The sequence below is a fragment of the Thermobia domestica genome, chromosome 9, assembly GCF_964235325.1.
Source record: "Thermobia domestica chromosome 9, izTheDome1.hap1.1, whole genome shotgun sequence".
NCBI lineage: Eukaryota > Metazoa > Arthropoda > Insecta > Zygentoma > Lepismatidae > Thermobia > Thermobia domestica.
In genome coordinates this window covers 57,911,906-57,980,389 of record NC_137462.1, presented here as the reverse complement: position 1 = coordinate 57,980,389, position 68,484 = coordinate 57,911,906, and the positions used below count along the sequence as shown (strand labels likewise).

The 68,484-nt window shown below is 34.2% G+C and overlaps 2 protein-coding genes across 2 annotated transcripts; both read left to right on the top strand.

Moving 5' to 3' along the window:
• Positions 1 to 9,140: 9,140 nt before the first annotated feature.
• LOC145660823 (beta-glucuronidase-like) lies at positions 9,141 to 55,443 on the top strand. Its single transcript, XM_081726242.1, has 11 exons — positions 9,141 to 9,274; positions 25,783 to 25,995; positions 31,304 to 31,483; positions 31,928 to 32,103; positions 33,837 to 33,979; positions 34,415 to 34,611; positions 37,723 to 37,872; positions 42,214 to 42,386; positions 45,245 to 45,388; positions 45,564 to 45,648; positions 55,201 to 55,443. Exons 2-11 carry the CDS (start codon positions 25,789 to 25,791, stop codon positions 55,441 to 55,443), a joined length of 1,698 nt encoding a protein of 565 aa, XP_081582368.1. The 5' UTR covers positions 9,141 to 9,274; positions 25,783 to 25,788.
• Positions 55,444 to 55,865: 422 nt separating this feature from the next.
• On the top strand, positions 55,866 to 64,635 carry LOC145660822 (beta-glucuronidase-like). Its single transcript, XM_081726241.1, has 3 exons — positions 55,866 to 55,874; positions 60,137 to 60,275; positions 64,490 to 64,635. The coding sequence occupies exons 1-3, from the start codon at positions 55,866 to 55,868 to the stop codon at positions 64,633 to 64,635; spliced, it is 294 nt and encodes a 97-aa protein (XP_081582367.1).
• Positions 64,636 to 68,484: the final 3,849 nt, after the last annotated feature.

Sequence of the window (68,484 nt, the reverse complement as noted above, 5' to 3'; positions counted from 1 at the left end):
CCAGACATTGTGTTACTGATTAGGGGGAGATAAAAGTACACCATGCAAAGAACAACTGCGACAATTTTTCTATACGAATTCAAACTGGAAGATTGTGTACAAGAAGCCGAAAAACTGCATTTGGGCTTGAAAGGTTAGTAAGTACACTATTCATCAATCGCTTGTAAAAGTTCGTTTCGGTAACACAGCATTGCATAATGAGCCCTGTGAGTATTAATTTTTTTAAAAAAATAAATAAAGTTATTATTTTTCAACCTAAAAACTGGCGGACCAATGCCCCCGGCCCCAGGTTAGATCAGTCACTGGTTATACGATTGATCGTAGCCTTCATAACAATAATTCTATTAAAAGAGCGAAGCAATTTCCTAACATTCCTAACTAAGATCAAACATAATGCAATTATGAATCTACTTGTCAATTTAACGATAACTATAGCTTCTGTTAAGTTATAATGGCGGGCAATGGATGTGGTTTATTTGATTGGTGCCATAGAGACCTATTCTGTGATGTCCAAGGGAAATTTTACTCCCATCCCCATAATTAAGAAATCCCTCCGAGGTGTTGTCTGGATGTGGATTACTATTATATTTTAGAGTATTTTTAATCCCTTGTATTTGAAATTCCCCCCCCCCCTCAAGGGGAAATCATCTGAAATTATCACTGATCTTATTGATAGTGGTTCAGAGTAGTCCAAAATAACAGGTCAAATTCAACGTCGAATTCAACACTCCTCAAAGCTGAGTTTCATCAATTGCTCACGCTATGAATTACGTCACTAGTTACAATATCATTACTAATAGTTGTCTTATTGATCCTGTGTCGCTTATTCTAAGTCTAATAACGTAAACAGATCAATTGACTATGAATGTTCCGATAAAGTATTTAAGTTACGAAACGAAACAATACTATTTTGCTATTTGCACCCATCTACCGGCTGTTTTATAAACTACGAACTCTAAACAAGACAACTATTGAACGAAACAAATGGATGATGTGTGATGCAATGTATGTCAAGAACTCTGACGACAAAATAAGCACGCCATATAAAGGTTATTGGTACAGAGCTCTGCGAAAGGTTACTTCCGAGTTACTTGAAACTTAAATTATCTGCGTGCCATTCGACGGATATTCAATGTCTCTTCTCCATGCAAAGTTTCTAATATGTATTTAATTGGGGACCTAAACCCTAATGAAAGCAGTGAAGACTTGTTAGAAACATTATGAATAGAGTTCAGGGTCAGTTTCTGCTGTAATTAGCTGCTTCTAATTAACTGGGAGAAATTTAGAACACAAGATGTTATAATTTTATTAGTAAGATACCAAAACTACACAGAATTTTTTCTGGTTTAATTTTGAGAATTTGTTTTCAAAATTTATGCTCCAATTTTTTTAAAAATTAATTTCTTCTACAAGTTATCAGAATTTTTCACGTCACCGCAGGTTCATAAAGGTGTGACAAAAGCTAATGCAAATATTTTAGTTTAATATCCCATGGCTATGCCTTATAGGCTAAAGCAAACAGTGATGATGGAAAATGAATGAAATGATGGAATGAAGAAAGTCAGAGGAAACAGGAACACTCTGAGAAAACCCACCTTGTGTTTGTCAGCCACAAAGCTCACTTGGCGCCAGCTGAGATCAAGCCATGGTGTGATAACACACCACAAGTGAACGCTCTACCACTGAGTCACCGCTGTCCAAAAGGTATGATATAATAACACTTAGGTCTATACCATACTTATTATTGGAGTATATTGTCTAATGATTTGTGTATTTTGAAACATTGGTAATGCTGTTCATTGCATTCATACAACCGCATTATCAATTTATGCTTATCTTATAGTTTACACATTTATTTGATAGTTTTCATATTTTGAATCTTCTAACAGTGAAACAATGTTTAGCATCCAGTGGCAGATCTAGATGGTAAAAACTAGGGAGCAGCCTGAGCCAAGACTATGCTAGGTATATCACGAGTTTACTATAAGCTTCCAAAAATATATAAATAATAACTTAAATTATTTTTGTCACTCAAAAGAGTAGCCCTCCTGGCCCCGGGGTAGATCTACTACTGTTCAGATCTAAGATTAGAGTGAGGTAGTGTCGTCCACAAGACCAGTGAAATTTCTCGTTTCATATTTGAAAGTGTACTCCTCGTCTGCTGGGTAATATTATTCCTTTCTTACATTTAACATATAATTAACTATGAATATTATGATAAAAAGGTCTTGTGTCCATCTTAAACACAAACTAAATACAACTTTCTTACAAGGTTGTGCATAATCTTTATTATAAATTAACTATACACGTTTCAGTTTCGGAAGTATATCCCTTCCTTCTTCAGACTACTCCTCCAACTGTTTGGAGTAGAGTAGTTGGAGTAGTAGTCTGAAGAAAAAAATGATATACTTCCGAAACTGTAACATGTCTAGTTAATTTATAATAAAGATTATAGACAGACTTGTAAAAAAGTTGTATTTAGTTTATAATTAACTAGTCTAACCTAAGATAATGCCCGTAATTACCTACCATAAAATCAATTTTATAGATGTAAGACAAATAATTTGTGTCAATTTGCTTCGATTTCTCTTTCTATATAGCTCATCATATCTGTAAATATGACCGAGGATTAATACAATTTACTTTACTTTGTCATACCCTTGATCACTTTCACATCATTCTTCATTTTGTAACAAGATATACTAACTTTTTTTTCTTCAAATCGTAATTCACAAAAAGTAAAATTTTGCTTCTTTATTAAATAGCAAAGCCATACCACACTATGTCTTGAAGATTCCTATGAAATATTATTTATATTTCCAAAGAATATTTCAAAGTGACACGTGACAAGAAAGCTTGTTGGATATTTTACATAACCAAAAGGAGGAAATTGTATTCTCAAAATGGAAATTTCATAAAAGAAAAGTAATGAAAGATAAACTAGGCAAAAGATGAAGGACAACTTCGTGATTGAATGAAAATTTACACAAAGCTTTTCGTTCAAAGAAATGACAGTTTCTAATATATTTGAAAGGAATATTTATGTATACCACAAAAAAGGAAAATAAATGTCTACGCACGCTTTGTATGAGGTCAGAAATAGATTGCTATTCATAAGCTTGGTATCGAACGAAATATATATAATATCATTATTTATTGACAAAGGTTATTATATTTTCTGTGGCAAGCTCAAGTGAATTGTAGGAAAACATTTTATGTGTATGTGAAGGAAAATGAGCTTTTCAAATATTAAACTATAATATTCTGCTTGTTCCGTGCGAGATGAATGAAAGAAAATGGTATTTAATACAAAAACCATTAAAAAACAGGAACATGATATTTCCAGTTTACCGTCCCACGATTCTGCCTTTTAAGATAAAGAAGGAGGATAATTAAAGCAAGTGAATTATGATGGAATAAGAATGATGGTGGAATAAGAATGTGGGAGGAAACAGGATTAACCCTAGAAAACCCACGGACATGCCGTTGTCCACCTCAAACTTACTTGGCCAGGGATCGAACCATAGTTAAATGTGTGAAGAAACTGGATTATTGATCATTTACTAGTAGAATGTGGTATGTCGTTTTGGTCGTCTATTTCGCCTTATTACCAAAGAGCAACACACAAAAAACAAAGATTGACTTCTGGTCGATAGAGTGAAATTTCCCATTCAATTGCTTTTGTTTGTCTTTGAAGTAAATAGAGAAAAATCTTATATTACATTAAAAAATGAGACGAAATTTTAATTTAACGTCCTACGCTTATGTCCTTTCGCTGATGAATGAAAATGAACGCTACGAGAGAAATGTTCTAATGAGAATGTTATAAGAACTATGTAAACCCCGAAGAAACTCACGGACACGAACCACAAACTCAAATGATCTGAGATCGAACGAGAGACTGCTCATACCAGAGCGGAACACTCTACTACTAAACCACCCTGTATATTACTTATTGGTTCATCTTTGGCTTATGTACTTTGTATATACGAAATTGGTAATCGATGCAAGTGTATTGGTGGTAGAGCTATTGGTTCTAATGTGAGGGTTCTTTTGTTGAATATTATACCGTCTGAATTTGAGATACACAGTAAAAAATGAGGTGTTGAAACAACACAAAATGACTACCACTTTAGAGTGTTACTTTTGTGTCAATTCAACACCAAGCACATCGCCTTCAGGCATATCAAAAATACCTTGTTACTGGCTGTGAGTATTTGCATTGCTTTTTTGTTGTTTGGTACGAGCAAAGCTTTGCGAAATATATTTCGCATTATGGCAAGTAGCTAATAACATTCTATTTTCAGTAATCGGTCACAATAATATTGTTGTAAACCTGTGAATCATTTGACAACAGTCACAAAGATAGCAGTTCTTCCGTTTGTTTTCTTTATCTGTTATTCTTGTCTCTTAGCACGTATGAACAGAAGATGGCAGAACTGTTGCCTATGTAACTGTTGTCCGACGATTCACAAGTTTAAACAATATTATTGTGACTGATTATAGGGAACATAGAACATTACTCGTTACTTGGCATAAGTGCCAAAGATATTTCGCAAAGCTTTGCTCGTATTAAACAATAAATACCAATGTAAACTCTCTCAGGTAGTAACGAGTTATTTCTGATATGCTCGAAAGCCGATGTGCTTGGTACTGAATTAACATCCAAGTAACACGCTAAAGTGGTAGTCATTTTGTGTTGTTTCAACACCTGATTTTTTACAGTGTAGGTAACATCGTGATTAAGAAATTTTTCAGCGTATTTCCGTTTCTTTAAACTAACTTCTTTTCATTATTTAATCCTTAAGCCCCCACTTATTTACAAATGTTTTATTTAAAATTTTAATCTAACAAAACACTAAGTTATATACAACTAAACATTAATCTTTGAGTTTATAACACGTCATGTAATATTCTAAGAGATTTCTACTTTAGATCGTTGTAAAGATGAAGTCCTTTTACTACAAGTGGAAGTTAACACTTGCCTTACCTTTCTAGAAGAAACTTCTAATAGGACCTTGTCTCTTTCATTCACCGTTCCATTTAAAAATTGTCTTGAAAAGAAAACAGCTATAAACTTTAGCTATTAGTATCTGTCAACAATGATTTATAGTAAATGATATATAAAACATCAAAAAGTATTTGCAGTATAGTTTTTGTTGTTGTTGTTGTTGAAAAACATAAATATTTCACATGTTATTCTGGATTAAGATAATATTAATGAAAACTCTAAATTGGATCTTGTACTAAGCAATGATGTTAATCAAGTACTAAATTATAGTTCAATGGCGTATGGCAATAATGAGAAAGTTTATAGATTCGTACAGTAAAACCCTTAATATAAACGTGATACTTGCACAAAAAAATTAATATTTTTCCACAGACTTGGGATGTATCAATAAACAAAATGATTCTCTAACACTTGTACCTAGGACATTTAAGTTCTCTCCTATTTCTAGTAATAAGTCAGATGCAACGTATTTTTAATATATTTGTGAGGATACACTAAAAGCAAAGTTAGTTTTCATTCCAGATATAAAATAACGAAAGAAAAACAATAATGACAGCGCTATATTGTTATTCTTGCAGGTTGCGGTGGCTCAGTGGATATAACGCAAGATTTTGCCGGTCTGATACAAATTCCGTTACTAAAGTAGTACTGAAGGTAAGGTAATTTATACTATTGTTACGTATAAGAAAATTTCATATGTACTGCTTGAATACCAAGTGGTATTATTTCCCCGCTAATTATTTTATTTCCTGCTTTTTCATATTATCCTCATTACAAACAAAATAGTGTAATCTGGTTGTGTGGTGTAACTGTGGAATATTTGATTGAAAGTCAAACGCCAACCCTTGCAGACTACGATATTCACCTGTTGAAAGAACGATGGAAGATAACTGAAAATATCAAATGGAAACAGTTCGCGAATTATTTAGCTGTTGTCGATGAAAAATTAACAATGATGTATTCATAATTTTTTACATTACTAATAAGTGTTTTTTTAAATGTTTCTGGTGTTTGTTATCTGATTGCTTGTTATTTAATCATAATACAATATATGTTACCCCTTTCAGAAAAAGATAGTTATGTATTCCAATGTATAATACTTTAGTGCATCTAAATAAAATAGTAAACACAAGTGGTAGAGTGTTCACCTCTGGTGCGTGGGGTCCCTGGTTTGATCCCAGCTCGCGCTGTGTGGACTTTGTGGTGAACAAACGTAGATTTTCTCAGGTTCTCCCACTTTGTTCACTGCATTTATTTCTCATCATCGGCGTCTTCTTTAGCCTAGCCGGCATAATCGTAAGACGTTGTTGATTTCATTTCATTTTCTTACCCTTGCATAACTTCATTAACGTATTTAATTCAAAATAATGAATTTAATACACTCGCACTCGTAAAAGATTAATTTTGTGTTATTGCTAGCATAGACTTTCAAATTTATAGGTACTTGATAAAGCTCTGCATTTTAATTTTTAAGTCAAATTGTAAACACTGAAATAAAATTATTTCTCCCTTTTAGAAACAACACATTATGTATATTTAAGGAAAAAGGTATCAGCAAAGCGTAATGAGATATTAAAAATAGGTAAGAGGGTATACAACTAGCGTGTTTTAATTTAAGTTCAGTTTAGCATCTCTTTCAGTAGCGAGGCTATATAAGATGTGGAGATATACAGCTTAGCATAGATTACAGGTGGTGTTGATGGTAACCGCTTAGCCATGAAGGAGCTCATAATTAGTGGATTAATGGCTTCGATTTAACATGAGCCATAAAGAGTCTTCATTACACTTATCTTGATAATTTAATATATTAATAACACTGTTCTACAATGATTTTGCTGTTTGGAAACTATTAAGGTTTTCCTAATGTTTTTGACCTGAGAAATCCAAAAATGTAGTTAGTTTTTCTCTATCACTTACAATTTTCTTAAAATAGAGGGGAGGGGGAGAGAAAAATAACCGTATAAATGTATATTTCGGAAGAAGTACTGATTATAATTACAAATATAAAAATATTCTTTCGATGCCAAAACCTTCTGATTATCTTTGAATTTGTAATAAAAGACGTGCAGTTACTTATTCTGCTAACATTGAAAAAATATGTACAGTATCTGGTAGCACTGAATGATATCAAAACGCGTTACACGTTGGGAACGCAATAACAGCGCTGTGTAAGCTGTGATTGCGAGAACTATAATGTAGAGGAATGCAGGCTATTTATTGATTCCAACAAGAGAAGTTTGAACGGTCTGCTTCTTCACAACAGCAACCAACAACCCTCTCTATGCCCATTATTCATTCTGTGCATTTAAAGGAGACTTACGAAAATATGGAAATGTTTTTAAAAACAATAAAATACGAGGATCATTACTGGTTATTGTGCGGCGATCGAAGGTGATATGTATGCTTCTTGGACAGCAGTAAGGGTACACCAAATATGCATGCCACATTTTGCGAATGGAACAGCAGAGAACGCAATAAACACTGGACTCAAATTGATCGTCAGCAAAAGCCGCAATACAGAAAGTAAAAATGTGGAAAACATCTGCCTCGTAGTCCCTTCAAAAGTCATTACCACCTTGCATATTAAACTGCACCTAATGAAACAACTTGTCAAATCTCTGAATAAAGATGGTCAATGCTTCCAGTATCTAGTGACAAAATTCCCTCAACTTTCAAGTGCTAAGTTAAAAGATTCATTGGTCCTCAGATCAGAAAGTTGTTTAAGGAATCAGACTTTGAACATTGTGTGACAAGTTGAAAAGTAAGCATGGAGTGCATTCGGGGATGTGTGTCATAATTTTCTCGGGAACAACAGAGACGAAAGTTACAAGTACAGTACATTGTGTCTAATATGCTCCAGAAGTTTAAAAGCTTAGGATACAAAATGAGTCTTAAGATTTATTTTTTGTATTCACATTTAGACAGCTTTCCTTCTAACTTCGGTGATTAAAGTGAAGAACATTATGGAAGATTTCACCAGGACATCAAAGCAATTGAATTCCATTATCAGGGACGTTGGAGAACAACAATGTTGGCGGATTACTGTTGGAACGTTACTACGTGAAGATTCACAAACTACTCACAAAAGGAAGTCTAGTTTTAGGAGCTTCCAAGTGAAAAAAACACAAAAATTAGGTAAATTGTTTATCAATGACCTTCAGCGACGTAAATACACTAGTTTTCGCCTGGGGCAAAAACGCGCCTTAGCGCCCCCCTGACCAACCAAACCAAAAACGCTCCCCCAAATATTTGACCAATTTGGACCCTCCCAATCCGGCGCCCGGGGCACAAGCCCCGTTTGCCCCCTAGTTACGCCACTGATGACCTTAATTATTTAGAATATTAATGTTCAGATTAGTTCTGACGCAAAATAATGTTCCTTTGTTAGAAATATATAATCATAATCTTACTGTATATTAGCAGCGTTGCTGTGTAAATAGCACAATTTACGCAATCATTTTTTCCGATTTGTGAAAAAAACCTGACGTGATGGGGAAAACCTAATTTCATTTTCGTAATTAGCAACCTCAAATTATATAAAATCAGGTGTCAAATCAAAAACAGCTTTCAAAAAGTTTCATTTTGTAGAGCAGTGTAATTAAAAAATACGGAAATTGATGCTAAAACTTATTATCTAGTGCCCATTAATGACCAAGTGGTGTAGGTAGGTGTTTTCTGTGAGCACGTTACTAATATCTTAAACAGAAACTCAATTTGTGCGCCCAATCCAACTTCAAGCACTATGTCTTGTCTCACAAAGTCTAGGTATCCAAGTATGACAAGAAACTCAAACCAATTATTCAGCAGGAACCTAATGTGTTATAGAGCGCTGTACAATCACAAGTTTCAAGTGGGATGTATAAAACGTATCAAAATTATTATTAAAGTTATCACTAATGGATATCGATGTCCTTGAAGACTCATTTGCTTCTGCTTATTAGAATGCTTGTCTAAGTCAACATAATCAATCATTGTTGTAGTGATAACCATTAAATACACTTCCACGAGACTTCTTACATATTTAACACACGACTATGAGTAAGTTTGTTTTTTAGTATATATGTCATCTTAACATTTATCTAACAGTGGAAGTCCTGTGATAATAAGTCATACTTCTTCTAAAGAAATAAGGACTAAAACATTATAATTCGTTGTATTAAATCTTGTGACAAGAATATCTGTTTTGCCATCTAAATTGTCCACTTATATAACGCAAGGTTTTGCCGATCTGATACAAATTCTGTTACTGAAGCAGTACTGAAGGTAAGATAATTTATACTATTGTTACGTAAAAGAAAATTTCATATTTGTACTGCTTGAATACCAAGTGGTATAACTACACAATGGAAAATTTCCAGGAGAGAACTTTGAACTTCAATATCACGTGTAAATCGCATCAAAAGAATGTTTTTCAATATCGGCATTCAAAAATAAACTTGCATAATTAAGCTTTTGTTTGCAATCACAAAACAAACCTTAAGTTTTCGTGCGGTATTAAACTTTAAAGTTCTCGTCTAAAAATTTCCACTTTGCGTGAGATATTAAACTTTAAAGTTCTCTCCTAAAAGTGTCCACCTTGAAGTTACACCACTTGACATTCAAGTGGTCTGTATATTGCTGATAATACAAGTTATTATTAAAAAATTGTTTTAATTTAATTTTACATACATTCAAACTATAATTTGCTTACTATTAATTAGAGTTCTCTAATGCTATCGATCCACCTTCACTATCCTCAATCTAAGACTGATCTTACTGAGATTCTGTTCAACAATCGAAATATCATAACAATTAGGGCATCGTTACTGATTATTTAATTCCTCGATCAAATAATTAACATTATGTCGTAAAAGATAATTCGTTTAGTTTAATGAAGTTCTTAATTTTCCTTTCATATTTAATACTCAAACAATTATTAAACTATGTACTATTTTTCTCTTATTGCATAAACCACTGCTATTGTGACAGGTTTCGGGAAAGTAATAGAATCACCGAGAGAGCATTCGAAGTGAAACACTCCAAACAAAACTATTATAGTAGTATATGTCAACTTTTATATGATATGCAAACTTTTCTGTATATTCTAATATATCCATTATTTCTCTAATTTAACACTGAATTGTTATTGGCTCCTTGCTTAGGATTCAAATTTACGAATTAAACTTCACAAAAACGGATCCTAGCAAAATATAGTGACATAATTTGTATCTTTAAAATACGCATACGTTATTAATAGTGTACAGACTTATTCATCAATAAAATAATTTTATCTAAACGAAAAAAGTTTGTAATAATTGAAAATACTTATTGATATGCATTGATAGAAAGGAGGGGGCGTCCGAGTTCCTAAGCAGACATTCAATAAAATATTATACACGACTAAACATGTACCACCTTAAGACACACTTACGAAAGTACTACGCGTCCTGAAACGATGTAAGTTTGGGTGCTATTCTCTCGATGGTAAAATTCTATTTACACCACTGTTTTTATATACGAGTTTGTAACTTCCTTCTTTAATATAAGTATGAGAGGTGATATAGGCCTATTGAGTTAGGATAAAAGTTAACAATTAGTATGTTGAACTTCGTTGTCGAAAATCTTATGTCTGTCAGTAGTATAAAAATGAGGCTTCTGCGTCACTGACCCTCTACCCACTTTCTCAGTCCCGCCTGAAGCAGACAACGAATTTCCCAGTGCCGCCTGACACACTATGCCGGGGGACATATGGGGGATACGAGAAATCGAGCATCGTGAACCGTCAACCCACGGTCTTTTACGACCTCCATTTTAGGGGTGAATTTATTCCCTTTTATGACCACATTATAGGGGGTGTACTCGTTCTCTTTTATGACCTCCATGTGAGGGGTGAACTCGTTCCCTTTTATGAGCATATTTTTCAACCCTTATTTTAACATAGCAGAAATTACGAAAACCCAGCAGAACAGATAACACATAAGAGTACGTAACATAACAAGGGTGTATTCATTCCCTTTTATGACCTCCATTTTAGGGGTGACCTCGTTCTCTTTTATGAGCATATTTTTCAACCCCTATTTTAACATAGGAGATAACACATAAGATTACGAACACATAGAAGAGAAGATAACACATAACACTAGTAACACACAGCATAGCAGATAACATATAAGAGTACATAACATAACAAGGGTGTACTCGTTTCCAACCCCTATTTTAATTACGAAGAGAAGATAACAGATAAGAATATGAAACACACAGCAGAGCAGATAACATAACAAGGGTGTACTCGTTTTCAACCCCTATTTTAACATAGCAGAAATTACACTGAGACTATGAACACACAGCAAAGCAGATAACACACAGCACTATTTTAACATAGTAGGTAACATAATATTACGAACACATATAAGAGCAGAAGACTACATAAAATAGCAGGCCTCCATTTTAGGGGTGAACTCGTTCTCTTTTATGAGCATATTTTTCAACCCCTATTTTAACATAACAGAAATGACATAAGAATACGTAACTCATTCCAACCCTTATTTTAACATAACGAGCAAAGATTACAATCGAACACCCACGGTCTACAGATAATCATTTTAGAGGGTGCTTTGATGACCATTTTTTCCACCCCTAATGAAATTACATAGGAGAGCAGATAATACATAAGATTCGTTTCCTTTTACGACCTCCATTTTAGGGGTGTATTCATTCCCTTTTATGATTACTTTTTCAACCCCTATTTGAACATTTTAACATAGCAGAAATGACATAAGCATGTCCTCAAACTACTGACCATCGTGAACAAAGTTCAAACTCGAAAACGAAACAACATATCGAGGTGCTGTTTCCACATTTAGCAATTGGTCATCAAAAAAGTACTGACCATCAAGGTCAAAAATTAAAACTCGAAAACAGAGCCACATTTAGTAATTGGTCATCAGGTACTACATGTCCCAAAATTAGTGGCCATCGAGGTCAAAGGTCAACATACTTAAAACCTAATTACTCGAAAATGGATCCACATATTGAAGTGCTGTTTTCACATTTAGTAATTGGTCATCAGGTACCACAAGTTCCAAAATAGTGGCCATCGAGGTCAAAGGTCAACATACTTAAAACCTAATTACTCGAAAATGGATCCACATATTGAGGTGGTGTTTCCACATTTAGCAATTGGTCATCAGGTACTACAAGTTCCAAAATAGTGGCCATCGAGGTCAAAGGTCAACATACTTAAAACCAAATAACTCTTAAATGGATCCACATATTGTGGTGCTGTTTCCAAATCTAGAAACTGGTCATCAACTACTACAAGTTCCAAAATAGTGGCCATCGAGGTCAAAGGTCAACATACTTAAAACCAAATAACTCGAAAACGGAGCCAAATATCGAAGTGGTGTTTCCACATTTACCAAGAGGTCATCAACTAGTACAAGTTCCAAAATAATGACCATCGAGGTCAAAGGTCAAAATACTTAAAACCAAATAACTCGAAAATGGATCCACATATTGAGGTGGTGTTTCCACATTTAGTAATTGGTCATCAGGTACTACATGTCCCAAAATTAGTGGTCATCGAGGTCAAAGGTCACAATACTTAAAACCTAATAACTCGAAAACGGAGACACATATTGAGGTGCTGTTTCCATATTTAGTAATTGGTTACCAACTACTACAAGTTCCAAAATAGTGATCATCAAGGTCAAAGGTCAAACTCGTAAACGGAGCCAAATATTGAGGTGCTGTTTCCAAATCTAGTAATAGATCATTAACTAGTACATGTTAAAAAGTACTGACCATCGAGGTTAAAGGTCAAAATACTGGTCATCAGGTGCTACAAGTTCCAAAATAATGACCATCGAGGTCAAAGGTCAAAATACTAAAAACCCAATAATTCAAAAACGGAGACACATATTGAGGTGCTGTTTCCAAATCTAGTAATTGGTCATCAACTACTACAAGTTTCAAAAATAATGGTCATTGAGGTCAAGGGTAAATCTCGTAAATGAAACCACATATTGAGATAACGTTTCCTCATTTAGTAAATTTGTGTGATTTATTCAATTTTGTACAAAGCAGAAAAAAAAAGTGAAGAGGGAATAAATTTGAGTGGCTTATTTACTTTTGCATTAACAAGAAAGAAAGCAAAGATATGCCATATTAACTAGCTGAGAATTATATGTCATCTTGTATTATTTAAGCAAAACGAAGGGCTAAATTTGAGAAAGCGAACATGGACCATTTTACTCAAATTTGGATGGAGTATTTATCTTTGTATGAACCAGAAAAAAAATGAAGAAGGTTCAATATTTCTATATAATTTTGTACTACCCAAATAAACGAAATTTTATTTTTGTACCAATTACAAGAAAATCAAAGAAGGGTCATTTTATACCTTTTTGTGCTATTTCAGTAGTCTATTTTATTTTTGTACCAATCAGAAGAAAAGCAAAGATATGCCATTTTAACTATTTAAACAAACGAAAAGATAAATTTGAATGACCTATTCAATTTTGTACCAACGAGAAATGCCATTTTGTACTACTCAAATAAAAAAAAACCGAAGAAGATCATTTTAACTAACTCAGACTTTTATACCATTTTGCACTACTCCAATAAAGGAAGGAATACCAACCAGAAAAAAAAGAAGTGAAGATTAGGTGGATTATTTTCTTTTGTACCAACTGGAAAAGAGAAGAAGAGCTACTTTAACTAGCTCATTATGTACTGTTTACACAAACGAAAATTGCCCTTTTTGTAACTTTTGAAATACTGAAATGTTCTATTTTTTGTATCAATCTGAAAAACTCGAAGAAGGACCATTTTAAGAAGTTCATAATTTCGATGTTCTACTTTTTTATACCAACGAGAAAAAATGAACTAGCTGAATATTTTATATCATACGAAAGAATAAATTTAAGTGACCTATTCAATTTTGTACCAACTGGAAAATAGAAGAAGAGCTACTTTAACTGGCTCAGAATTTGAGTGGTGTATTTAGTTTTGTACCAACCTAAGAAGAAGGGCGAAGAAGGACTATTTTATAATTTTACTACTCAAATAAACAATGGAGTATTTAGTTTTGTACCACCGAGAAAAACAAAGAAATTGCACCATTTTGGAGTATTCAAATAAACAAAAATCAATTAAACGAATTAATGCATTTGAGTGAGCTATATAATTTGAAAAACCGAAGCAGGATCATCTTATACCATTTTTTTTATTATTTCAACAAACAAAGGAAAAAGCAAAAAAAGGACCATTTTAAACTAGTCTAATAAACGAAGGTATAAATTTGTACGAACCAGAAAAAAGTGAAGAAGGTTAATTTTATACCTCTTGGTGCTATTCAAATAATCGAGGGAATAAATTTGGGTGGTCTATTTTATTTTTGTACTCATTCGAAAAAAAAGCGAAGAAGGACCATTTTATACATTTTTTACCATTCCTATTTCCTTTTGTTGCAACGAGAACCATTTATAAGAGGCTTAGATTTTTATGCCTTTTTTGTAATATTTCTACCAAACAGAAAAGAAGCTACCCAAACAAACAAAGAATAAATTTGTAATAACCACAAAAAGCGAAGAAATGCCATTTTTCTTGACCATGTTCTAATATTTAAACAAACGAAGGGGTGAAAACAAAATCCATATTGGAGTATAACTTTAAAAACATACTCTTATGACCACCTTTTATACAACAAACAAACTTCTTAGCCTCACGTTAAAACTGGCCTTTTTTCGGTATCTCCTGATACGTATCTGCTGGACCTCGCAGTATTTGGAAACTTTGTGAAAAAGAATAACAAATGTTTTTTTTCTCTCACAATAAAGCTATACATACAGAATAATACATTATGGCAAAAAATACTACTTTCTCCTTATGCTTATTTGAAGTAGACTTAAGAGAATTTAGGTGGTATTACATTATACTTCGATTACAAGAACGATACATTGTGTAAGAATTTCCAATTAATAGTGGTATCGCACTGTGTTTATAATATAATAATAATCTGTAATAGTGCAGTTTATTTTTCGAATGAGAGTAGGTTTTACAAGAACATTAAAACTTTTTAAATAGGTTACATTGCACAAGAGTTTTAAAGGTGTATTGTAGTGTACAATTTCTAGTCTACCAGCAATAATGATCTCTGAGAGAGTTATTAGGTAAAGAAAAAACTTACCCGATAACAATTACACCGCCGTTGTGCGACAATGTTCCGAACACATTTATACCATCTACTTTCTCAGATTTAAGGTTAAATTAAATGGGGAAGAGGTGTACCACAAATTGTGCAAAAGTATTTGGGAGATATAAGTAAGAAGTACTAGGATGGAATTAGCAGATGTACCAATAGAAAAATTTCAGAACATCTACAAACAGAACATTACACATGATTTTGCAGGTATTTTAATTTTTAAATGGAAGGACAAGCCTATTAACACTATTTGGAACAACGATGATTCCGTGGGTGTAAATTGTCTTAGATAGAATACAGGTAATTCTTCCATTAAAATTTACAACAAATTTATTTGCCAAATTTGGTTCATTGTTCAGACAAGCGTTTACAGGGTATTACGAGATTGGAAGCAATTATCTTTAACTACTATACTGATGAGTGGATCCAATTTTACACACCAAAGAATATTTTACGGATATGGATAAAGTTAACAGATGCTTATTGGGTCAATTTCCAAGTATCGAATATTAATCTTGCTGCTCTTGGTCTAAAATGCATGCCGAAGACCGTAGAAGAAAGAATTTGTTTTTCTAAAGCATAACGAGTTTTACTGAATTGACGCCCTGTACTAGTGGGTTTCTAATTGTTGGTCCTATTAAGTCTGCTCCAAATAAGCATAAGAAGAAAGTAGTATTTTTTTGCCATAGTGGTTTAATCCGTATGTATTCGAAAATGAAAGTGGCAATAATACCACATTGATCTACTCGCAGCAGGATTAGTTAAAATGACCACTCAAATTTGTTTCTTCGTTACAAAATGCACATAAATTCTAAGCTAGTTAAAAATGGTCTCTCTTTGCTTTTCCTTCGTTTATTTGTAGAGCACAAAAGGTAGAACAGAAATTTATTCGCTTTTTAATAAGACGGCAAATCTGAATAGTTTTCTTTATTTAAGCCAACAAATTTTCTGCTTAGTACAAAACTAAATGGGTTACACAGATTTATACCTTTGTATATTTGAGTACTACAAAATTAAATAAAATGACCCTTCTCCGTTTTCTTCTTTCGTTTATTTTAGTAGTACAAAACTGAATAGGTCACCCAAATTTATTCCTCCTTCGGTTTCTCTTTTTTTGTTGGTACATAAGAAAATAGTCCACCTAAATTTTATTCATACTTCACTTCTTTTTTTCTAGATGGTACAAAACTAAATACTCTATTCCTTCGTTTATTTGAATAATGATCCTTCAATTTTTCCAGTTGGTACATAAGGAAATAATCCAATCAAATTTTTCTGGTTCGTACAAAACTAAACACTCCATCCAAATTTGAGTATTACAAAATGAAATGAAATTCTGAGTTACTTTTTTAAAAAAATGGTCCTTCTTGCTACAAAATTGGAAAGCTCACTCAAGAGTACAAAATAGTATTGAACTTCTGAGCCGGTTAAATTTATCCGATTGTTTATTTAAATAGTACAAAATGATTTAAAATACGCAGATATTTCTCGTTGGTGCAAAATTGAATAGGTCACTCAAATTCACCCCTTCGTTTGTTTAAATATTAGAACATGGTCAAGAAAAATGGCATTTCTTCGCTTTTTGTGGTTATTACAAATTTATTCCTTTGTTTGTTTGGGTAGCTTCTTTTCTGTTTGGTAGAAATATTACAAAAAAGGCATAAAAATCTAAGCCTCTTATAAATGGTTCTCGTTGCAACAAAAGGAAATAGGAATGGTAAAAAATGTATAAAATGGTCCTTCTTCGCTTTTTTTTCGAATGAGTACAAAAATAAAATAGACTACCCAAATTTATTCCCTCGATTATTTGAATAGCACCAAGAGGTATAAAATTAACCTTCTTCACTTTTTTCTGGTTCGTACAAATTTATACCTTCGTTTATTAGACTAGTTTAAAATGGTCCTTTTTTTGCTTTTTCCTTTGTTTGTTGAAATAATAAAAAAAATGGTATAAGATGATCCTGCTTCGGTTTTTCAAATTATATAGCTCACTCAAATGCATTAATTCGTTTAATTGATTTTTGTTTATTTGAATACTCCAAAATGGTGCAATTTCTTTGTTTTTCTCGGTGGTACAAAACTAAATACTCCATTGTTTATTTGAGTAGTAAAATTATAAAATAGTCCTTCTTCGCCCTTCTTCTTAGGTTGGTACAAAACTAAATACACCACTCAAATTCTGAGCCAGTTAAAGTAGCTCTTCTTCTATTTTCCAGTTGGTACAAAATTGAATAGGTCACTTAAATTTATTCTTTCGTATGATATAAAATATTCAGCTAGTTCATTTTTTCTCGTTGGTATAAAAAAGTAGAACATCGAAATTATGAACTTCTTAAAATGGTCCTTCTTCGAGTTTTTCAGATTGATACAAAAAATAGAACATTTCAGTATTTCAAAAGTTACAAAAAGGGCAATTTTCGTTTGTGTAAACAGTACATAATGAGCTAGTTAAAGTAGCTCTTCTTCTCTTTTCCAGTTGGTACAAAAGAAAATAATCCACCTAATCTTCACTTCTTTTTTTTCTGGTTGGTATTCCTTCCTTTATTGGAGTAGTGCAAAATGGTATAAAAGTCTGAGTTAGTTAAAATGATCCTTCTTCGGTTTTTTTTTTATTTGAGTAGTACAAAATGGCATTTCTCGTTGGTACAAAATTGAATAGGTCATTCAAATTTATCTTTTCGTTTGTTTAAATAGTTAAAATGGCATATCTTTGCTTTTCTTCTGATTGGTACAAAAATAAAATAGACCACTGAAATAGCACAAAAAGGTATAAAATGACCCTTCTTTGATTTTGTAATTGGTACAAAAATAAAATTTCGTTTATTTGGGTAGTACAAAATTATATAGAAATATTGAACCTTCTTCATTTTTTTTCTGGTTCATACAAAGATAAATACTCCATCCAAATTTGAGTAAAATGGTCCATGTTCGCTTTCTCAAATTTAGCCCTTCGTTTTGCTTAAATAATACAAGATGACATATAATTCTCAGCTAGTTAATATGGCATATCTTTGCTTTCTTTCTTGTTAATGCAAAAGTAAATAAGCCACTCAAATTTATTCCCTCTTCACTTTTTTTTCTGCTTTGTACAAAATTGAATAAATCACACAAATTTACTAAATGAGGAAACGTTATCTCAATATGTGGTTTCATTTACGAGATTTACCCTTGACCTCAATGACCATTATTTTTGAAACTTGTAGTAGTTGATGACCAATTACTAGATTTGGAAACAGCACCTCAATATGTGTCTCCGTTTTTGAATTATTGGGTTTTTAGTATTTTGACCTTTGACCTCGATGGTCATTATTTTGGAACTTGTAGCACCTGATGACCAGTATTTTGACCTTTAACCTCGATGGTCAGTACTTTTTAACATGTACTAGTTAATGATCTATTACTAGATTTGGAAACAGCACCTCAATATGTGTCTCCGTTTTCGAGTTTGACCTTTGACCTCAATGACCATTATTTTTGAAACTTGTAGTAGTTGATGACCAATTACTAGATTTGGAAACAGCACCTCAATATTTGGCTCCGTTTACGAGTTTGACCTTTGACCTTGATGATCACTATTTTGGAACTTGTAGTAGTTGGTAACCAATTACTAAATATGGAAACAGCACCTCAATATGTGTCTCCGTTTTCGAGTTATTAGGTTTTAAGTATTGTGACCTTTGACCTCGATGACCACTAATTTTGGGACATGTAGTACCTGATGACCAATTACTAAATGTGGAAACACCACCTCAATATGTGGATCCATTTTCGAGTTATTTGGTTTTAAGTATTTTGACCTTTGACCTCGATGGTCATTATTTTGGAACTTGTACTAGTTGATGACCTCTTGGTAAATGTGGAAACACCACTTCGATATTTGGCTCCGTTTTCGAGTTATTTGGTTTTAAGTATGTTGACCTTTGACCTCGATGGCCACTATTTTGGAACTTGTAGTAGTTGATGACCAGTTTCTAGATTTGGAAACAGCACCACAATATGTGGATCCATTTAAGAGTTATTTGGTTTTAAGTATGTTGACCTTTGACCTCGATGGCCACTATTTTGGAACTTGTAGTACCTGATGACCAATTGCTAAATGTGGAAACACCACCTCAATATGTGGATCCATTTTCGAGTAATTAGGTTTTAAGTATGTTGACCTTTGACCTCGATGGCCACTATTTTGGAACTTGTGATACCTGATGACCAATTACTAAATGTGGAAACAGCACTTCAATATGTGGATCCATTTTCGAGTAATTAGGTTTTAAGTATGTTGACCTTTGACCTCGATGGCCACTAATTTTGGGACATGTAGTACCTGATGACCAATTACTAAATGTGGCTCTGTTTTCGAGTTTTAATTTTTGACCTTGATGGTCAGTACTTTTTTGATGACCAATTGCTAAATGTGGAAACAGCACCTCGATATGTTGTTTCGTTTTCGAGTTTGAACTTTGTTCACGATGGTCAGTAGTTTGAGGACATGCTTATGTCATTTCTGCTATGTTAAAATGTTCAAATAGGGGTTGAAAAAGTAATCATAAAAGGGAATGAATACACCCCTAAAATGGAGGTCGTAAAAGGAAACGAATCTTATGTATTATCTGCTCTCCTATGTAATTTCATTAGGGGTGGAAAAAATGGTCATCAAAGCACCCTCTAAAATGATTATCTGTAAACCGTGGGTGTTCGATAGTAATCTTTGCTCGTTATGTTAAAATAAGGGTTGGAATGAGTTACGTATTCTTATGTCATTTCTGTTATGTTAAAATAGGGGTTGAAAAATATGCTCATAAAAGAGAACGAGTTCACCCCTAAAATGGAGGCCTGCTATTTTATGTAGTCTTCTGCTCTTATATGTGTTCGTAATATTATGTTACCTACTATGTTAAAATAGTGCTGTGTGTTATCTGCTTTGCTGTGTGTTCATAGTCTCAGTGTAATTTCTGCTATGTTAAAATAGGGGTTGAAAACGAGTACACCCTTGTTATGTTATCTGCTCTGCTGTGTGTTTCATATTCTTATCTGTTATCTTCTCTTCGTAATTAAAATAGGGGTTGGAAACGAGTACACCCTTGTTATGTTATGTACTCTTATATGTTATCTGCTATGCTGTGTGTTACTAGTGTTATGTGTTATCTTCTCTTCTATGTGTTCGTAATCTTATGTGTTATCTCCTATGTTAAAATAGGGGTTGAAAAATATGCTCATAAAAGAGAACGAGTACACCCCTAAAATGGAGGTCATAAAAGGGAACGAGTCTTATGTATTATCTGTTCTGTTGTGTGTTCATAGTCTCAGTGTAATTTCTGCTATGTGTTAATAAGGGTTGAAAAATATGCTCATAAAAGAGAACGAGGTCACCCCTAAAATGGAGGTCATAAAAGGGAATGAATACACCCTTGTTATGTTACGTACTCTTATGTGTTATCTGTTCTGCTGGGTTTTCGTAATTTCTGCTATGTTAAAATAAGGGTTGAAAAATATGCTCATAAAAGGGAACGAGTTCACCCCTCACATGGAGGTCATAAAAGAGAACGAGTACACCCCCTATAATGTGGTCATAAAAGGGAATAAATTCACCCCTAAAATGGAGTTCGTAAAAGACCGTGGGTTGACGGTTCACGATGCTCGATTTCTCGTATCCCCCATATGTCCCCCGGCATAGTGTGTCAGGCGGCACTGGGAAATTCGTTGTCTGCTTCAGGCGGGACTGAGAAAGTGGGTAGAGGGTCAGTGGCGCAGAAGCCTCATTTTTATACTACTTCTGTCTGCTCTAAGGTTGCTCCCAAAACTGCACACAAAATCTACTAAGACTAAGCTGAGAACAGCAGGCGAATCATCTCAGGATTGAGTTGAGATACATCCAAACATACATTGTTCAAACTTCTTGGAAAAAAATAGGAAGGATATGTATCTGTGTAGTCACAACAGATTTATGTATACGGTATTAATACATAAACATGGAAGTCATTAATTTGTTAGATTGTGACATTACTGAAAACTGAGAAAGGTTATGTTTGTGAAATCTCAAACTTACCATAACTAGCTGTTCCACCATGCCCTCGATGCGCTGTTTACTATAGGTTCAAGTCATGCTTAACTAACAACTTTAGTTGTTTATATTTGACTTTTTTTTTGTTAATTTGACCATCAACAACCTCAAACTCCATATCATGTTTAAGCCATTATTGAAGGACTTTTTATACACAATATTCTGTTCATTTAAACCATTAAGTAATTAATCCTTTTTGGATTTCCACTTTTTGAGGTAAATTTTAGACTTTCACTCAAATAGCTACTGCTTCCTTACTATTTATCATTGGATCATGATTCATACTTCGTTTTTTTATGATAGAGCATACTTTCCAACGGTACCATCCGCTTGTCATTGGTAAAACAATGTAAACCAGAAACGGGAAAATCGGGTAAGACCGGAAGATTTTTCGAAAAAATTGAAATTTTTTCGCCTCTCTCGCTCGGGCCTGGGTTCATGTAGGGATCTGAGTTTTTTTTTTTTTAAGAAAAAGAATGCGATGCTATGTACATAATACGTGTGCAAAATTTTAATCTTGTATCTTGGAAACTAAGGTCGGGAGAAATTTCTCAAGATGACCAAGGAGAGTCTCAAGATGACCCATTTTTTCGTGTATATATATAATACTTCAAAAATGTACTGCATGATTACTATTTAACCTAGAGTCATGAGTCAAATGCCATTTTCTTTACCATAACAAGCCCTTTCTAACGGTATCACTTACATGTCTGTAACATGCACCTAAACTGGAAAATTCGGGAAAAACTCGGATTTTTTTTTTTTTTTTTTGAAATTCCGCCAAAACACTTTGCCCCTCTGGCCCGGGCCTGGGTTCACGTAGGGATCTTGCGTACACATTAAAAAAACATGCTTATGTACATAATACGTGTGCAAAATTTCAATCCTGTATCTTGAAAACAAAGGACGGAAAAAATGTCGAAAGCCTGAATTTAGGCGCTATATTTATATATAGCACATAATATAAAAACTTACTGCGTCATAACTATTTTGCCTAGTCATGGTTCCAACACCATTTTCTTCAGCATAACAAGTGATTTAAAACGGAACCTCTCACATGTCTGTATCATACACTTGCACCGGAAAAATTGCGAGAAACCGGATTTTTTCTGAAAAAAATCACCCTCCCTCTCGGAACACTAGCGCTCCTCGGGCCCGGCCCTAGTTTTGCGTATGGATCTCAAAAAATTTGAGAAATACACACAATTCGTATGCAAAGTTTCAATCTTATATCTTGAAAACTGAAGGCGTAGAAAAGCTTAGAAAATTTGCCTTTTTTTTTTTTTTTAATCACGCTCTTCCGTTCCCACTTGGCGCCGCCAATTGAACCATACGGTTCCAAACTGCATCTGGGGTGTTCTTTGGTCCATACGTGACTTGATCAATAAAAATCTCGGCTTAAATACTTGTTTCAGAACCTAAATGAGCGTTCAAAGACAATAGTACGCCATGGTAACAATAGTACGCCATGGTAACAAAAGTTACCAAAAATCTAAAAGTGTTAAATAACACGCAGTGATACCTATTAGCATTGTCTAGTCAAGTAAGTGAGTGTTTATAATCAGGAATAGACATGATTCAGAGACTATGAACAGACAGCGACCGTGTTCGTTTTCCGGCGGAATCTCATGTGGTTCGGATTCCAGTTGAAACTATAGGTTCACGTCACATATAACCTCGCTACTGAAGGTTTCACTAAACTCAAATCCAATCTAACCAACAGTTAGAAACTTTTTTCCTTTTATAATTCGCAAGTTCTCAAAATAAGAAAATAAAAGACAGGGCTATGTTATAAACAGTGGTGTAAGTGGATTGTACCAAGTTCAATTTGAGCAATAATGCCAAAATACCCTGAGAAATGAAATTGTGTTTATTTGTGTATCATTGAAAGTTCATAAGCAAATAAGTTTTGAATTATTTAAAATGTTTATGCGAAAATTGTGCAAAATAAGAAACTCAGACACAGAATCAAAAATTAAATAGATAAGAAATCTATATACTTTGTAGCATTGCTAATATTTTTCTTTTTAACGAAGTTAATTATTGAATGTCCTATAATTATACCAGTTAGGTTAAAGGAAATAGATGAGGAATAGTTGATAGAACGAGCATGTGGGAAGGAAGGATAGGATACCGAGAAAACTTATGAACAAGATGTTGTCCACAACAAACTTACTTGCTCGGGGATTAAATCAGGGAACACGCGCATCTTTTTTTGTTTGTTTGTTTTGTTTTGTTTTGTTTTGTTTTGTTTTGTTTTAAGTGAATCCGGGGATACTTTTGAAATTCAGTCGCAGAACATACGGATTTTGCTTTAAAATCATACAAAATCAGGGACATGTTACCGGACAACGGAGCTCCCTTGGGACTACATGCGTAAACTGAGAAAAAAACTGTAGATGGCGTACTTTAAAAGATAGGTTACATGCGTAATTCCTGTACTTTTTGGACTTAACGTACAGCAGATGTATAACTGAAAACGCATGTTTTATAATACTTTCTGTATAAGTGTTCCATCTATATGTACTTTCCGTATGAAACAATGTAGGCGGTCAGGATCTCACATACAAATGGACGTATATAACATATAGCTGCCGAAGATAACATAAGTATATGCATGTGATATACGGAAAACTGTTAGATGTCAGACTTACTGCGACGGCATGATGTAACATCCAAAGCAGTATGCCTATGTACCATACGGATAGCGTATGCTCCGTATTGATTTCTATAGTAAGCAAGAGGATTACCGTATATTTGTACAACATAACGCTGTCCGGAGAACGGATTTTTCTCTGTGTAGAGGGGAAAGAGACCTGGGTTCGATTACCGGTGGGAATTCATGTAGTTCAGATCTCCGGTCAAGTTGTAGAGTCGTGTGTCGTAGAGTCTCGATGGGACGATAAACTGCACTCAAACCAACCGGGTATCGGAGATTTATGAATCTTATTTTATTGTGGGAGGTTAAAATCAAATTAAACTTCTGTAGAAACTAAACATTTTTAGAAAATGAAGACCTATAAATTATTCAATAACACTGCTTTTAATCTAGGTTATAAACGAAAGGGAGGTGTTTTAGAACAACGCCAATGACAAACTTAAAAGATTATACTGCTTTAGTAATAACACATGTCAGAACAATTTAGACGGTTTCTTCACGGACCTTGGAGGGAAGAACACCATTCCTATCGAGCTCTGAAATTGAAGGTAGGCGAAATAGTTTATTGTATCTGCATTACTAATTTGTACAGCTGCCGAATTGTGACAATAGAAGTTTCGCAAACATGGACGATTTTAGGTTTTTGTGATATGTCTCTACTTGCTTTTCTTTTAACTTTCGAGCGACAAAAATAAAGAAATAATCGATTTTGAAATTTTAACAGGTTTACATGTTTCATAAAACCAAAGTACTAGAAAAGTTATTTCTCATTATGTCTGTCTGTCTCTTCGCGAAATATATACACTTAAATAGCGAAAGACCATTCAACGTACCCAAACCAAATTTCAATATTAAAATTTGAATAATATTTTCTATGATAGGATTCAGGATTTTTCTTTTATTTCTCCCTTCCCACCCCCCGAAATAGATGTAGTTTACTTGGAAAGTCGAAAATAAAAAATGAGAAGTTTACGAAAATTATCTCTAACGACTTTGCTTATAATCATAAATCTACCTATCATTAACAACTCGTCAATAAGGTATAAGTCATTACATTTTTCTCAAAAAAAAAAAAAGAAAAGAAAAGAAAGAAAGAAAGAAAGAAAAGAAAGAAACTGGTAGTTTACCCTTGTGAGGTAGAAACTTCCATGCGGTGGACTTACCTCTCATTAAGTATGAAGGTGTGGAAAATTACTATAAAGTAAAAAAAAAACACTAACTAGTAGCTTGTGTTAATGTGTATTAAGTAATTAAGTATTACATTGTATTATGCTAAAAAGCTTTATTTTGACCTTTAACCTTGTGTAATCATCCCCAGAAAGCAGAAAGATGCTAAGCGCCATTTTTCTTGATATTCAACTAAGTTAATATCCTGACTGCCCATTTCATGATTAATGTTCTGCAAAAAAGAAACAAGTGACAGGAGACACTATGAAAGATCTGAAGTAAAAACTGAGTTCTAGAAGAAAGAAAGAATTAGAATTATTTAGTGTTTCATTCGTTTTTATTTATCTCCTGAGAAATTTGCATTTTGGCGCTTAGTACTTTTCTGCTTTCTGGGGACGTAATATGCATATTGTGCTCGGCAACCCTGATGCAATCGCGTTCATCTTCGAAGAATGTAACTTTGAGATATAGAATTTGAATATCTGGAAAACATTTTACTAGCATATGAGGTATACAAAAGAGGAGGTTTTGAAGAAAAAGTGAATCGGTAAAACATAGTGTAAGTCTGATTTCAAAACATACCCTTACAGGAGCAATGTAAATTTGTGTAGGGTAATGAAATTATAAAACAATAAAATTGTATAAAATATTTCTATTATTTTGTTACACTCTTGTTACACTAGCTTTTCTCTTTCTACTTTTAGATAGCAATGCAGCAACAACAATCAACATTCACTTTGGTAATATGCTTTTTGTGTGTTACTTCATGTGCTTCTCTACAAGGAATACTTAGTCCTCAAGAATCAGAGACACGACAGATTAAATCTCTGGACGGAATTTGGAATTTTAGAGTTTCTCCAACATATGACCAAGATATTGGTTTCCGTGAACAATGGTTCAGTAAGAGCCTAAGACAGGTATTTTCTTCCCTTATTTATTAACTAAAGTAAAATACATATTCCAGAAGTATCCTAACTATTCTGAGAAATATTCCTTAGGCAATTGTATCTACGATGCAACTTAACAAGTACTAAAATCTATATTATAAAATTGAAAGTGACTATGTTTGTGACTCTTGATCTCTGGAACCGCCCGACCGATCTCAATCAACTTTTCAACGTAGATGCCGTTCTGGCCTGGCAATGTTGTTAGCCATTTACGTTGACGGTAAAACTTTGAGTAGGGAGGGAGGGAGACATAGAAAAAAATGAATAAAACTTAATAATTCTTGAACCACCCGACCGATCTTGATCAAATTTTCAATGTAGATGAGGTTCGGGACTGGCATGATTTTTGTCATTTCACTTTGGCGGAGTAACGTAGGGAAGGGGGTAGAGGAGGAGATGTACAAAAATCAATAAATATAAAAATAAAAGTGACTATGTTCGTGAGTTAATAACTTTTGAACCACCCGATCGATCTCAATCAAATTTTCAACATATATGACATTCAAACCTGGGAAGTTTTTTATCATTTCATTTTGACAGTAGATCTTCGGGGAGGGGGAGGGAAGGAGGGAAAATATATGAAAATAAATAAAGCTTAATAACTCTTGAACCACTCGACCGATCTCGATAAATTTTCAACATAGATAAGGTTCGGTCATGGGATGTTTCCTTCATTTCACTTTTACAGTGCAACGGAGGCAATAAACTTTGCTAAAAGTGTGTTATGATGTGATGACAGTTGCCGAAGGCGTTTGAAAATAATAGTTGTTCTAATAGCATTAAAATTATCTGTTTAGGACGTGTTCGGATATTTAAATGGAATAATTAAATTATGCATAGTATGCAGTTAAAACTAATTATCATATTGTTGTAAAGCTATTTTTTATATATTTTTCTGTTTTATAAAAATGATTATTGCTATTTTTAAAATTTTGCTTCAGGATTTCCAAGATATATTTTATTCATTTTTCCCTTTATCTAATCAGATTAATTATAATCATAATGAGCTACCGTGATAAAACTTCGGAAATACTTGGTGAACTTAACATTTCTTTCCTTCAAGTATATTTACCACATGTGAAGTTATTGTAATAAAAATTCAGTGTAAATTCCAAAGATTTGATCTTCTTATACCTGAACATTAATCAATAAAAATTAACATTATTATAAAACATATTTTTACTATTTGCTAAAATGCTGTACTCTGCCCCTTTGTACTATGCAATCGTTAATAAAAATACAATGAAAGTTATTAATATTGTTTTTGTCTAATCAGTTTCGCATGTATTCACAATAATCGTGGTTTCATTATCATCGACACTACTTAACTCAGGAGTTTATAAAACATGACCCATGATACAATCATACCAGAAACGAATTACATTTCTATTTATAAACAATTGCTTGCTGAAGAAGACTCTGTAGTGGCTTTCTCTTTAAACTGGAAATTAATTATTGACAAACTAAAAATAAAGAGCCAGCATTACGAATAATATTTAATTTTTGTTTATCAGAACTTTCACAGTAACTTCATTTATATTTAATACACAACCCAATTTATGGTCTGTCCTTATAAATAGTAATGATTTCCGATGATGGCCGTGATGGAAAAATCCCCTCCTACTGGTACTTAATTTCCGCAGGAAATATCTTCGATGATGGTAAACGTAGGCTATCATTATTTTCGCAGTATTACTTCCTACAACGTGATTGAAAGTCTTCCCCTACAGAATAATCTAAAATCTAAACTCTATTACTCATATAGCTTGGAGATCGACTATAATGCCTATTGAAAGAAAATTAGCAATTTTATCAATAATAAACTAACAAATGAGGCGCCTAATATCAAAACCTGTCACATCCATTTCACTTAGTTTCAAGTAATCTCGCAAAACGTACAGTGAAGCTCCATATACATGCATACAAAGTCCCATATTTGAACTAGTTTTTTTAGTATGAAATATTAAACTTTTAAACAAATTTCTGTTTCCATGGTATTTCTTTAGATCAAACATATAACAAGCGATATATAACTCAATTTCGGCAAAAAATGGATTTGGCGGCTTTGATACTTAGCGCCTCAAATCCTATTTCGACGATTTCTAAATATCACGAAGTGTTGGAAGCTGTGTAGTTGCTTCTAGCAATGTTTGTTCTCAATTCTGGTAACTCATAGCCTGAATTCCAAAAAATAATTAATTTAGGCCTTATGGCAATAGGAAAAGCAATCGTGTTACTAAAATCAATCTTAAATTATTTTATGTTACTAAGGTTATTAGTAAAGCTATTTCTTCGTTTTATCATGTTTGAAATACTAGTGTGAGAGTAGTTTCTTACAAACATCTTAAGGGGTACTGTAATCTTATAACATATCATTGTTATACATTGATGTACTAAGGTTTATTTCGATAAATATGTTTTATCCTATGTATCAAGGAAATTTTAAAATATTGGTTACAAAATAACTGTGGATAATTCTTATCTTAAAAAATCAGGTAAAATTAACCTATGCATCTAATATAAAGAATTTTGAACAATTTTGTACACGATTTCCTAAGTTATAACACAAGACAAACATCATATGAAGCCTGATCACTAATTTAATACCTGACAGGTAAGATTACCATTATTGACTTTAAAATAGTAATCAGTAAATTCAAGCTTTGATAAACGCGATCTTATATCAATTTTATATTTACAGTGTATAGATTTATAATGAACCGCTTCCCGTCTCGTAAGAGGCATTCTTTAATTTAATCCGTTCTTATCTTTAATTTAAAGTCTGTGTTATCTATTTGAATTGTCAACCCTTTATAATTTGTGATGTTCAATGATAAATGACATCTAGTGTGATGATAACTGGGTTCTGCGTCTGCATAATTTTTATACCAATTTTTGATTTGAAAAGAAAATGAAGAAAAACATATGAATTAAGATATATACAAATTGTAGTAAACAAATATAGTAACGAAGTAGATTAAACTTATGACAAAAATCGAAGAAATTAGTGTTGACGTTAAGAATTATTATAGATAATAATTACGTATCATTAAACAGTATAATATACTTGAAATGTGAAGTAACCTCCTTCGTGACTAATACACGCCTTTGGCGTGGGAGGCACAGGTTCGATTCCCAGCGGGAGCTAATGTGGTTCAGGATTCCACAAAGTTTGTAAGTCTACGCCTACGTCTCATATAGCCTCGCTGCTGAATTGGACATTAAATTTATAACCAATTCAACTCAAACCTGAAGAAAAGGTGTACAAATGGTAAATTTAAGTACAAATAAAGGAACACTGTAATGTTAGGAACTGCTGCTGGTTTCGAAAGTAGCAGTAAAGGTTATGATATTTTAGATAGTTTCGGGTCCAACGCCTCATATTTTTCTTGTGTGCATTCGATGTCTTAAATACAATTTCTCAACTCGCACCAACATAGAAGTTACAGTTGTATCACTTAATGGGTCGTAATAACTGCCATGGATTATATTTTCCTTTTGCTTCGTAACTATATTTTATTTGGCTCTTCTAACTTCATAGGAGCTGGTAGCCTGTAATAATAGATTTATGGAATTTTATATAAATAACATCCACATGTAAGTAACGTGGAGTATGATTATGTAAGAACATAATCATATAAGAAGAGGAGGAGGAAGAAGAAGAAGAAGAAAGAAGAATGTGGTTAATCTACGAATTATAAAAATAAACCCTGTGAGCTAAACTACGACAATATTAATTAAGTAACAAGAGAAATAAACTATATGCAACTATATGAGAAATAAACTATATATAGTAAAGTGATATATGCAACTTCGAAAATTATTATGTATATACTTTATATGCGAAAAAGTATTGAGTAATGAAATATGAATTAAACCTGATGCCTAGAGGCACGATGGCTCAGTGGTAGATTGCTTATCTCTGGTGTGTAAGGTCCCTGCTTCAATCCTTGGCCCATCATTCACTTGCCTTAATCATGCGTCTCCCTTAACCTAAAGGGCATTGTCATTGGACGTTAAACTCAAATATTTCATTTCATTCTCATTAAATGTAGTAACATCTATAAAATTCTCGCAGAAATAGGAAACCAAAGTAGAAACTGGATCCTGTTGACTAAGGATAGAAGTCAGTGAAGAGTTTTTTGTGAACGCGGCATTGAACCTCCGGGTTCCATAAGCCATAGAGTTCCTTAGTTAGTTAACATCTATAGAATACTTATCGGTTTCCTACTACCTAACCTAATTTAATTTTGAAGGATTACTTACTACCTTGACTAGCATACCGAGAAGGGATACATACTTACCTGAGTGCTGTTCAATCCATTGGAGAAGTATGGTAGCACCCATCGTCGAGAACATGAACGCCACGACCTAAATATTATTGTAAAACATTATTACATTAATCATTTTGTGTCATCTATTTTATTTAATATAGTATATTTGCATGTTATTAACAGTATTGTTTTGTTCCAGCTTTATTTATGTTTTGCTTTTATGTTATATTCTGCTTAGAGAACTGTAACACATATGAAATTACTGTCAGTTGTTTGTAAATTCTGCTATATTGTCATTTTAATACTAAAACTAATAACTGAACTCGTGAGAAGGAACGTTCGTCCCAATGGACCTGGGTCGTGTTATCCATTGTATACACCGATATTTTCTAGAGCTTGATTTTGGTGGTAGTGTAGTTTTGATTTTGGGTTCACAATCATCAGATGCAGGGAAGCTTTGATATACTGAACAAGGTTGGACCTAACAATCCTTCATGGTTAACTGTGAGTTTCCATTTCTATGGGAGGCCGACCTCGAAGTGTGATGTTAGCTATAGCATGGTGTGATGGAAAATATGTACACGGGATCAACTACTCTGAGTAGCTAGTTGTGGGAGTGATATTACAGATTAATATAACTATTCTAGTTATTTAGTAGTTTCTAAGATGTTCCTTGGTATAGGATCCAGATCTGTACTGAGAATATATGGAAAAACTATCACTTTCTTTGTGCCAATGAAAAGTTTCTTCATCATCATGAATCGTCGAGTACAGATGTATTTTTCATTGAAGTACTTGGAAGTGTTCTTTGACTGGCGGCCAAAACCCTTAACAGGAACTCTAATTTGGAAACTTAGAAAGAACATTGCAAGTTACCTAGGTATATATAAATGTTTAAACTGATATTTTCAAGTAGACATATTAAGAAGACATTAACATAACAAATGTGGCTGTATTTGTGCTCAATGCACCTTAAGTTATTCTGTTTTTCTCATGTCTTCTAGACAGGTGATGTTATCCCAATGCCTGTTCCATCCAGTTATAGCGACATTACACAAAATGCAACAATCAGAGATTATGTTGGATGGGTTTGGTATGATAGAGAATTCTTTGTCCCTCAATATTGGAACACGGATCGGAGAGTGTTTCTTCGTTTTGGAAGCGTTCACTACAATGCACAAGTTGTAAGTATTTTCAGATTTAATAAGTACAAGCTAGATTTTCAGGCATTCATGAGTTAGCAAATTATTTAACATTTAGAGCACCAATATAGTGCCAAAATGACCAAGATACCAAGCTTTTTCATTTTAAAGAGAATATTACATCTGTAAATGAAAACATTGTATTTTTACTTGAATAGCGGTTTACAATATTATGGTTAGATAACATAAGTAGTCAAAAAAATAGAATTTGACTAGCGAGTCGAAGGAAATTTTTAAATAAATATTTAACAAAGGCAAGTATTGCCTCTTTTGTGGGAAATGGCATCATTTGTTTCGCAAAAGTAACATGAAGTTCGCTTATCGTAATATAGAGATGAATTTTCTATATTTAATTATAACATCTTATTTGTTGTTTATTTACCCATTTTATAATGAAATTCATATAAATTTCACCTTTGTTTTCAGTGGCTCAATGGCGTGCCAGTCTTGAATCATAGTGGTGGTCACTTGCCATTTGTAGCTGAAGTAAATACTAACCTCTTGTTTGGTGAAAGAAATTTGATAACGGTGGCTGTAAACAACACCCTTACACCAGATACAGTACCACAGGGTAATCTCGTGATTGTCAATAATACGGCGAAGTAAGTATGATTTATTTTTAACTTAGAAAAAGATTATGTACACACTTTTATACAGACTGCAAGCAATAATTAGACGTGAGAGAGTCTGGTTCGATTACTGGCGGGAGCTCATGTGGTTCATATCCCACTTTAAGCTGTAGATCCACGTCTCATATAGCCTCGCTTCTGAAACGGACGGTAAAATCAAAATTAAACCAAACAATTCAAGCAATGATTCAGATCAAGTACATTTTTTAAATTGCTTTTTGATTCACCTTTCCCATCTTACACGTCTTAAGCAAAAAAACAAAGTATTGTGGCAAATTATTATTTTCTTGGAAAATCGTAAAGTATAATTTAATTATTGTTTTGTTACATTATTAAGCTTTCCAAATGAACTCTAAATGTGAGAAAATATCATATGTACGCGAATTATAAATGTAAAGAATAAATTTCGAATTATATCACTATTATTAGGAAAGTATGTAATGGAATAAGAAACCACATGTATCTATAACAACTGTAATAGCAGGTCTGTTCATTTATCTTACTATAACTTCTTTATTAAACGAACACTTCAACTGATGTTACACTTATCTGATATTCTCATATTGAGCTCCCTCTTGGCTAAGTGAGTACCGTACTCGCCTTTTGCGTGGGAAACCTAGATTCGATTCCAGTGGGACCTCATTCGGATCGTATCTCACGTTAAACTGTAGATTCAGGGTTTAAGTATCTCGCTTCTGGAAGAGGCACTAAACTCAAAATCACAAAATATTCTCATACTGAAAAAAATATAGTAGAAATTCAATATGTTACGAAGTAGTTACAGAACTCCTCACTTGTTTTGTTGCTATCGAGCAAGCTTTGGCACATGATTCACATTACAAGATCGAACACCTCACAGTGGTTCAGATCACAATTTAAATTGTATATCTCGTCATATATAGTCTTTTTTAATGACAAACAAGGGTAAATAAAGTCAATCAATCAATCAAAATGTAATAGTTTCAAAATCATTTGTTATGCAAAATTCGGGATGTAGGAAATAAAACTGTTATTTAATTCTATTACTAGAACAAACCAAATAATTATGCACAAAGTCCTCTTAATGTGTATCAGTTAAGAAACTGTTAAAACTAAAAGCAGATTTACAACTACTTCATGATACTCATGCTACTACTACGTATTGACAATAGTATGTGTAATATTAATAAATTTACAGGTTTGGTTTTGATTTTATTTTTAAATGACAAAGATGACAAAGGGAGATATTCTTCTTCTAATTTGCAATTTAACTCTCCCAAACTCTTTTCTTGGCATAGAAAAATTGCAGAAATAATTAAGAACTTGTGAAAATAATGTTATCCTTCGTTTATTGTTTATGCATCCAGTTGGTAACCTATAGCTTCCAAACCTGAGATTTACTGGTAAGAACCAATTTCCGAAACTAATCTTAATAGTCATATTTGCATAGTATATTTTTCCGAACAATATTTCTGGGAAAATTGAATTATAAGTGAGCGCTTGAAATCTGAAGTATGAAATTTTCTCCGAGATAATAAAAATCGAGAAATATCACTTTAAGCTAAAGCGAAATATTAATATTGAAGCACATTCTTTCGCCATGAATTCAAAATTACACTGAGATATCGAAATTTTGATTTTACTAATGGAAAGTGAACTGATGAATCTGCTTTATTGTTTGTTTTTCACTAAACACATTTATTTTATAAAACGTTAACTTGTTACAGGTATCCTACTGGCTACAGATACTTGGACTATTCTTTTGATTTCTTCAACTACGCCGGAATTCACCGATCTGTGCAATTGTATACAACCCCGAAAGCGTACATTGATGATGTTACTATTACTACCAACATTTCAGGAACTACAGGTAATAATATTGTCAATGTTTACAAATCGATTGCAACACTTCACGAAACTGTCTGGAACAGCTATTTACAACTGGCTGTACCAAGATGGCGTAGAATGTTTTTTTCAATTAGAACAACGACTGAGAGGAACAGGGGCGTAAATGAGGAAACAATGTCCCAAGAGAATGGACTAGATATTGATTTACAGTGTAAGAGTAGTTATAAATCCATGAGTGATGTACTCGTACTTGCAAAACTATCAACACTTGCATTATTGATGCTGTCTTCCTGTCATTTGTTCTGGGTTTTTGTGTGTACGTGTATTCTTTAAAATTGTGTTTTGTATTCTATATTTGATATTAAGGCCTTGTACTTGTTAGAAGTTAAGTCGATAACATTTCACCATGTACAGTACTTTATATGGTATAATAATTATAATACTAAAATGTTTTCAGGAATTATCCAGTATTCCGTGAACATAGATGGAGTATCCCAGAATGTTGATCCTCAAGTTACTGTGCGTGTGCTTGATAAGGAGGGCAATATCGTTGCTGTTGGTAGTGGTTTAAGGGGAGACTTATCAATTGAAAATGCTCGATTTTGGTGGCCATATACTATGAATGATAACCCTGGGTATCTTTACATCTTGGAGGTAAGTTTGGGTTTATCAAATGTAAAAATAGGTTGGAAAATAATATTCCTTCCTAGGTTTGGAACAAGTAACTGTTTAGCTTGTGTTCTGCCTTTAGACATTCAATGTGAAGACATTCATGTTATACGCAGCTGTTCTGGAAAACATTATTTTTTCGACAATGATTCTGCCGTGAGTCCCATGTATTTACTAGCTTTGGATGTACCTGACCATTCATATCATAGATCAAATTCACTAATAAGACTTATTCTTTGTGTTGCATCTCAATTTAATATGATCCTGCTGCTGTCAAATATGCTGTAAAATGCATGTGCCCTTAAAGTTCTAAGCGTGGTTAAATGATTTAAATAAATAAAATATCGTTCGATGAGCGTGAAACTATATCGACGAATAAAACAGTAGGCCTAATGAAATGTTTTCGACAACACGGTCGTAGTAGTTCGAAATTCTTCTGCAAGGTGGCAGAATGTCAAGTTGCAATATGGCAACCTGTGGTGCAGATGAACCATTTTGCGTCGAACAATTTCATGTTAGTCGTTCTGTGAGTTTCGTACAAAATTTCTAAAAGAATGACCATCAAATAACTCCGTCTGCAAGTTGTATAAAGAAATCACACTTCCAAAAATAAGACTGTAAATATGTAGTATTAATAATATAGAAAGAAACCTTTCTTGACATATATACATTAGAATAATTACACATTAAAACTGGTAAGAATATAAAATCTATTTTGAGATACAATAATGTTAACCGAGGGTGCAAATTCAAGAAAAAAGGGCACACTGGCTAGGGAAAACCATCTGGTATGTCTTTCACGTTTGAGGGAGATGTCGAGAAAGTTCGAGCTTATTTTTAACGCACTCACAAAAGGCTACAGTTTAACTAATTCCGAACTTACAATGCTGCACACAGCTGTGAGTAAGACTTTATACATGTGTTTCCTTCGATCGAAGATGGTACAACATTTAACACCTATTGATCATCCATGCCGCACACAATTTTGTTAGTCATTCCAAGAGTTGTACAATGACAATCGTACGTTGTATGAACTATATTTCAGTGATAAGGCTACGTTATATGTGACAAGGAGCATGTACATGGCATATACGGAGGACTACTGCGACATTTTGTCCCGCCTCAAGCTCAAGATGCGTCCCATCAGCCTACTTTATGAAACGGTACCGGTTCACCATTCGGCCCGTATTCCCTTTTTCTGGATTCGCCGGTAATTCTCATGCACAACGTGCGCCTTCAAAGTTTGTCCCTTGACCTTATTGTCATTTGGCGTGTAGTTTCTGTCTCACACTAGAGAAGTCGGATACACCCATTACACGACCGGACTAAGTTCTCAGTGACTACCAATTATACCGATTGTTGGAGGCAGTTCTGGTGGTGGACGGGGCCTACTGGCTACCTAGCTGTTGATTTTGAGATACTTTGAATGCGTAAGAATCCCATACCGGACCTAAGACTACACAGAACACTCTCTCATCGAGACTCTTTCCGCTTTTATCCACTCCATGGATATACGAACTAAGTATGTTCAACGTGTTGACGTACCACGTGGTATTATATCTTGGGCCCAAAGATACAATTTAGTTGCCCATTTCGAAGAATAGCTGAGGCCTTATCTCCGCTGGTAGGAGCAGCAAGTCACCCATCTCTGACTAGCCTAGGCCTTCATTCTCTGGTACATTTTTGTCCGATTCGCTAGCAGCGGGCCATACAAGGGGAGCAGCTTTAGAACTAAAAGTAACGAGAGTAACGAGCTTCCACTTACATTCCGAATTACTATCTCCCTTGCTCACACTCAAATCATCACAATGCATGTGATCCGAAACTGTTTGAGGTGACTTCTTCTTTCTCAGCATAGGCTTAGGACCAGCCAAAGAGGGGGTTGCGAGGAGTAAACAAACAAAATACTTGTATCTGAGGTCTGAATAGCCTCATAAAATTGTTGATATGGTGCTTGACTTACCAAAACCAAACGCCTTTTGCGCCGTTTGATCTTCCAAAATGCACGGTATGTACTTCTTTCCCGAAGAAACTATCTGTAAAAGCTTTTCTTCATATGATTACTACATGGCTTATGGCACAGTTTGCACACAACTGTGCAAATTTCGTCAAATGGACGGAGTCATATCCTACTTTCATAGTAATGCTAGGAATTACCTTAGTGAGAGAGTATGTCATACTACTGGATTCGATGAGCTGCTCACAATGATCAACAGTTTTTACGTTGACCACCAAGGTGACAAGATTTTATCCCCTCCGATACTTTGCTATGAAGTATCTCAAAGATATTATGAACAAACTACCTCTATCCCAAGACATCAGTGAACCGCAAGAGCACATCACTGCTGCATTGCAAACTGATGATAAAAAAAATGCTGAAATGAGCTTGAGTCTAATTACATTACCCAATTGATATATCCAGACTTTGTATGTATCGATTGGATAACAATGAAGACTCACATTGAGCACTTGAGAATTACTGTATTACAATTTTTCACTAAACTCGGACATTTATGTGTAAAATTTTAAATAATTTACACACTTAATACAAAATATAAGCCAACTGGTAAGTATATTTCACTTAAAGTGTATATTGCAATTCGGAATTTAAATTAAGTTTCACATCACTGAAGAAGCGTAGACGTTTGTCCCCTTCGACTTTAAAGTGCCATGCAGTTTCTATACACGCTAAATGGTAGTTGGCAATCATTTGGTCTTTACAAAGCATATATTTATGTATTTTGAAATATAATTTATCTGAAAACAATAAAATAAAAGTGAATAAATTAATAGATTGTAGTTGGAAACTAGACTCTGTTACTTTTAAGTATATTTTTATCAGGACACATTAACTAACAAACTCACAAACACGTTTTTAGTCATTTCTTATGTCAAATGATTGATCTCATTATGGTTAATGATTATAAACTATTGATAAAAGGCCAGTTCCATTAACATGTGTTTTGAAACTATAGAACAATACATTAATGTTAACTACTTTTGTGAAATTATTGGTAAAGTAATTGTTATTGTGAAAAACGGAAAGTAAAATATTTCTGGAATTGACGTTTTTAATTTCTGTTGCAACGTTCACAGATTACTTTAGCTGTAGAAGATCCAAGCAGCAGCTCTGATATTTACCGATTACGTGTGGGCATTCGAACCGTAAATTGGGATTCTCAAGGTCTCTATATTAACGGGAATCCATTTTATTTCAGAGGTTTTGGAAAACATGAAGATGCAAATGTAAGTAGTTTTTGTACACTTCTTTCTTAAATATTGTTTCTATTTCATTTCTGATTTTTACTATATTTTTTTGTATTTAACTTGAATGGCAAAAACAATATAATAATTTTACTTCTACATTTTATTATGTTGTAATTAAGTAATATTACATTCGTTCTAAATTTACAGCTTATGTAAGATTACACAGTGAAATATACTCAAACATGGGTTGCAATCATAAAGATAATTTTCAGAATTATGGAAAAGTGTTTATAATTTTCTCTTCTAGGTTGCTTAAATTTAATATGTTATTGCTAATTTACAAGCACCTTGTGATTTCTGTGCTTTAACAAATATCTACAAGGGCTGCCAAAAATTATCTACACTTTTCATTTTACAAATTTATTTACGCACTGGTATGGATTCAACATGCATACCGTTTCTCTACACAGTTACCTCCCGCGAATACACTTGCACCAGCAGTCCACAAGCTTGTGTGTGTTATTTTCCAAAAAGTATGATTTTGTTTAATCGTGAAGCCCCATTTGTATCACTTTCTGCAAGTCTAAGAATATGGGAAAGCCATATGATATTCTGGTAAGACGCAACATCATCGATGATAATGTCTATTTTCCACAACCATCTCTTGGGCGTCCATGGTAGTAGTTGATGGACGAATTGCTCCCTCTTGGTCCGTAACACTGAATCCACGGAAAATGCTTTTATATAATAAAGTACTGTTCCCGTATTTTAATAAAATTCTGTGATTAATTTCAACCCCTTTCACACTCTCCTATCAGAGAAATTGAATTCCCATTCGTAGTTTCTCGTTGGTGCACACTGCTAGCGTAGCGGACATATTTACACTATAATAGCTGAATAGCAAACGACAAGATAGGGATGAGATTTCGGACAAGTGACAACAGCTGTACTAACTGTAAACCAGAGTTGTAAATGAAAACTCCTTTCTCCTGAGTTTTATCATGAGATAACTCGTTTGAAAAGAAAATATGAGCATGAGTAGAATTCAACTCGAAATAGATGAGTTTGTGCGTTAAACCACGCTAAACACTAGGTATTACTATTTTCCCAAAATAACATAGTCGTCCATTTGTCCGTTTGCTGTTTTCCGATCTCTGAGAAGCGACTAATCTGCAAATTTGTTATTAAATAAATGATGCTGCAGGTTAGGGAAGGTAGCTCACGAAATAGCTCAAGGCGACCGGAAGTGTATCTACTTCAAGTAATATTTCTTGAATTGGCGAAATTTATCATATTTTTTTAATGTTTGTCCCAATTTATAACACAATAGTTATGTAAAAGCCAAAGACAGAAAATATCTTGCCTTGTGTGTAATTGATAGGTTATTTTATTTTTAAAGAAATCAACAGAAGTAGAGATTGTTGTAACTTGAAAGTCGTATGGACAAAATCATCTCGGTATCAAACAATTCATTTCGTCGTTTTTAAAACTCAAATATTCTTGAATTTCTTCATGTAATAACAAAATGCAAGTAATAGAATCAGACGTTTCACATTTTTCTTTCCATTTTTTTTTCATTGTAAACTTGAAGCTTTTGCGTCTTCTGGATCACAGACGAGCAACTTCCTATTCGCGGAATTGAAATCAGTTTGAACAGCGAAAGAACCAATCAACGCTCTCGGTAGGCAGGATCAGTGTCGTCGTGTGTGGATGGCGCTGCCATGGATTGTCATAGTAACCGGCGGATTGTTTTCCTCTGCTTCGCATCTCAGTACAGAAAGATCAGATAAGCTAATGTTCACTTTTTCTTGTAATGTCTCTGGGCCGGACGTTCCTTTCCAACTTTTTTATATTAACAGATTTTTCTTTCGTTTAAAGAGTTCACTTTGAAAATATTTAAGTTCCGGAAAGTACGTCAACAGAAAAGCTGTTCCCGAAATGCAACTAAAGGAGCGAAAGACTAATAGTTACTTTCGATATTTCCACGTAGGTGCCGTCAGATCGACTGGTTAGTTCGGTCATCGCGTGTTAGAGGCGCTACTGTCGCCGAGTTTCCATTTTTTCGTTGAGTTTGCAGTCTGTATATTGTAGGCTGTGTTCTGGATTAAATTAGATTTTTTCCAGATATAAACTATAAATTAATCAGGTTTTCGTTTCTGCTTTCGAGGGACTATAGAAGAGAAAAAAAGAATATGGTAATCATGGAAAAATCAAGTTCGAGATTTTAACGAATTTACATTTTTCGTGTCCCCTGCATGCCGACAAATTATTTCTAGAATGTCCCTCTCCGTTCACTTGTCTAGAATGTCCCTCTCTCTGTTTCCGATGTATGTACATTTGCGTAGAGACCATATTGTTCAACTTATCCACACCAAATTTGAAACGTATGCTTTTTATAAGACTTCCCAGTAGGATTTTTCGACTTTTCTTCCTATTTCCAAAAATAATTGTAATTTACTGAAGGATGCAAAAGAAAAACGCATTTTAAAAAAAAAATAGCTCTAAGGATTCTGTTTACATTTCAGACATGAATATTTCATTAATAACCCTGTACTGTGGTATGACATTTCACTTGAGAAATCCAGAAGTAGTAGTTACTTTAGAAGGCGTGTTATTTTCCGACGATTTTCCCAAAAACGACTACGGCGATTTTGTTTATATTTCATAAAGAAACATTAATTATAAATAAATTAATAAGCTGACAATATGACAACTTGTTTGTTCTTCAAAAGATCATTTAATCTTGGAGTGAGTTTTCCAGACGATTTTCTCAAAAACAGCCAAGCGATGGTTCCACCTGTCATAAACAAATGTTTCATTAAAAACTTGCCAATGTGGCGTAAATCGGTTGTTCTTTAAAAATCCACAAGGCGTAGTTTATTTTTTAGGGACGAGTTTCTCCAAGATGATTTTTTCAAAATTGACTACTAAGGCATTTTTGCTCATATTTTATAAATTGAAAAATATTATTAGAATTTAACGAAGACTAAATGTTCAAAGACCAATGTTAATCTATAAATTTTATCGAATTGAACAATATAATATACATGAGTGGAAAACTGATGCGTAGTTTCCGAAAAGATAGAGGAAAAACTAATTAATTCGTAAACCTAAGAACTCAAGTTGTACGAGAATCATTGTAATTATTGAAGTGAAACTGATATTGAGCTATAAACTCATTAAACTCTTCATTATGATACTAGCAAGACAACAGTACAATGTGATTAATGATATATGGCTTTAATTATCATAAAATATATAATTTTAATTTCTTTTGAACTAAAATATTGTCCAAATATAAAACATATTCAGTCAATAGATCACACCAGAACAATTGAACAAGATAAAATGCTTGGGAGTAAATTGTAATTGTATTGTTCTCGAATAAGTAACTTTAAGCAGCGCTAAAAGGTGCAATTTATTTCCAATAATAATTACAAATTTTTATGTTACTAAACGAAATGATTATATAGGCCTCTTTCTGTATTGTATAGGTAATGAAATACAGTATTAACAAGCAGATTGTTGTCTTTTCCTAACGATGGCATACAATTTTTTACTCGTATATTTTCTTCAAACAGCTATCACGTACAAAATATCCTCTTACCATGTAGATGAATTTTGGTTGAACAGATAATGAGTATATAGGAGATACATACTGAATAGAGCCAAAAACGCTAAGAATAATTGCCGAAAATTATATATGAGCAGCTTAGATATCAAATGGATAAATTTAGGAAAATGGATACATAGACTAATACTATCATTCACTTCTATACATGGGAACCTTTTTTTAAAAAAATATTTTGCAAACAGTAAATTATTAGACCATAAACTACATAATTATGGTTTTGGTTGCCATAATTATAGAAAAATGATATTAAGTATTGAACTTCAAATTTCTCTTCTGACAAATTTCCTGGAATTTTGGACTTAGGCTATCTGGCACCCAAGCTACCTATATTGAAATAGATGTGGAAAACGATTTAAATGAAACGAAACCCAATGAAAGTTTTTGTAAAAAAGGGAGGAAAAGAAAGATATTAAATATTATTTAATGAAAGCAAATGAACAGATTAAGGTAATGTTTTAAGATACATTTCAGGGAATGTGACAGAAACTACGATAGAAAGTGAAAATTTAATTAATAAACGGTTTATGCTACAAGAGACAGATTTTGTTAATTTTGCATTGCTGCAATTTTCAATTTGCAGCAAAAGGTGTCCCTGATGACAGGATATCTATGATGCTCTATAACGATATAGATTAAAATTATATATCCTTTTAAAGGAACACACGCCCATAGAAATGGCTGAGGTAAAAAAAAATCTAAAAGTAAGATATTAATTCCTTAAAACATATAATGTACTGCATTTTCAGATTCGAGGTCGAGGGTTCGATTACCCAGTTGTTGTGAAAGACTACAACTTAATTAATTGGATTGGTGCTAATTCGTTCCGTACATCTCATTATCCTTACGCAGAAGAAATCATGGATTTGGCTGATGAACAAGGGATTGTCGTGATTGACGAAGCTCCAGCAGTAGCTCTTAGGTAAATATTGTTTATAATATTTTGAGAGATGTATATCCATTGCTTGAATAATTAGTAGTATAAATAGGTAGAATGAAATTGCAATAGTGCACCATAACAAGGAAGACGTTGGTTGTTTTCCAAAAGAGTTTCTTTAACTCCTAAAACTATAACGGTATTATAGATCTAATATACTATAATTATTACAGCTATAGTTATAGATATATTAACTATCTCTGAGTTACGAAAAGGAATATTATCATCTGTTTCTATCAGTGATGTCTCCAGCTTTAATTTGCAGTATTGGCTTCAGTAACTGCTTTACAATATGCGACATTAAAAGCTTCTATCAGTTGATGTTTCTTGAAGGTTATGCCGAAATACTGCCGTAGTCACATTTGAACAACCTGATTGTAATACTTTTCTAATGAGCCGAATATGGAAACATCTAGCAGCTGCGTGCAAGCTGACAAGAACGATTCTGTTCTGAGAAGCAAAAATATAATGTGGATAGATGTGAAGTATAAGACATTTGTCGGTCTACAATGAGCAGCGCAGGATTATATTGTGACAATCGAGCATGAGTAGCGAAATACTTTATGTATTATGCAAAAAAACAACATTGCAGTGATCCATCCGTACTTACTAACTAACTGAATCAAACAGCAGGAGCTCTGACTAATAATATTGGCTGGTCCCTTTTCCTTGCGAAAATAAATACCGGAAGAACATAACTGCTACACTCATTGAAACTACACGCAACAGTTGCGTTTCTACCCCTCTCGACCGTACTAATAGCACCCACTTTTTTTTCCTTCTTACCAAGCAGTTTTGATGGTTTGTGTGCTGTTTTCATGCGTTTCATCGCAGCTGTAGATACGTATTACCAGCAGTAATGCATGTTTCTTATACTTTTTCTAATAAATCTTATCAAGATTTTCTTTGTTGACTCCATAAATACGAGCGCGACATGTCGGTTCTGGCGATCTTAGACCTATGTCTGGGTGTCTTTCCTTAAATCCGTAAAACCACTTTTCCCTGGCCTTTTTCTTTTCAGTGTTGAAATGATGGGAAAGCTGATTTTGTTCTGCCAGTTGGAGTGCTAATTTTCTGATATCTCTGTACATTAACTAGAAAAATATACTCTCCATTCTTAGGATGTAAATATATAACTTACTTTCAAATGCGTAGTCGAAACTGTTAGTAAAAGTCCAAGATGTTTGTTACTTTCCACAGCAATTTTGTTCTGACTCAAAAGTCATCTCCAGAGTGTCGACGTCTTCACCGCGTTCTTTCTGGTTGCTTCTCTTAGAGGTCTCATCCTTACAGAGGCCTCATCCAATTAGTTATCCGTAGAAATGAAAAATTATTTTTTCTGCCCCATAGTTTCCAAGCTACTCTAACTAAACAAACTGAAAATTAACAATAGAACATCCATACGTATGAGTTACTCGTATGAGTCAATTTGCATGTTTTGCAATAATATATATATATATATATATATACCTTCGGTTACATCTGGCAACACTGTGTGGTTCCTATTGTACTACAACCGTTACTTTCTACTTTAAAAATATATGCATTAACAAAGCTTCATTTTGGTATAATCATTATTTGTGCATCGCTTCAGGTTCAAAAGTTCTACTATTCCAAACTCCGGGTTGCAGTGTATATTGGACACCCTGTACTATGCAAATATTTTAGAAACATATTGCTTATACAATAGATAATCATATATTTCTTCTTGCAGCTATTTGCAACTAACGTGTCACTTCTTTACACAGCCGATACACATTAACACGTAAAGCTTATCACGTAACACGCTTACTAGGGCAGTGTTACCAAAGTCCCATTATATGAGCCGTGCCAACTTATGCAACTCTCCTCTAATAATATTTATTATTATTATTATTATTATTATTATTATTATTATTATTATTATTATTATTATTATTATTATTATTATTATTATTATTATTATTATTATTATTATTATTATTATTATTGTAAAATGTTCGCTCTTTCGTTCTAGAAGACCTCAGAGTATAAGCTTCTTCTCATATTTACAGGTTGACACACTCTCTTAATTGTTAACATCCATCTGTGATATCATTTTGAACAATTAAAGGATACAAAATAGGGTCTACTGTACGTTCCTTAGTCAATATCATCATGAAGTGAACGATTGAAGTACAATCCGCAGCAAAAAACCTGCAATATCAGCATGTAAGTTTATTGTGAAACGACGAAGTCTGTTGCTCAAAAATAAATATGCAGGTGAGGACGGCGATGTTTTTCCTGGTGTGATTCGTGCCACTTAGACGTTATGTTGATTCCCTGCACTATTAAGCGTAATTTCACAATAAACTTACATGTTCATGTTGCAGGTTTTTTTTTTTTTTTTTTTTTTTTGCTGCGGAGTGTACAATTTTCAGTGTTTCACTGTCTGTGGTATTGTGCAAAGAATCAAATGATCATTGCATGAAGACAAATCATATTAAATTAGCCAACAATTTCCATAGATATACTAAAAGTATTTACGTTGCGTATACGTATTTTATTGAATGTAAAGAAGGCGTGGATTATTTCAATTACAATTATTGTGCGACTGAACAAGCGAGAGGAATTGAATAAACCTCCGATGCTTTGTAAAACTGGATTTACAGCTTAAAGTATGGTTGAAACTAATAACCAAATTAGTATACGAAGCAACTACTACCACCTGGTATCGAAGCCATAACTGGATGCACAGAAATTGCACATGTTAGTCATTTGAAAACAGAGGGTCCATTGTGTTTAATGCATCTTACGACAAAAATATGTTGAAATAACTTTTTTGGATAAAATTTCTTAAAACTAAAATTCAAATTTTCTTCTAGTAACTTCCACCAAGAGCTCTTAGACCACCACTTGGAAGTGATGCAAGAACTTATTCAAAGAGACAAGAACCGCCCCAGCGTCATCGCATGGTCTATCGCCAATGAACCAGATTCGCACCAAGATGGTGGAGATATATATTTTAGGTAGGTCTTTCTAGGTCATTAATCTAATTCTTTGAATTTTCCTTTCTTGTACGTCATATATATTTCATTTAAGTGTTTATTGATATTGTGTGATGAGTAATTGTAAAGACTACTATCTGAAACTGTTAATTTGTTCAGCTATAGTGAAGATTAAATCTGTATATCTTTTTTTCAGCACTGTCGCTAACTATACCAGACAACTTGACTCAACTCGACCAATTACGATGGCGACAAAAGAGGACTTAAGCAACGATAAAGCCGTAAGTTTATAATAATTCCATATCTACAGGCAATTGACCATCTTTCTTTCACCAGTACTACATCTTAAGACTTTCGTGATAATAGTTCGTCATAAGTCCATTTCTGAAATTCAAAATGGTCTGTTTTTCACTAATTGAAATCCACATTTGACCAGTGAAGCGGAAGAATAAAGATGTGCTAATTTATTATATGTGTGCTTCTGGGTGTAGTTGATTTACCAATGAACACAAAATTATCTTAGTTGTTTGATCATTGTTAGATCACTGTAGAACTGCCGAAGTTAACACATAACACAACTCTAGTCTACAGTACCAAACAAATTGTCTACGCTACACGCTGATCATAAGCCAAATAAATAAAAGATATACCGTTAGAATTGTCTTTGCAGGGTGTTTCAAAACAACACCGACAACGTTTGGGAGTTGATTCCTGACATGAAGATAAGACAAAATGTATAGACCAACTTGGATGCACAAATGCCTCCTTTCTGAGTTATAGGCTACCGGATAGGATGAAAAAATGAACTTTAAAGGTCCATAGCTCCAAAACTATAGGATCTACGTAGTCGAGGTGGTCAAGACTTCACTTAAGAACTAATATGTTCCTATCCAAAAATACATGTTTCAGAATACTGTTGTACTCATAAAGCAATTTTTATAGACGAAGTTTGGCTACTGGCGTGTAATTTGAAGTACTCTCCAACTATCTAAAAAAAATGTTGCGGACGTATCGCAGGATTCTGAAACTTGGATATTTGGATAGGGCACATGCTTGTTCTAAGTGTAGTCTTGACCCGAGTACGGTAGGACCCATAGTTTTGGAGTTATGAACCTTTAAATTTCATTATTCATGTTTTTGGCAGCCTATAACTCCAAAAGGAAGCATTTGTGCACCCAGGATTGCCTATACTTTTTGTCTTAACTTGGTTTCAGGAATCACCTCCACAATGCTGTCGGTGTTGTTTTGAAACACCCTTTATAGTATATTCTAGGTCTGTAGTTTATATACGAATCATATGCGCGCAATGCTGGAAAATACAAATGTATTTTGTTTCAATTGAGACTCAATCAACTTCTCTTTAAGAGAAATATGTTTCCCAAGTTCTATCATGATAATTTACTGAGCACTCAAATTACAAGTAATGCATAACAGCTAGCAGTGACTGTGACTATAGAAAGTGTGTGTCACAGTCAGAAGAAAAATAGAGCTCCCTTGTAGCTACGTGGGTGACGTAAGGCCGTTTGCCTCTGGAGATCTGGGTTTGATTCCAGGTAGGAGGGTATGTGGTTCGGATCACACGTTGAGCTGTGGGTTCACGTCTCATATAACCTCGTTGCTTAAAGGGATCCTAAATTCAAATCAAACCCAAATTACGAACAATAATAGGTACAATATCCTTCAGCAGAATAAAAAAGTTGGAATATTAGTTTTTTCTAACTATACTGAGCATAAATGTCGGAGATCTTATTGAATGGCTACGTCCGTCTGTCTGTCGACAGGTAGCAGAGCAGGTGAAAGATAACAAGAAGAAGTTCTTTTGCAATCGATTCAGCGTCCTAAGAGTAGACTTCAACTCCTCCGTTGAAGCTCTATTCAAAACGGAAATGGTTAATATTAACCATTTCGGTTTCAACGTTTATCGCCTTAGAAGTGGTTTATATATAGTCGGAAGTGGTTTATGCAAAGGATTCAGCAAATCAAGAAAACATATCATGATTATCCGCAACACTTTACAAAAACTGGAAATGGTTCAAGTTTACTATTACTTCCGGTTCCAATACTCATTTTCATGTAGCAAAAAGAAACTAATATATATCAAGAGGTGCCTTTGCAATCTATTCAGCGACCAGTGAATAAATAGGCTTTACGTTTTCCGTTAACTCCCTATTCAAGCCGTAAGTGGTTTAAATTAACAATTACCGGGTATAACATTTATCGCCATAGGATGCAAAAGAAAAGATAGGAAGATAGATTCTTTAGACTTATTATCTCAAATTACGTATCATGACTATCGACAATATTGTAGTAAAGTCAAAAGTAGTTAAAATTTACTAATGCTACAATTTCAATATTAATGTCCATAGAATAAAAGCGAAAGAAACGGGAAGAGTTGTTTTTGTAATCGACTCAAGGTCCCAAGAATATTCCATCTCCTCCCTAATCCTCTATTCGCACCAGAAGTGGTAAATATCACCTTTCTATGAAGAAAAATTGAATGTTTCCTGACGATGCGACGTGGTTTTAGTAAGTGTTTTCACGAGAACACTTACTGAAAACACCTTTTTATTGTCCCAACGTAGTCTCCATAGAATAAAAACGGTAATAGATAGCGAGAATATTTTTCCATTCGACTCAGCATCTTCATAGAACACATCAATATCACTAGCAAGAGTCTACCAAAGAAGAAAATGGTTGAAATGTACTAGTATTTTTCCGGTTTCAGTATGTATTATCATAGAGCAAAGATCACATTGCATATAAAAAAGCTGTTTTCGACACATATTCAGCGTCCCAATAATGAGTTTTATCTCTACGTTTATTTCTCTGTTCAAACCAGAACTTATAAAAGTTTACGATTTTCGGTTACACCATTAATCGCATAATGGATAAAACGGAAATAGATGGTGATAAGCAGTCTTCTATATAGATTCAGCACGTAAGAATACTTTTCTTGTCTGACTTTATTCCGTTATTGCATCAGGAAGTGATAGACATCAATTAGCACTTCCAGTTTCAATCAGTGTGACCACCGCTAATACTTTCGTACTAGATCTAGTACCTTTTATAATATTTTTGTGTTCTAGTACATTCACCAACAAATCTGGTACTTTTCTCCTCCTCTACTTTTCTCATAAATACATTTGGAAGAGAAAATAGAATCTCATGAAAATTTGGCAATGTACGAAAATTTCACTGTTCCTGGTAACTTTTTTCTGCCTGTTTTTAACAGTGGTATTTACGAGAACGGAAGTCTGACACAGATGCCATCCGGTCGCCTCCAACTAATAAATTACCACAGTAATCAATATTATAATACATATTTGGTGACCAGTAAACATGCTATTAAGGAATTAAAACTCGATTTTCTCAATAATCCCAATTTATGATATTTCTTGTTTCCCCCCGACATCCTCTATATTTCTCATACTTGTGTTACTTCAGTGGTTTTACAGTGAGTTCAAATACGACAATTAAGAAGCGATTCCGCCAGGATTTTTAGTTTGGGGGTGTAAACTCAAAATTGGAAGGGTGTAAATGGTTTGCACGGTTTGTTCAAATTTTGACTGTAAAACATTTGAAATTGGTGAATCTTCCAAAATTGTAGGGGTCACTCCCCCACCCACAGGAGAAGGGGAGCTGCCGGAAATCTTCTAATAAGATAATAATATCGTAAAATGTCATAAATAGAGTGAAACAGGAGAAGATAAAATTTTAGTACTTCCACCCAGATCTAGTACTTTTTTTCTGCATAGGTTAGTACAAAATATTTTTGCTGGGTTGTCACACTGGTTTCAATAGTAATATACATAGTGCAAAAGAAGTAAGGGATAGCGAGTAGTTGCTCTTTTTATATGAATTCAATGTTCGAGGAACAGGTTCTATCTTTCATCTTATTACTCTATGACAAGTAGTTATGGATGTGCAACTTCAAGTTTGACTATTGATTTCGAATAGTTCGGAAGTTTATCGTAGTTTCAAACTATGAAACTAAACTCAAGTGTTATTGGCAATGATCGACACAGCTTGTAGCACCATAAAATTAGTTTTGTTTGATTTTGTCGGAAACTACTTATGAGAATTTATTCTTAGGCATGCCATTTGGTTCAAACTTACATGGTTGATTAATTGAAATAGGTATTACCCCTGCAGAACGTTATAGAATAATTAAGTTTTAAATTTTATGGTAATTTAGGGATGGTAATTTGGGGTGGTATATAATTAACTATGCCATAAGGAGTGCAATTTAAGATAAGAGAACTTTGAATTTTTACAATAAATTTTTACTTCATAAGCAATCACAACACATTTTAATATACACTCTGTAAAGAAAAAATAGCGACACCTCAATTCTCAAGGTAGCTTACACAGAAAACCATATTTACAGCCGGCTAGAAGAGGAATAGAAGGAAATTATGAGTGTGGTAGTTCATTTGCATTATCTCTGACACCTACGGTGCACAACGGCGCTTACTAATTATTTATGTATCAGTAATATTCTCTCCAGATGGCACCTGAGAGCGTCTCGTAAGTTATTGGAGTGAGAATTCTGCATTGCATTTGTGATATGTAAGCCCAGGTAATTAGCATTTTGTGATCGTTCTCTGCTTTGTCATTGTTTGAACTGTGTCAAGTGGCAATATTGTGGTTGTGCAGCGTTGTTCTTGTATGAAATTGTCGCTACATGTGGACTGTAAACAAGTATGATGGGTAAGAAATGTAACTTGTCGTCACGTTAACAAGACATAATTCTTGTTTTGCACAGCTAAGTTACATCTCTAAAGGAGATGGCTGGAATACTCAAAATTGACCATTCGACGGCAGGAAGAATAATTTACAAGCAAAAATAGTATAAGAAATCATCCCTTCGTCAACAGTGTGATAGAAAAAGAAAGCATCACCTAGAGCAGATCGCCAAATAAAATCAATAGCATTGCAGAATTAAGGAATGACTTGCCCGGAAATTGTTTCTATAATTTGAGGTGATCTTGGAACTGCAGTTACTCGTACGACTGTATTGTCCTAACTGTATGAAAGGGATATTACGAAGAAAAAAACCGCCTGGAAAGTCGAAACTGTCAAAAACATAGAAGACTTCAACACGTAGTTTTGTGAGGCGATATGCTACTTGGACATATGACAACTGAAATCATGTTGTTTCCTCCGTTGAAAAAAGTTTAGAATAGTGGGAAACGATAGTGGTGTGAAGTTGTGGATACGAATAAGCGAGGAACTTGACACGGATTTTGTTTAAGAGATGCAGATATTCAGTTACTGAGTGATGGTATGGGCTTTCATTTGATGCACAAAAAAAGTCTTCAAATTCTGGTACGTAAAATTCTTACAACAGCTAAAGATAACTTTCCTGAAGAAAATATGGACTACTTCTTTTTCGAGGACGTTAATGCTTCATGCCACCGAGCGAAAATTGTTAATACGTGGTGCAAGAATATGACTATTCAGACTCATGTGGCCTCCAAACTTACCTGACATGAATCCAATTGTCAAGTTTGGGTCGATATGAGCAGAAGACTCAATAGACAAATATCTCAGATAGAATGGAACTCATGGAACAGATAATCCGGGAGTGATTCCATGAAATCGAGGTTGCATTTTGCAATAGCCTTGTCACAAAAAGGCCTCGACAATTTCCTGCACTTCCTAAAGCCCATGGTCTACATACGAAATCTAGTTTGATGTATTGTACCTCTCAATGTTCGTACACAATATATCTTACTCTTAAGAAATTACATTTTTTGTTTTGTGCTATTATTGTTGATCTTTCATACTTTTATGTAAAATTCTTCCCACAGCCGTTTTTGCTGAAAACACACATAGCTACTAATATATACATATAAATTCATTATATACATATAAAAAACTTGAAACTGCGGCGCAAGTATTAAGAATGAACTGCTCATTAAGAATATACACTGTAATATTATCAGCAATTCATGTAAAAAATCATATTGGTTAATGTATGTTGTGGAAACCATATCCGAGCAAGTGTCGCTATTTTTTCTTTACAGAGTGTAATAAACAAATGATAACTGCAAAAAGAAAGTAGTTTACTATTTGACGCTGTAGACACTTTTGCGACCGACTTCTAGAAGCTTGAACCGAAACTTCCTGAAAAGCGCTTGTCCACTACATTTTCCACTTCTTTTGGTATTTCCGACCACTCGTTTTTGCATATCTTTCACATCTTGATCAAAGTATGCTTTTTAGCCATTTTGCGATTAACTAGAGCCCAAAAACACTCAATGGGTCTGGCCTGAGAAACTTTTGGCGAGTTCTCGTTTTTGCCGACAAACTCCATACCAAAGTCAGTAAGTGCGTCGCACACTTTTTTCAGATAATGGAGTATGCCATATGGGGCCGAAACATAATGTTATGTTCCGTGATCTTTTTGCATCCGTGGAATGAACACCTTTTTCAATGCACTCGAAATAGCTGTCACTGTTGATTATCCCACGTCGAACAACAGCACGCGAAACTTTGCCGTTTGCCGCGACTTCTTACCAAATTAAACACTTTTTTGCATACCTGTCTTTAAGTTTTACGAACTTGCTAGGACTAACTTGATGTTTATTAAGTACGATACATAGTTGGAAACATGCGCGAGGTTTTGGTAACAGTAAGTTTAATCATCCATGATCACAATCTTGTTCGCTAACTTCTTGTCGGAATGTTTGCGACAGTTGATCTTAGCACGCTTCTTCTGTTCGTCTGTATAACATGGTACACTTTGACATGTTTCAACCTTGAATTCGTGTTCTTTTTTGATCTTCCTTACACTGAATTCAGAAATTTGATATCTTCGTGGTAAAAGACGGTTTAACAAGTTAGGGTCCTTCAAGAGTTCTCGTCTGATCGCACTTTCACTTTTTTGTGTATTTTTTCTTTTTAAAGTGGGCGACTAGATTTCTTCTTTCTTGATGCTTCACCAGTCTCCAAACATTTTTGCAACATTCTATGCACTGTAGTATAAGGATATTCGCATTTAAAATTATTTAAAGCAGCGGTAAAGTCACGCCAGCACTGGCTCTTGTAGAATTGGATAAGCCGCTCGCGGACAGCCTTGGCCTATTCGGCTGTCACTCGCTTCCCGTTTACACGCTCACACTTAGCGTACACTCGTGAGATACTATAACGAGCAAAAGGTGAAACTTTCATTGAGATCGAACGAGCTGTTTTCATTTTATGCATGCTTTCTGACAGTAATGTTAACTTAAATCGCACTCCTTATATTGCCGTCTTGTTAATGTAATATTGAATAACTTGATAGTAACATACCTCAGTATCCGTTTGACCTCAATAAGAATTAAGATTAGGAATTAGGTTTCTGTAGCATCTATGGCCATGTTAGCCCGTCATGTATGAGGAGGTCGTCCCGAGGCAATCACACTCAACGGGGAACTGAAGAGGAAGAAAGTAATAAAGAAGATATCTGGGACCAATACGTTAGGTACCATACGGGCATTTGCCTCGTGTGAATGTGAGAAACTCAAGGAAACTTCACTCAAGATGGCTGGCCTGAAAAAAAAACTTTTGAAGTTTTTCGACCTAATGTCCTCACCGAGAATCGAACCTGGGACCGCAAATACCAAAGATGAAAATTTGCGACTGCGCTACATGGGGCAACTTTCACCGAAACAAGTAGCTGGTTCTTCAATAGCATCAATTTTCAACTATGCATATGAACTTCTACGCTTACACATACCACTTTCTTCAGCGCAATATGATTGGTACACCTATCTCATCCTTGAACACCTTTCCTTACGCTAAGATATTGTAGAATATAAGACTAATTTGTAAACAAATCTTAATTTATTAATTACAGATCATTTTGGAAAGAAAGGCATATTAATAATATTAGTGTAAATGAAAATCTTATTTGACCTAGAAATGTATTAGATGCAAAATTAAGTTTTGCAAATGAAATAAAGAAAATTTACTTTATAAACATTCTTTTCTTAAATGGTGTTGAAAAACATTTTTCATAAATTAAACTTACCACTTTCATGATCACATTATAGATATATTAGTACACTGTTTGGATAAAATACTTCGGGTGCTACTTTGAATTTATAAGTTGTGCTCGAAGTGATAGAAGAGTATAAAAATATTTATTTAAAAAATTAGCAATATACAGTAAATATTGATTGTTGAAAATAAGTTATAAAAATTTAAAATTTTTCCTACCTATAAGAAAACATATTTTAATTTTAAAATTTATTAGACATTCTTATTAATTTGTAAAATCAGAATGATAGAAGTAAAATTTAAATAGAAAGTTTCCCTTCAAAAGTTAGACTGGCCATTATACATTCTATTTATAAACGGCATACTTCTCAAATTATTGTTTTATGCTGATTCCTAGCATTCGGTTGGAAAAGACTGTTCAAATCAATAAGTTTACAGGTCAGTTACGTAATTTCTGGTTTTCTCAAAAGTGAAGAAGACAAAAATTGTAATACTATTATATTAGCATAAAATTCACTTAAATCATGCGCTTTTCAAACTCAGGTCAGCCAATTGCCCTCTTGTCCTTCCCAAATGACGTTTCTGTATCGGACCACTGTGCATTAAAAAAATAACTATTTTCTGAAAATTTGTATTTTTGTTTAAGTGACCGCGCAGTATAATCATTCTATAAGTAATATTTTTTCTGAAAGTAATTGTTTCTTTCTTTAATGATTTTGACAACACTTTAATCATTGTGACAAGGAATTTGCTTTCCTTATTCGCCAGTTAGAGACTGCTATACACTATTAGACAAATCATGAGAAATCTCTTACGATTTTTCCTAGAGTCAAAATCACAACTTGTATGGAAGCAGATAGCATGTCATTTCCTATGTTCCAACAATCTTATGAGATTTCTCTTGTTTAGAGTATGTTAGAGTTCGGAAATTGAATGTATAAGATCTTTATTTAAACGATGTTAGGTGAGAGAAAGTGAAAACAAATTTGTTTTCTCCCTGCCAGCAAAGATGATATTTGCGCACATAGTCCATAAGATTAGTCCATTATATTTGCGCGATTAGTCCATAAGAAGAGTGCACATTTTTATATTATAGAAAAGCAACGCTTTGTCACAACAGACATGCAAGGGAGAAGGCAGTGGAAAACATTTATGACCGAGTATGCTTTGTGAGATCTGGCACTCTTCGGAGCATTTGAAACAGGAAAACTCTTCGCGCGTATGGCACAAACATGTAGGATTTCCTACAAGATATGTCGTAACATTTGTTCTAAGATTAATCCTAAGATATTTCATAGGATTTATCTCATACTGTATAACAGCCCTTATTTTATTCTGCATTATATTTTATATGTTTCTCATTTGAGGGTGCAATAGAACTAGCCCGAATCCACAGATAGAATGGAAACTGGGTCAGTCGAACAGAAGACCCATATACTTGTAATCCACAATTTACGACTTTATTTTATTACTGATCAAAGTAATCTATAAATAATGATCTTTCTTAAAAAATGAATGAATGTTGTACCCCACGAAAGCCTTTTCATTTTCATTCATACTAATAAAATTAATTATCAAAACTATTTTGAAAAGTGTAATTGTTCATTATTAACATAACGAAATATAATTCCAATAATGTAACAATTTATGTTCAGGTATTCGTCGTGTAAATTTGCCCAAAGACATGAAGTCAAATTATTATGAATTTAAACCTGGTTGAACATTCAAATACTTGAAGAACCACTAAGATCTCTAATAATGATAAGTCTTAAATTTCTATATGTTCTTATCTAAAGATTTATTCAAGAAAAGTGCTTGTAGTTAAATTCATGATATGTTACTTCCAGGCGCCATTTGTGGACATGCACTGTTTGAATCGATATGTTGGTTGGTACTTTGACTCCGCTGCCCTAGAAGTTATTCAGTTGCAAATAGTATCTGAAGTCAGGGAATGGCATGAAAAATACCAAAAACCCATGATATTCACCGAGTATGGAGCCGATTCTCTGCCTGGTCTTTATACGGTTTGTAAAGAATGTTTTTACTACAATATTTTTATTGTACCCAACTGCAGTTTTCAAGACATTTAATGAAATTGTTATATACGTAACAGATTTTAGAAGCTAAAACTCAAAGTTAATATTTCAAATTATTGTATTAACAGTGCATGAAATGTATAAAGTAGGCGTATGCAAGTAAAAAATCTCTTTGCAACTAGATGTGCATGTTAACTTCTGTAAATCTTATAAAGTTTTATATAAAGAATTGTTCAAGATCACTCTTAAATTACTTGGCTTCTTTCTGAAAAATCTTATATCCATTTTCGGTTGCCAAATATATGTATATATATCAATACGCAAACTAGTCATTGTAATTATATGAGAAGTGCAATCAAATGAATGAGATTGAGTATTAGTTATTCTGAGAAGATAAATTGCAACTTTTTCGTAACATCCCTCTTCAACACCAATGACAATAACTTAAACTGGAATCCGAGCCACTGACTAGCTATATGTCCAAGGTAAGTATCCCCATTTGAGGTCGAACTTGGGGCGACGTTCGTTAGCCACTTGAATACAAAGTAGTAGTCCTGACAAATTTTAATTCATTATATTTCTATATGCATCATTACATTCCAGTAGTAATCAAATCTTATCTTCATTCATTTAAGACATCAGTACAATCTCTCTGATATTTCAATGCAGACAATCGTTCGAACTGCATAACGCAGTTAATCAGTTGTGGTGTAGAATCACGCAGACCAATGATGTCGCTAGAGTTGGTGTCTACCAGTGATTTAACTCATGGTGTTCCTGGGTACTCCTATGGACTCTATCTCTTTTTCTCCCCCTCTCAGTTCTTATTTTGAAGGACCACAAAAATTCAAATTCAATAAAATAGAGAATCTGCCCTTACAACAATATCTTGAAGCCATACGTCACAGTTTCGCCATTCCTACTATGCCCACTCCGCCCAATAAGATCGCAATGTTTTCACGGCGGAAACGAAAGTAGCCAATTAGACGATGGTGGAAACGAGAGTAGAAAATCAGACGTGCCGATGTTCTGTTGTATTTTGGCTTCATTGATTTAATAGGATGAGGATACACATGGGCAGACCTTCTATTTTATAACATCTTTCGCTTACATAGTATTTGCGGATATGGGCTACAGACAGTCATAGTTAAAATCGCCGTTAGTCGTTAAGTTGGTAAAAGATTAACTTTAGTAACAAACTCTCTTGAGACAATCGCTTTAGCTATTTGTTGCAACAAACAGAATTTAAAAAATACGCTTACATGTGTGCTATATTGATTATAAAAAAAACACCGTTCAAGTTGTCCTTATCCGTCAGTATGTTAACATATTTACTTAATTAACGAACTCCCGTGAGGTAATCTCCCAACCTATTCAAGAAAAACCTGAATTCAAAAATTCACTTGAATGTATGGTATGTGGGCTAAAGATAGCCGCTGTTAAAGTTACTGTTATCCGTTAAGCTCCGTTAACGATCAAGACCGAAATAATCGCTCTACTTATCTATACAAAAAATCATCCAACAGTTATCGTGCGAGGTAACGGACGAACTGATGTACTATTATCACAATCTTATAAATCTCTTTGCGTGATTCTCATAACTGAAAATGTCATAGATTGCAAATTGGCTTTCACCTTCCCATGTACTTATTCATTCTAGTTATTCTGGGTATATTTCCCACTACCAAAGTTTTTCTCAGATAGGAAATTCCAAATAAGTGGCCAATTAGCAACTTAGATAGTCATCCTTTTGAAAAATACAGATGGAAAGTGAGAGGTTCCTTCTCTTAAAGTTGTAATATCCTGTAAATACTTAGTGATAGAGTTCTATCCTATAATGTAAAGCTCAGTGTTGAATTCAGGCATGTTCAAGGGGGGCTGAAAACCCCCTAGAATATATATGAGCCCCCTAGAATATCTATAATTACACATGGATTGATTGATTTTTTGCTTAATTTTTCTCTCAAAATGTCTTAAAAGCAAGGATCTTTCTGTTTTTAAAGAAAATTAGTTTATTTTTTTTTTGTCCAACCTAATTGTTCTAATTAACAAACCGCATTCTCGTATAAAATCGAAGTTAAATAACTATTTGGAAATTCGATTTAGACCCACGCAAACGCTTTACAACGTTAGTTGGAGAAAAATGGCAATAGACCCCTATGTTGGTTATTGCAACCAACCAGACAATAACATGTCGCGAGCTTTGTTCCGGCAGATTCCTGCTGCTCTATTGCAATCTAGAACACCCCCCTATTCTTAAATTTTTATTGCTTCCCTTTACAAAAGTCTTAATTCAACACTGGTAAAGAGTCTTGTTTTAACTTTTATCCTATGCCGCGTGAGTTTGTGGCGAAAAACATCAATTCCAGTGGAATTCTCGAGATCATGTCATTTCTTCTTACAACTTTATTCACCTAACTATTACATTCTTTACATTTTCATTAATAACCAATTTTCGTTATTGAAAAGAGAGTGTAACCAAGTTATACTTATGGTTTTACTTTTAAAAAAATCTTTAATTTTTACGTCCCACGATTATGCCGGCTAGGCTAAAGGAGACGGTGATGACGAGAAATGAATGAAATGGGAGAATGAAAAAAGTGGGAGGAAACGGGAGAACCCCGAGTAAACCCACATATGGTGTTTGTTCACTACAAAGCTCACTTAGGGCGACCTGGGAAAATTTTATTTCAATCCATTGTTATAAAAACCAAGTAAAGTAATAAAATAGTAAAGATAGGAAAGGAATTTAAAAGTTACTTTATTTAAATATAATCCGAAATATGGGAACACCATTCTATCTCAGTTTGGAAGAAATACAACGTGTGAAACAACCTTGTTTTGTCAAAGTTTTAAATCCTTTTAGTCGGATTATACCTCTAAGAAATCTTTACGTTTAACGTTCCCAGTATTATGTCCGTTAGTGCTAAGGAAGACCATGATTAAAGAAACTGAATGATGATGGAAGCATTTGTGGGATGAGAATGTGAGAGAAAACGGGAGTACTCCGAGAAAACTCACGAACACAATGTTGTTCATCACAAAATTACTTGGCCGGGTATCGAAACAGGGACCACGCACACCAGAGGTAAGCGCTGCACCACTGAGAAATTGTGCCACCACTTAGGATGAAATAATTAAGGATAACGTAAGGATGAAATAACTAAAATGGTATTTCGTACTCCGTTTGTGACTTGTTGGATTTTAAGTTCATTGTGACCGACGAGTTCATTGTGTCAAGATCTACAATTGACTTTAAATTAAAAGAGTTTTCGAAACTTCAAGAAAACATATTACTTACTATAAACTACACTCAGGTTTATTGAAATGATGTTAATAATACTGATGTTTTCCGTTCATTTGAATAGTACTCGATGTCTCCTAAGTGTTACCAAATTTTTGCTACTAGTATTCGCTTAATTTCATATCTAAAGTGCCACATTTGTATCCTGTTGTGTATACTTAATATATCCTAAGCTTTCAAAGATTTAAGTTGAATTGGTATGAGACCAAATAAGCATAAAGAAACAGATGTTGCTGTTTTCGTATTAATATATATATAATAGTAAGAGTAACTATTCTAGGTGTTATATTTTGAACCATCCTTTGCAAAAAGGTCACAACCAATTTTGCAAAGTGTGGTTCATTTAAGCGCATGAAATTGTTGGTTGCATAATTAGATCGTTTCACAACTAAAGAGTAGACACTAACCTCTCCAGTTACGTTAATAGAAAGATCACAGTCTAAGGTTCTACTTCATATAGTTAATATATAACACTTATCATAATATTTCGTGTTACAAATTTTAACTAAGTTGGTTTATACCGTAACTATATTTAAACTTCGGGACATAATTATATTTTGCTTGAAAAGTGTAACACAACAAAACACGATAGCTAGTAACACATTATTTGAATGTTAATAGGGGTTTAGAAATAAAATAATTGATTTTAAGCATACTTGAGAAACATATAGATATATCTTTACAGCAATATAGGACTTAATTAAAACCTGAACTGTACTATGTTCTATATTGTGTATCACAAAATGTTAGTGGGAAAGCTCCTGACAATGTGATACTTTCACACGTGGGAGACGTATCAAAACACTATAACATTGGAAGTGTATCACATGTCATAGCTTGTGAAGATGGCCATGCAGATGTACATGGCAGCAGACCTAACCAAGGCTCTAGCAATCTTGGTAGTTTCTCAATTGCAAGCTTGTTTCAAACTTGACAGTAATAAATAATATAAGGCTAATTTTAAAATTCCTTTAAATTGACACTCATTTCAAGCATGACATGAAATTTACACTTGGAAAAGTCATACACAAGAGAGAACTTCTAAGGAGAAGTCTAACACGTAAGCATTCTTGCGCAGCCTTCATTCTTACATCTTGTCTAAGCATACAGAGCTTTATACGTCAAAGTTATCTGGACTCCAAGCGTAACTTGAAATTTTCACTTGGCAAAGCCAAACACAGAGAGGATTTCTACGGTTAGTGGCTGATATTTAGTATCAATTTAAGTGGCTGATATTAATCCATCTGAGTATAAACAAATTTTATGGCGATTTCCCAAAGTCATTCGTATCTTCATTATAAGTAATCAGAATAGATGCGTACTAGATTTGATGTTTTCATAATATGTAAAAGGCGTTTTAAAACGTATGTATATCTATTTTAAATATATAGTCTCCAGTCATAAGTTCATAGTTATTTATTTATAACATTCTTATTTCTAAAGGATCCACCAACCTTATTTACCGAAGATTTTCAAGTTGCGCTGATGAAAGAATATTTCCAAGCATTTGATACTCTTCGTCAAGAGGGGATACTGATTGGCGAACTTATCTGGAACTTTGCTGATTTTAACACGAAACAACGTAAGTTTTACCATTATCATTTTAACTTTAAATAGCTTATCTTTATAGTTATTTTTCTTGATAACTAACAAATATTAATACGTGTTATACCAACGATCAGATCACGCACTAAATAGTTATAACGTTGTTATGTGGTTATGACAAAACTTTCATTATACCACCAACTATCGTATTTGATTTGTATCACACCTTATTACTTACTTTCTAAATATGAGTTACTAGCAAACGCTGCTGCGGGTATTCTTTCTTATGCAACTTTCATTGTGAACTCGTCTAAATTCTAAGTTTCGCACGAAATTCGAACGCCTAGTATGGTCAACTTATTTAACCACTCTTCATCCTTGTTTCTTACATAATATGCCAAATACCTAAAAGTCCGAAACCATGTGTCATAGTTGTAGTTGGATAGTTTATAATCAAAATTTTATGTCTAATCTTAAGGATATGGACATTTTAGTCTACATGGGCTGCATAAAAATAATAATAACATTGGTACAAATCCTACCAGGCTTTTTTGTACAGAGAACACCTGTTACATTCGTTCAGTGTGATTGCTTCCTACTTCTGCCGTACTCTCCCACACGTGTGGAAGGCGTCGTACACCGTCAGCATGTCAATGTTTGTCGATGTTCCATGGGGACCGGCATATCCACGGATAATGGCGTCCCTTGTGTGTAATTCTTCTAGTGAAGTGGTTCCTTCATTTTGACGAAAGAATTGTCAACAAAGTCGCTGAAGACATGTATTGCACCTACCTGCCATTTCAATTTTGATCTGTGCACGTTGTTTGTATTTCAGAAACACATTGATATGGCGTTCCCACTTTCTTCCTCTACTTTACCGCACTGCTGCTTTTGACTAAATAATACAAAGAATCATCGCCAATCGTCACACTTCATGACCTTACATTCTCTTATCACAGTGATCGCCATACCGTCGATCGCGAGCTACTAGTACCTCGCAGAGATATTTTCGGTAGCTCCCGTTAACGCTTCGATTGGGTAACCTTGATCAGTTTTGCTAGAAGTTGCTAAATCTAGGGGATTCAACTTAATAAGTCTGATTTTTAAAAAAAAACCTGTTATTACATTTGTTATTTATAACTGACTACACTTCAATGTCTTTCTTATGTAAAATTCAATTTCAGTTTCTTTTTGTTATAAACAGTTTGATTAAAATTGATTTCATATGTACTAGAAATGTAAGTCAATAGGCAATTAAAAAATATATGATCTTTTTTAAAAAGTTAGTAGTTCTTTTGGTTGGTACCTCACAGGATTTTAAAACGGTACGGTAGCTCACAAGCTTCATAAATTTGAAGATGACTGCCGTATCAATTAGGGAACTCTTGTATACTCTTTCCAGCCTTAGAAAAAAGTAGATGTAAACAAACCCACCTGACTACCAGTGGGTCGATGACCAGTGATTGGTTGTTGGACTCACTGCACTAGTATCCTATCGCAATATAATCCCTACTAAAAGAATAATTTCAAATAAAGATATCTGAATTTATCCTGCATTTTGTGATAATAAACGCAATATATATAATATTTAACAACAGATGTAGCTTTATTTCAACCTCACGCGTATTTGGACATATACAGGGTTTCATAAAGTCTGGAGGGATTTAATTCGCTTATAATTTACATAAAAATGTTCATATTGAAATCAAATAAAGTGCAAACGGTAGCGGAAGGATTAAATTTTTAACTGTAATCTGCTCAATTCATTCACCGCCACACCTCCAACTGGGCGCCATTTACGTCCACACATTCGCGTAGGCGGCGCTGGAATCCACTCACAGCGTTCCGCCATGTTTGATCCGAAATGCCAGCCACAGACGCCCTGATTTTGTCCTTTAAGTTCTCCAAACCACTTGGCTTCTTTGCATAAACTTCCGTTTTCACATGACCCCAAAGCCAGAAGTCGCAGGGGGTAAGGTCGGGTGATATTGGCGGCCAAGCAGTCATGCCACCGCGGCCAATCCATCGGTTAGGGAATTTCTCGTCAAGGAACTGTCTCACCTTGATTGCATAGTGAGGAGGTGCCCCGTCCTGTTGGAACACATTGTCGTTCTGGATTCCACGTGCCTCCAGTTCCGGAATGAGGTATTTCTGCAACATATCCAGGTACGAATCTCCATTCACGGTCTCCTCTTCAAAAAAGAACGGTCCAATCAGATGATCATAGGACACAGCGCACCAAACGTTCACTTTAGGGCTATCTCTCTCATGTGTCTCAAATTCTTTGGGTTTTCCGTGCCCCAAACGCGACAGTTGTGTCGGTTAACCTGCCCGGAGAAATGGATGGTTGCCTCATCTGAGAACATGATGGCTGAAAGGAGAACGTCGCCATGTTCCAACTGCTTGAGCATGGCGTCACAGAAGTTGAACCGGATGTCCAAATCTTCATCATGCAGATCCTGGACTACCTTGATTTTGTAACCTTTGGTCCTGATCGTCTTCTTGGCTATCTTAAACACGGTTGTCTGTGGAATTCCGAGTTCCATGGACCGTCTAGGAATCGACTTCTGTGGGCTGTTGATGATGCTTTCCCTTACCCTGCTCACTGTTGCAGGCGATGTTGGCGGCCTCCCACTTCGAGGACGGTCCAGGACGCTTCCTGTCTCCAAGAACTTAGCATGCCACTTTCGGATTGCACTCTCAGTCGGTGCCGGCTTTTTGAACTCTTTGGTGAACTTTCGACACACCAGAGTTGGTGCTTTTAGCTCTGCGTACCACAGAGCACATTGCGTTTTCTCTTTCTCTTGCGTTTGACGCCATCTTTGATACGGTAAAAAAAATAGTCTTCTCAGAGGAGTTTTTCATTTATTTATTTCTTTAAAAGACACACACACCAATACAGCTTACAACTTACTTTTAACAGTCAACATTGAAACAACAATGGATGAATTTTGGTAAGAAACTGACCCTTGCCCTCCCTCAACGTGTTCAGAGTTGCCGCTTATCTAACAGTGTTGCCAAGTAAATATTTAATCCTTCCGCTACCGTTTGCACTTTATTTGATTTCATTATGAGCATTTTTATGAAAATTATAAGCAAATTAAATCCTTCCAGACTTTATGAAAACCCTGTAGTATTTTCTGCGCATGCGTATGCGTTCGCGTGCCTACCCCACACATTTAAAATTATAGCAGAATGCAGAGTTTCGTGGCGACGATATGTGACAATAAGTCCATTTTCGTCTCGTGTTATAAAACACAAAAGAGGACACAGGAACAGCGGTAAGCTCGTATATAGAAGGATTTAAGAAAATACATATTTCCAATATTGTGTCAGTGCGTTAATTATTTACCAACCAACTATAGCCTCAACATTGTGGAAATTATGCGACGACAGTAAGCTGGCAGACGATCTTGCTGTTTACGTCTCTGGCTGCCGAAGCACGTGTGAGCCGCGGAGTAATACCTTTCGCTTTGTTTATGTCTACTTTGTTCTAAGGCTGGAAAGAGTTTAGTGCCGAGACAAAGCTCTCTGACGTGAGAATAGTATTGCTACTACTTTCTATTGACCCTATGTAATTATTGTACGGTCCACCTCTTTTTCTTCCTAAATGTTTATTTCTTTCTAGAGAAAATACCCCCCCCCCAAAAAAAAACCACTTAAACAATTAATTGAAATGAAACTTCTAAATGACAAATTCCCTGTCTCTAACCGTAAGTGATTCCGAGATACGAGCATCTTATTATAATAATTATAATCCCCATTTTCACCTGTTCCAGGTCTAATTTCCAAACATCCTTCTTTAATAGTATCCTGCATCATAAATCGTATGAAGTGTACAAAGCTCAAGTTTCTAGCTTATCAGCTTGGCTTGATCACTCAATCACTAATTCATTCAATTAGTCAGTAACTCATGATCTCTTCCTCCAATAAAGATTATACTTCGATGTGCGAAACACGAAGACAATGCCATATTTCAGTACTCTAAAACAAAATATAAACTCAATTTTTTGGTGTGTCTTATGGAGGAAAACATGAAATTATACTTTAAAATGTGAAAGATATATAGCTATGCAGTTTTAATACATTTTGTTGCGTAAAAAATCCATACATAAGTAAGAAGCAAATATGTATTTTAATTGAATGACAGGACAGCCAAGCGTGTAGCCTATATCGTAACGATCATTTTGATTGCAGAGAAAACTTTTAAATTGACTTTCCTTACGATTACTATTTTTTTCCTATTTTCAGTATTCTATCGTGTTGCTGGTAACAGGAAAGGAGTGTTTACGAGAGACAGGCAACCGAAAGCTGCAGCTAAACTTCTGAGAGAACGTTATCGAACCCTAGCGGAGGAAATTGATAACTATCACTGGGGAAATAGTGCAAATAGTTAAACGTAATTTTACGTTCTGCTGTCTCATATAATTATTAGTTATGTAATGATGAATATATAATGTGATACAATTAATTACAACAATAATTTGATTAAATTCCTTATTTTTGTATTGCCAAATATGCCAATGTGACAAGAGCGTTCAATGTTTTGCGAATCTCCTTGTCACTCTGTCACCCGTATTGAATTTGTCACTCAAAGTTTTATCCTCTGAAGCTAAAATAAAGGAAAGACATAATAAGAAAGAAAGGTTATATAACAAACATTATGCTTTTTGTACAACCATAAAAGTAAGTGTAGTAAACTCCAAATTATCCATACATTGGGTGGTGCAGTAATATCGGATGACCGAATCCCGCGAATAATCCACAAAATGGCCGAAAGAAGACAAAACGAAAACGTTTTTTAACATTTTTATTTACAGTAAGGCCTACACATACAATTACTACTTAATAAGGATTAGGGGTGGCCTAGACACCATTTTCTAACTCGCTTTATAATCCAGTTATAATATGAAAATTAGTTGAAAAAAATCCTTATAAGCATAGGACTTTGTTAATAGATGTATTAAGTTGCATTGAAAAACATACTAAAAGTTCCCAAGAATTGCAAGTGTGCTACGGCCATCATACTGGAAAATGGCCGCCGCAAGATATGAAATTGTTTCAAAGTTGCGATCACTTTTTAAAAATGCTTATAAGCATGACACTTACTTTATAGATGCATTTTGTTAGAATGAAAAACCATACTAGAAATTGGAAAAGAATTACAGGTGTAATAAGGTTGCCATATTGGAAAATCGCCGACACAATATGAAAAATTCGTATGAACTTGTAACCAGAAGAAAACTTACAAGATTGGGACTTCGCAAATAGACGCCTTTAGAGGTAGTGAAACACAAAGCATACTTAAAATCATCGAAAGTCGTAAGTGTGCTATGGCCGCCATATTGGTAAATGGCCACTCTAGCATGAAAAGTATTTTATAGCTATCATCAATTTGAAAACTTTTAAATATGAGTCTTTGTGAACAAATGCCTTTAGTTGTAGTGGAAAGCTCAAACACAGAGGTCATTTCCAGTGACTCCCTACTTTCTTGACCGGTGAGTACCAGGGTCGATATGGGTATGTAGAGAACCGGTAGGCTCTATATTTCACGAATACGTTGGTTCTATGTCACCAAATGACGTGGGTTTGAACAGGAGTCGGAAAGAACAGAAGATGAGGATAGACTCAAAGATCTCCATTGCAATCCTCTCCTGTAGCGCACGATAAGCTTGAGAAGTGACCAAAACACTGTCGGGACCGTCGATTCGTTTTTCGAGTCCTGTTCGAACACACCTCACTTCGTGACATCAAGATTCGTGGCCTACAGAGCCTATCATCTATCAAGATTCGTGACCTATAACATAGTTATGTAATATTTGTGTAAAATTTAATTTTGATTGATGAAGATGAGAAGAAAAATTTATCAGTACCCTTGGGGATCTAAACAAATCAAATGGCCGTCATATTGCAATATGCCAGAGGAAGTACAACAGGGATTCTGTATTTTATCCATTATAGCTAAATGCATGTGTATAAAGAATTCATAACATCTTTTAAGTATTTCATACTACGACATGCAGATTTCAATATTGCGGCCATGGCACATTTTTGAGAGGATTTCATTATGTTCTCCACTACCAAAAATGCATCTATTTACATCGCCCCATCCGCATAAGGTATTTCCTTTATTGATCACAACTTTAAAAACTTGGATTTATTACGGCGGCCATTTTTCAATATGGCGGCCGTAGCACACTTATGATTTTTGGGGACTTTTACTATGTTGTTCACTACAATCGAAAGCATCTAATCTCAAAGTCCCATGCTTATAAGTTTTGTGTAACTAATCACAAAATTTTGAGCTAAAATGATTCGTCGATTAGGTTTGTAAGAAGCCAGTAGATCGTTTCAGCGAGTTGATTGTCTGAAGCGGCAATGCTTGACACGCCATCTACGTTAAGATTCACTTAAGTTGCTACCTTCAGTTACAAGAGTTCTTTTCAACATTTTTTCAAAAGTCAGTAAACTATCAGGTCTTAATAATACTTAAAAAAAATTACTAGCGTTAAACGTACTGTTTTGACATTGCGCATACTAAAACGGTGTCCTCCCTTCACGAAATTATGTGTTTTTCTTACAAATAACTTACATCATTACTCGTGGACGTTATCTCAAGGTTCCAATATGGCGATGGGGCAGCTCTTCCAAGAGCACACGGAGCACGTACGTTTCCGGTCGACATCTTCTGAACTTCTTTATCACAAATTGATTTACTGTGCAATAAAATATGCCAAATAACAATATCTGATACGAAACCACCGGCCCTTGACCACACAATCTTTTAAGAATAATACCAGAAATAGAACTGAAGTAAAATCAATGTAGCTAAAAAATGTAATATATTTTAGGATTAGTCTTTTATATAACAATGTATATTTAATCAAAGAAATTTGATTATTTTTTGTACTTCTGCAGTACAAAACAGTAAACGCCGAAAAACTCCAGATGCTGTATTGAATAGAACGGGAGTTTTGATCTCAATTTCTCTGTCAGTTACCTTTCTTAATCTTTTGTAAAACATCTAGTATATTTAACTTAAATATACACAAATTTATTGACTGTCTCTGTGAGCAATTTTTAGAATCCATCTCGTCACTTAACTTTTTCTCGAAAACCTAACAAGACATTTTCTAAAATGCACAAGACAGGAATGAGGCTTGATATCACTCAAGCTTTCATTTTTTGTAGCATTGCTACACGTGCGGTATATTAAACTTCAAAGGATACCTTAGTACCCAGGTACTTGTTAGTACATTCTTAATCTAATTAAATAACATAAACGTAATTTTTACATCAAATATCTAGCTTATTATATTCCACAAGATTACTGAAGTAGAAAGGTCGTAACGAAGTAGATGTTCGGAAAGTAGACACCAAGAAATAGCTATAACTTATATCTACAAATGAGATAAACAAACAGGAAAATCTAACAATAAACCAATGTTATTAGAAATGCTTATAAGATTATCCAAAACTGAGAAAATTAATATTTGAGTTTTTGTACTTTTCGTCCTTATGCTATATCAAGCTTATGCGTTGCGATATTAAATATTAACCACGATCTGGGCTTGACTTCTGTATAGTTGGCATATGCACAAAATACCATCCTAATATCAAATCTCACACCTCACAATGTACACTCCTTCCTACTAAACTATCCAAGAGAGCTGAATTTCAAGAGCACGTTACTGTCCTCACCTACATTAAATGTTATTTCATAAAGTCGTCGATAACTTCTATTTTAAGAGTTAGAATGATAACCTGCTAAATTTTATATGTTACGAAAATTTACATTATTATTATTATTATTATTATTATTATTATTATTATTATTATTATTATTATTATTATTATTATTATTATTATTATTATTATTATTTACTAGCTGAAATGCTCGCACTTCGCACGGAACAGATAAAATATCTATGTAAACAAACTGAACAACGAAAGAAAAGAAACTCTTATTATACTAATGGATTTGACACTAATATCGGTCATTTTGTAGTATTTATAGATGTCTTTTATCCCCAGGTGACCCCTGGTTCCCATACAATGGTAGCTAGATTTGAAAGTAATCACTAATATAAGTGTTACCATTGATCTCAAAGACTGTTAAAACTATGGATTTGACACTAATATCGCTCATTTAGGATTATGTTTACATGTCTCGGTATCTCCCGCCAGTAACCCTTGGCCCACAGGCGAATGGGGTGATGTGCAATTGGACATTCATCATTGATCTC

Bases quoted from the DNA above. Each gene is read 5' to 3' on its own strand.
- LOC145660822 (XM_081726241.1), top strand. The intron at 60,276-64,489 runs GTAAGTTTTACC...TCCTATTTTCAG, and splicing joins TGATTTTAACACGAAACAAC to TATTCTATCGTGTTGCTGGT.
- LOC145660823 (XM_081726242.1), top strand. From the start codon at position 25,789: ATGCAGCAACAACAATCAACATTCACTTTGGTAATATGCTTTTTGTGT. The intron at 33,980-34,414 runs GTAATAATATTG...AAATGTTTTCAG, and splicing joins CAACATTTCAGGAACTACAG to GAATTATCCAGTATTCCGTG. The intron at 45,389-45,563 runs GTAGGTCTTTCT...TCTTTTTTTCAG, and splicing joins GGTGGAGATATATATTTTAG to CACTGTCGCTAACTATACCA.